Source organism: Chiloscyllium punctatum, chromosome 30 (genome assembly GCF_047496795.1).
Source record: "Chiloscyllium punctatum isolate Juve2018m chromosome 30, sChiPun1.3, whole genome shotgun sequence".
In the NCBI taxonomy this organism is placed as follows: Eukaryota; Metazoa; Chordata; class Chondrichthyes; order Orectolobiformes; family Hemiscylliidae; genus Chiloscyllium; species Chiloscyllium punctatum.
The window spans coordinates 20,541,614-20,613,398 of NC_092768.1; the positions used below are offsets into that span (position 1 = coordinate 20,541,614).

General features: G+C 45.2%; 2 protein-coding genes across 3 annotated transcripts; both read right to left on the reverse strand.

Annotated features, from left to right (window-relative positions):
* Window positions 1-27,514: 27,514 nt before the first annotated feature.
* LOC140455236 (zinc-binding protein A33-like) lies at window positions 27,515-36,232 on the reverse strand. Its single transcript, XM_072549962.1, has 6 exons — window positions 35,648-36,232; window positions 35,462-35,557; window positions 35,138-35,371; window positions 29,916-29,938; window positions 29,712-29,827; window positions 27,515-28,923 (listed from the first exon to the last, which is right to left on the reverse strand). Exons 1-6 carry the CDS (start codon window positions 36,056-36,058, stop codon window positions 28,370-28,372), a joined length of 1,434 nt encoding a protein of 477 aa, XP_072406063.1. The 5' UTR covers window positions 36,059-36,232; the 3' UTR covers window positions 27,515-28,369.
* Window positions 36,233-47,732: 11,500 nt separating this feature from the next.
* On the reverse strand, window positions 47,733-57,425 carry LOC140455235 (zinc-binding protein A33-like). Of its 2 annotated transcripts, none has more exons than XM_072549961.1 (5): window positions 56,823-57,425; window positions 56,496-56,729; window positions 56,242-56,264; window positions 56,028-56,143; window positions 47,733-50,613 (listed from the first exon to the last, which is right to left on the reverse strand). In XM_072549961.1, exons 1-5 carry the CDS (start codon window positions 57,417-57,419, stop codon window positions 50,066-50,068), a joined length of 1,518 nt encoding a protein of 505 aa, XP_072406062.1. In that variant the 5' UTR covers window positions 57,420-57,425; the 3' UTR covers window positions 47,733-50,065. The 2 variants fall into 2 exon arrangements, with proteins under 2 accessions (XP_072406062.1, XP_072406061.1); XM_072549960.1 differs by having other exon boundaries at window positions 56,487-56,729.
* Between the last annotated feature and the right edge of the window lie 14,360 nt (window positions 57,426-71,785).

Here is a 71,785-nt window from a genome sequence, read left to right on the forward strand (position 1 = left end):
GTGGAACTGGTCCTCCTGGGAGCAGATACGGCGGAGGCGGGGAAATTGGGAATACATTCAGTCAGTCAACTGAGGAAAAGTTTGGAACTGATGTTGCTTAGAGGGATGTGAAGGGTACCCTCATCTGGGGACCATCGGGAAGCAGGGGAAGGGGAGCATTGCATTTGCAATACTTCACTAACAACACAGACTAAATAACAACTGAGAGTTGAAGATATGACTCAAATACTGGTGTGGGAGTATTTTACACATGGGGCACAAACACCAGTGCTAGAGAAAAGTGAAACGCTACCATAAAGATAGGCTGCTCTGGAAACATATCAGAATTAGAGTTCTGGTGATTCTCAACTAAAAAATGAGTGCAAGGCTTTATAGATGAGGAAATTTAAAAAGGTAACAAGGAAGAATCGTGCAATCACGTGGAGCAGTGACACAGATAATGATAAAGAAAGGAAAGGAGCTTTGAGAAGGATGCATGACCCATGGTTATGGAAGGAAGTTCAGAATAGCATGAAACAGAAAGAAACATTGTAAAAATCTGTAGGAAATTAATGGTTGCTCAACAGATTGGGCAGAAATCAAGAAATCAGACGCTTTGATAGGCTGGACAGCGAGAGCCTTTTTTCTCAGATGGTGGTGGCTAGCATGAGGGGATAAAGCTTTAAATTGAGGGGTGACAGATATAGGACAGACATCAGAGGGAGTTTCTTTACTCAGAAAGTAGTAGGGGCATGGAAAGCACTGCGCGCACAATAGTGCACTCCCCAACTTTAAGGGCATTTAAATGGTCATTGGATAGGCACATGGATGAAAATGGAATAGTGTCAATGAAATGGGATTCAGATTGGTTTCACAGGTCAGCGCAACATCGAGGGCCGAAGGGCCTGTACTGTGCTGTATTGTTCTGTGTTGTATGTTCTTTTAAACGGCAAAAAATGACTGTAAATCATTATTAAATGTAATTATTTTCATACGTTAACTTTGAAAACTTAAAAAGGAAAATAATCAGTTGTAAGCAGAGGATGAGAGAAGGCTAGTTCATAAAGTTAAAACATAGTCAGAGTATATATAAGTATTGGAATAAGAACACTCTAACTGAAATTGATGGTCCTCTGGAGAGTGAGTCCTGGAAATCGACAATGGAAACAAAGGAATTATGGAAGCATTGTCAATATTTTGTGTGTAATTTCACAGTAGAAGACTTTGAAAACTTCCTTGAGCTAACTGAAAGTCAAAAGATGATGGTGAAGAAAGAACTAAAAATAATCATCAACACGAGAGAAAAGGTGTAAGAGAAACTATTCGGCCTAAAAGGTGACAAATCCCCAGGGTTAGTTGGCTGCAATCTTCGGTTTTAAACTAATAATGACAGCGTTAACAGAAATGTTAGCTAGAGTCATCAGAATCTCCGGAGATTCTGGGAGAGTTGAGTGGATTGAGAAATAGCAACTGTTATGAAAGTTCATAATACATCATTGTTACCTGAGAACCTGGATTCTAAAGTGGAAGAAAGAATGATTTTAATCTTTTAGTCCTGAGACTTATTTTTTTCTTTCAAGGCCAAAAAGTTATTCTAAACTTTTAATTCAAACCAGTATTTGTCAGAAGTCATGACTTTCTTTTGTTAAATGATGTGATGATGACGCTGCTGCTTTAACAAGGTAATGTTGTTCTTGGTTTTTCTTTTAGAAACGTCGCAAAAGACACAAACTCTGGGTTTTCGGAGAGGTTAAGTTATTTGGTATTCCGTTCTCTTTTGATTGTATTTCATTCAGTAATCTTGTAAATAAATTGAGCTTTTTGAAACCCCAGTGGGTTGCCAGCTGCTCACTCCTGTAATATCTGCATTATATTTGCTTAAAACAACTAGCAGTGTTAGTTTTAGGGTTTGGTCCACTTTCTTGAAATGTTTTGAGGTCTGGCTGGGTCCAAAACAATGAACAGTAAGTCACCCATGGACATAACTGTCACTGTGCTTGTTGACTAGATTTTTATGATCATCAGAGGAGAAGAGAGAGAGAGCCTAAAGCAAGTTGATACAGGGGTAAGAGGCCCATGAAAGCAGAAGTGCTGTAATTGGAGACATTATAAGGTCTTAAAATTGACAAATCTCCCGGCCCCGATGGGCTACATCCTAGAGTTCTGAGGGAGGTGGCTGAGGAAATAGCGGTGGCATTGGTTGAGATCTTTCAAAAGTCACTGGAGTCAGGGAAAGTCCTAGATGATTGGAAGATCACCCTTGTTCAAGAAAGGATCAAGACAAAAGATGGAAAATTATAGGCCAATTAGCCTAACCTCGGTTGTTGGTAAAATTCTAGAATCCATCTTAAAGGATGAGGTTTCTAAATTCTTGGAAGAGCAGGGACAGATTAGAACAAGTCAACATGGATTTAGTAAAGGGAGGTCATGCCTGAAAAACCTGTTAGAATTCTTTGAAGAGGTGACAGGTAGGTTAGACTGGGGAATCCCAGTGGATGTGATCTACCTAGACTTCCAAAAGGCCTTTGATAAGGTGCCACATGGGAGGCTGCTGAGTAAGGTGAGGGCCCATGGTGTTCAAGGTGAGCTACTGGGATGGATTGAGGATTGGCTGTCTGACAGAAGGCAGAGAGTTGGAATAAAAGGTTCTTTTTCGGAATGGCAGCCGGTGACAAGCGGTGTCCCGCAGGGTAGGGTGTTGGGGCCACAGCTGTTCACGTTATATATTAATGATCTGGATGAAGGGACTGGGGGCATTCTAGCAAAGTTTGCCAATGATACGAAGTTAGGTGGACAGGCAGGTAGTATTGAGGAAGTGGGGAGGCTGCAGAAGGATCTAGACAGTTTGGGAGAGTGGTCCAGGAAATGGCTGATGGAATTCAACGTGATCAAATGCGAGGTCTTGCACTTTGGAAAAAAGAATATAAGCATGGACTACTTTCTAAACAGTGAGAAAATTCATAAAGCCAAAGTACAAAGGGATCTGGGAGTGCTAGTCGAGGATTCTCTAAAGGTTGAACCCGTGATTAAGAAAGCGAATGCAATGTTGTCATTTATCTCAGCAGGGTTGGAATATAAAAGCAGTGATGTGCTACTGAGACTTTATAACGCTCTGGTTAGGCCTCATTTGGAGTACTGTGTCTAGCTTTGGGCTCTACAGCTCAGGATCTCCAGCGGAGACAAACACGGATGATACCTGGAATACGAGGAACGGCTGAGGATCCTGGGATTGTACTCATTGGAGTTTAGAAGGTTAAGGGCAGATCTAATAGAAACTTACAAGATAATACATGACTTGGAAAGGGTGGACGCAAAGAAATTGTTTCCGTTAGGTGAGGAGACTAGGATCCGTGGGCACAGCCTTAGAATTAGAGGGGGTCAATTCAGAACAGAAATGCGGAAACATTTCTTCAGCCAGACAGTGGTGGGCCTGTGGAATTCATTGCCGCGAAGTGCAGTGGAGGCCGGGATGCTAAATGTCTTCAAGGCAGAGATTGATAAATTCTTGAAGTCACAAGGAATTAAGGGCTATGGGGAGAATGTGGGTAAGTGGAGTTGAAATGCCCATCAGCCATGATTGAATGGCGGAGTGGACCCGATGGGCCGAATGGCCTTACTTCCACTCCTATGTCTTATGGTCTTATGGTCTTATGCAGCAATGTACAAAAACAACTGACGGTTAGATACATGGGGGATAGACACTGGGGAATATTAAAAATAACAAGCTCCGTTCATGTTAAAATATAATTAATGTTGCACACCAAGACTGAAACTGCAGGCTTTTAGCAGGAAAAGGAACCATCGAACCAGGGAAACAAGTGAAGGAGGAATATTAGATCAGACAGAAATTGCTGGAGAAATTCAGTCGGTCTGGCAGCGTCAGTGGAGAGAAAGCAAGGCCTGAATTTCAAATGCAGTGACCCTTCTTCAAAATTGATGGTCTGTGAGGGAAAGGTGAGATTTAGATCGATGATAGGTCGGTGCTGAGTAGGTCGGTCGAGGCAGAGCTGAGAGGGTGAATGTTAAACAGTGGGATGGTTGCTAGCAACCAGGAAAGATGAAAAGCTGACAATAGGGACACGTGTGGGTGAAGTTGAGTTGGTTGTTCTGAAAGCAGCCCATGTCATATCGGTGTAGGGTGAGTCCAACAGGCTGCAGGGTCCCCAGGTGGAAAGTGAGGTGTTGTTACAGGAATGAGCTGGGACTGCGTGGGATGCTTTTCAGAGGATCAGTGCAGACTCGATGGGATAAATGGTCTAAATATGCATTGTAGGGATTCCATGATTAACTCAGACCTTGTGATGTGGAAGACTAGGGTGGGCAAAGTGAACAATCACACAACACCAGGTTATAGTCCAACAGGTTTATTTGGAAGCACTAGCTTTCGAAGCACTGCTCCTTTATCAGGTAGCTAGTGGAGCAGGATCATAGGACACAAAATGTATTGTAAAAGATCAAAGTGTCATATAGCTGGTGAGATATATTGAACAAACCTAGATTGCCTTTACGTCTTCAATCACTTAGAACAGGGATGCAGGTTTCGAATGATTAATATGTAAACCCCAGAATTTCTTTCAAGTCACAACCCCCCAATAACTTAAGGTTCTTTCACTGTAAAAAAAAAAAGTGACACCTTAGCTCAGACAAAGTGTTAAAGGTGTGAGGTTAGAGTCTGTCCGTATTCTAACCTTGAGTCAGACTGGTTCTATTTCTAAAGTAGGAATTTATAAAATGTCGCATGGATTAACTGCCGATAGATTATGCACTTTTTGATCAAAATGGAAATCATTTGCATATACAAATCTGCAAATGCACCCCAGAGGGGTGTGTGTGTGTGTGTGTGTGTGTGTGTGTGTGTGTGTGTGTGTGTGTGAGGGAGCATGTGAGAATGTGTGCATGCTTGATAGGTGTGTGTGCACCTGTTCCACTATAACCTGGTGCTGTGTAATTTTTAACTCAGATCTTGTGGTCAGTTGTGAAGCAACAATAAATACTATTCAATGTGATGAAAAATACAGTGGAGATTCTAATGATCTGTTAGACATGGATTAATTCTTTATGGTTTAAATTGGAACTAGTGATGCAATGTCAGGTGACAGGGCAAGCAACCCAAATTGTCAAATTATCACAAACTGCAAGCAAAAAAGTAACATCTTTTTATTTCTCATTTTCAGATAAAAATTACAGAGTAAACACCAATGATCACCAAATTAATAAAGAATGTGAGATAGACAAATTTGAACAAAAACAAGCATTTAAAAATAAGTGATTTCTTATCATATGGACAAACTACTGTTTCACCAGGTAAATCTTTGTTGGCAGCACCAAAGAACAGAGATTATGAAGTTTGCAAGCTGTTTATTAGATAACTGATATTTCCCACAGACCCAACTACAGTAACAACTATGAGCATAACTAAACTTGATGAAATATTTCCTGGACTCGGATGATATTGGAGGAAGTTATTATTCCATGTTTATCAGTTAGTATAAGGAAAGCCAGGCAGGAAATTGGGGCAAGAATATGAATAGATTAAATTAGACAAGTCCTAGGAAGTGTTGCTGAATAAAGAGACCTTGGAATGCAGTTCATAGCTCCTTGAAAGTGGAGTCGCAAGTGGATAGTGATAGGATAGTGATCCAGATCCGGATTCAGAATCAGAAGGGCTGGAGCAAGGGGAAGGATCAAATAACATCCTTTCAGTTAGATTCTTCCTGTCATTCATGGAACCTCTTATTTCTGAAGTGCCCTCATACAGCTCTGCTCCTTTGAATTCCCATGGTTCCGAGTCCAGGCGCAGACACTCCCAACCATTGGGAAATACAAAGGGAAGCAAGACCAAGAAATTTCAGAACAGCCTGGAGATTCAATCTTCTGAGACTTCAAGACTGATGTCCCATGTCTCCTCTTTGCATTTCCATGGTGGGGAGGGTTGGGAAAAAAATGCTGAAACTTGCTGAAAACAAAATACATTTTCATCAGGGCCCAATACAAAAGAGTTAAAACAATCATAGACTGATCAGCCTATTGTCAGGCAGGAAGCAAGAGGTAAAGTGTCTGTGTACTTGAGTAATAATCAAAGATAAAGTGCAGGGATGGAACATTTATTTTTCTCTCATGACCTGCTGAGTTTCCCCAGCACTTTCTGGTTTCAGATTTCCAGTATCCTTTGTTCTTTATTTTCACTGTACATCTTCAATTTGCTTCCAGAGAACACGTCTCTTCATATAGATGCATGATCATTCCAGCTATATCCATATACAACACATCCACACAACTGCACCCATGAATCTCAACTATCACACAACCTTAGACAGAATAGCACTGATCAATGTAAAAGGACAGTCAGAAATAGAAACTTCTACCCAAAACCCTCCTCACTGCCCTCAGATCACATCCCATTTCTGGGTGAGTGAGTGGGACAAATGTCGATCTCTTTCTCCTCAGCCCAGAGCAGAGGACAGTCTCACTGACCAACAGGAACATTCCCATTTCTCTGCAGAGAAGCATTCCTGGAGAAGGGGGCTGCTCTGTCTGAATACCATTTAAACGACAGGAGAATCCAAAGTGAACCTTCAGTTCTGTTCCTGAATGAGGAGCCCCAACATTCCACACGTGAACATTCTTCATCCTTGCCCCCTGTAACAGCAGCACAGTGACCATAAGTGGAGACAGAAACTGTTCCCTTCACTTGCAACAGGACAAGCTCCCAGGAGTACAGGGCATGAGGACAGGCAGCTGGAACACACTGGGGAGAAATAGTGCTTTCCACATTCACAACTCCACCAGCCACTTTATACAACCCTTGCTGAATACTGCAAAGCACAGCAGGATCATGGAAGCAATAGTCTTGTGCTGTCATGCAGTGAGAGCTAAAACTTCACTTCTGCTCAACAAGTGTATCGATAAGGGTGGGATTCCAGTCTGAAGCATATTAAATCACAGTCCTTAACAATTACATCATGTTAGTGTCATTTCAGAGATTACACTTTGAAATTTGATTCTAAAGGTTTTACCTCGCTTGATGCAACAGAACATCTTGCCTCTGTACAGTAAAGGGCTGTTGTACTTTCCAATGGACAGGAATCCATCTGTCAGTGACAGCAGATTGCCATCACCACTAACCCTGTAAATATTAAACAACTGGTAATAAATTGCTCACAACCACTATCCTGAGTAATTTCACCAACAGGACATTAGTTAGGCCACTTTTGGAATATTACGTGCAATTCTCGTCTCCTTCCTATTGGAAAGATGTTGTGAAACTGAAAGGGCTCAGAAAAGATTTATAAGGATTTGAGGGTTGGAGGGGTTGAGCTATAGGGAGAGGCTGAACAGGCTGGGGCTGTTTTCCCTGGAGCGTCAGAGTCTGAGGGGTGACCTTATAGAGGTTTATAAAATCACGAGAGACGTGGATAGGATAAATAGACAAAGTCTTTACTCTGGGGTAGGGGAATCCAGAACTGGAGGGCATAGGTTTAGGATGAGAGGGGAAAGATATAAAAGAAACTGAAGGGACAACCTTTTCACACAGAGGGTGGTACGTGTATGGAATGAGCTGCCAGAGGGAGTGGTGGACGCTGGTACAATTGCAACATTTAAAAGGCATTTGGATGGGTATATGAATAGGAAGGGTTTGGAGGGATATGGGCCAGGTGCTGGCAGGTGGGACTAGATTGGGTGAGGATATCTGGTCAGCATGGACAGGTTGGAACAAAGGTAAAAACAATAACTGCAGATGCTGGAAACCATTTTTTACAAACCCACCGACTCCCACAGCTACCTGGATTACACCTCTTCCCACCCTATCTCTTCAAAAATGCCATCCCGTATTCCCAATTTCTCTGCCTCCGCCGTATCTGCTCCCAGGAGGATCAGTTCCACCATAGAACACACCAGATGGCCTCCTTCTTTAGAGACCGCAATTTCCCTTCCTACGTGGTTAAAGATGCCCTCCAACGCATCTCGTCCACATCCCGCAACTCTGCCCTCAAACCCCACCCGTCCAACCGTAACAAGGACAGAACGCCCCTGGTGCTCACCTTCCACCCTACAAACCTTCGCATAAACCAAATCATCCGCCGACATTTCCGCCACCTCCAAAAAGACCCCACCACCAGGGATATGTTTTCCTCCCCACCCCTTTCCGCCTTCCGCAAAGACCGTTCCCTCCGCGACTACCTGGTCAGGTCCACACCCCCAAACAACCCACCCTCCCATTCTGGCACTTTCCCCTGCCACCGCAGGAACTGTAAAACCTGTGCCCACACCTCCTCCCTCACCTCTATCCAAGGCCCTAAAGGAGCCTTCCACATCCATCAAAGTTTCACCTGCACATCCACCAATATCATTTATTGTATCCATTGCTCCCGATGTGGTCTCCTCTACATTGGGGAGACTGGGCGCCTCCTAGCAGAGCGCTTTAGGGAACATCTCCGAGACACCCGCACCAATCAACCACACCGCCCCGTGGTCCAACATTTCAACTCCCCCTCCCACTCTGCCGAGGACATGGAGGTCCTGGGCCTCCTTCACCGCTGCTCCCTCACCAACAGATGCCTGGAGGAAGAACGCCTCATCTTCCGCCGCGGAACACTTCAACCCCAGGGCATCAATGTGGACTTCAACAGCTTCCTCATTTCCCCTTCCCCCACCTCATCCTAGTTTCAAACTTCCAGTTCAGCACTGTTCCCTTGACTTGTCTGGACTTGTCCGACGTGCCTATCTTCTTTTCCACCTATCCACTCCACCCTCCCCTCCCTGACCTATCACCTTCATCTCCTCCCCCACTCACCCATTGTACTCTATGCTACTCTCTCCCCACCCCCACCCTCCTCTAGCTTATCTCTCCACCCTTCAGGCTCACTGCCTCTATTCCTGATGAAGGGCTTTTGCCCGAAACGTCGATTTCGCTGCTCGTTGGATGCTGCCTGAACTGCTGTGCCCTTCCAGCACCACTAATCCAGGTTGGAACGAAGCGTCTGTTTCCATGCTGTACATCTTTATGACTCTGTGACTTCCTCTGACAGCTCATTCCATATATGCACTGACCTTTAAAAAGTTAAATCATTGCCCATTCGGTCCCTTTTAAATCTTTCCACTCTCACTTTAAACCTATGCCCTCTGGTTCGGATTCTGCTATCCCAGGGTAAAGACTTTGGCTATTCACTCAATCCACCCCCCTCATGATTTTATAAACTTCCACAAGGGAACACCTCCAGGGAAAACAGCCCCAGCCTATTTGGCCTCTCCCTACACCTCAAACCTTCCAACCCTGGCAACATCCTTGTAAATCTTTTCTGAACAATTTCAGCTTTCACAACATTCTTCTTATAACAGGGAGACCAGAATTGCACGCAATATTTCAAAAATGGACAAACCAACGTCTTGTACAGACACAACATGATTCCCAACATCTATACTCAGGGATGAAGGGCTTTTGCCTGAAATGTTGATTTTCCTGCTCCTCGGTTGCTGCCTGTCCTGCTGTGCTTTCCCAGCACCACTCTAATCTATACTCTGGGTTCCCAGCATCTGCAGTACTCACTTTTGTCCATTACTCAATGCACTATCCTATAAAGGAAAGCATACCAAACACCTTCTTCACTATCCTATCTACCAGCAACTTCACTTTCAAGGAACCTTGCAATCCAAGGTCTCTTTGTTCAGCAACACTCCCCAGGACCTTACCATTAAGTGTATAAGTCCTGCCCTGATTTGCCTTTCTAAAATGAGCACCTCACATTTATTTAAATTAACCTCCATCTTCCACTGCTCTCCTCAATGACCCATCTAATCAAGGTCCCGTTGTATTCTGAGGTAACCTTCTTCACTGTCCATTTGTTAGGGACCAGGCCAGACCCCTCAAAACATCTTAAGCGGATAGCCTAGTCCATAACTTTGCTATTTTTTTCAGGTAAGTGTACAGTGGATATTCCTGGAGTGAATTAGCTGGTACAACTGCCAAGTTTTAAACAAACAGAATTTATTTATGAAAGTACGGAATGAAACACAAAGAACAGAAAATAGAATCCTCAATAACTTATCCTATTCAAACAATAAAGGTTATCCCGACTTCATGATGCTGTTTTAAAAAATACTTGTAACAATCCACCCCTTGGCATAAAAAGGTAAAAATCAAAACAGAGACGTACAGATTTTTAAATTCAGAGGAGAGAGAGCCCAGCCTTTCTTCATACACACTGCTGCTGAACTGAATCGAGAAAACTCAGCTACTTGGACTGGCCACTCCCCTTTCATTATGCAAGTTATTTTAAAACATGAAAGTCTTTGGCCTGAGACATTATCTCTTTAGAGGTAAATGAAAAGGGCCCAAATAAACCGTTCAACCCTTCCCCAACTCAGACATTTCAGAGTCTGGGCTGTTTTATACCCTCTCTGAAAAAAAACCAAGGACAAAATCCAAAAGATGTGCAGGTCAGGTGAATTGGCCATGCTAAATTGCCCATGGTGTTAGGTGCATTCGTCAGGGGTATATATAGGGCCAGGGAATGGGTCTGGGTAGGTTATTCTTCAGAGGGTCGGTGTGGCCTTGTTGGGCTGAAGGGCCTGTTTCCATATAGTAGGGAATCTAACCTAAACTAATCTAACCTTGTCAAAGGAACAGGTTTGTCACACCTCCCCCCATTTAAAATGTGAATCATCAATATCCAAAGACAGCTTCACTTTTCAAAACCACATTAAAACATTGGTTAGTACACCAAACACATTACACTGACTGTGCACATACAAACATGCACAACCACATTTGGATTTAGTCTCTGGTACTCCCACCACCGAATGTCTCTGTACCTCATTTGAGACTCGACAGTGCATCGGCAATCACGTTTTTGCAACCTGCCACAATTGTCAAAGTAAAGGCTGCAACAACAAGCTCCACCTAAACATTCTGGCATTTTTGTCCTTAAATATCTCCACAAATCTTAATGGGTTACGGTCGGTGTGTATGACTGTCTCAGGTGTGTTACTGGTAATATAAACACTGAAATGTTGTAATGCCAACACAAAGCGCAAACCCTCTTTCTCAACTGTCAAATATTTCTGCTGATTAACATTCACCTTCCTGAAAAAATACCTGATGGGTCTTTCTATCCTCTTGTCATCCTCCTGCAGGAGCACCGCACCAACACCCACATCACTGGCATCGATAGCCACCTTGAAAGGCTTCATGTAATCCAGTGTGGTTAATACTGGGGCAGTGGTAAACAGAGTTTTCAGGCTGTCAAATGCCTCCTGACAGTCCACTATCCACTGAAACACCTTGCCTTCCTTTAGCAATTCAGTGAGTGGAGCAGCCATGCTGCTAAAAATTGGCACAATTTTTCAATAAAATTCACTCAGTCCCAGGAACTGTAGTACTGTTTTTCTCATCGACAGTGTGGGAAATTCCCCAATTACTTTTGTTTTTGCAACTCATGAGGCCATTTGTCCGTGTCCAGTAACATGGCCCAGTTAGGTGACTTGGGCTTTGGAAAATTCACTTTGAGCTAGGTTTACCACCAAGCCTGCCTTCCGAAGTCAATCAAACAAATCCAATAAATGCTGTAAGTGTTCCTTCCATGAGTGACTAAAACTCACCAGGTCATTGACATACACCACACAGTTGGGTAATCCGCCAGTGACCTTATTAGTCAGTCTCTGAAATGTGACTGGAGCACTTTTCACACCAAACGGCATGACTTTGAACAGATATAGGCCATTTGGCATAAGGAAAGCCGAAATTGCCTTTGCTCTGACACAGGTATTTGCCAGTAGTCTCTGAGCAAGTCCAACTTAGAAATGCAAGTTGCTTGTCCCACCTTTTCAACATCGCCTTCCAACTGTGGAATTGGATATGTATCAGTTTATGTAACTGCATTGACTTTGAGATAATCCACACATCTGGCTTTGGCACCATTACTGTGGGTGAGCTCTCATCACTGTACTCACTTCGATTATGTCTTGGAGTCTCAGAGATGTACAGCACAAAAACAGACCCAACCCGTCCATGCTGACCAGATATCCCAACCTAATCTAGTCCCACCTGCCAGCACCCGGCCCATATCCCTCCAAACCCTTCCTATTCATATACCCATCCAGCCTTTTAAATGTTGCAATTGTACAGACTCCACCACTTCCTCTGGCAGCTCATTCCATACACGTACCATCCTCTGTGTGAAAATGTTGCCCCTTAGGTCCCTTTAATATCTTTCCCCTCTCATCCTAAAGCTATGCCCTCTAGTTGGACTCCCCCACCCCAGGTCTTGGAGTATGCGTTCAATCTTCTGAACCAGTGCCAACTTTAGAGGGTTATGCCTACAAGGATGTTGCTTAATGTATCTCCTATATCTACATCATGCAAAATTAGGTTAGTACAGTATTTCCCAGTTTATTTCCATATAAAGGGCTTAGATGGAGTGGAATATGTTCAGTGTGCACAAGAATATTTTCTGACCTAGTGTGTGCATGCACCTGTTAGAGAAGGTGCAAACCATGACGTCCTCTTGAGAATTAAGGGAGGGCAAGTGACCGAAGTGTCAGTGGGGGAGTGCTTTGGGAGCAGTGACCATAATTTCCACACTGTAGGCATTTTGGGGCAGCACGGTGGCTCAGTAGTTAGCACTGCTGCCTCACAGCACTAGGGTCCCAGGTTCGATTCTAGCCTCAGGTGACTCTGTGTAGAGTTTGTACATTCTCCCCGTGTCTGTGTGGGTTTTCTCCGGGTGCTCTGGTTTCCTCCCACAGTCCAAAGATGTGCAGGTCAGGTTAATTGGCCATGCTAAATTGCCCACAGTGTTCAGGGAGATGTTAGTTAGGGGTAAATGTGGAGTAATAGGCTCAGGGAATGGGCTTGGATGGGGTTCTCTTGGGTGGATCGGTGTGGACTTGTTGGGCCGAAACGCGTGTTTCGACACTGCAGTGATTCTATGATTCTATATTTCTATTAGTATTAAAGCAGTGATGGAAAAGAATAGACCGGGTCTAAAAATTAAAGTTCTAAATTGGAGGAAGGCCACCGTTGACAGCACTAGGCAAGAACTTTCAAAAGTTGATATTCACAGGTAAAGGGACAGCTGGAAAATGGGAAACCTTCAAAAATGGTTATGGCATTAATCAACTCCAGCCTCCCCACTCCTGACCCACGCCAATTTGCTCCCCCACTGATACTTCAGTCACTTACCCTCCGTTATTTCCCAAGGGTAAGTCATGTTTTGCACCTTCTCTAAAAGTACATGCACATCCAAAGTCAGAAAATGTTCTTGTACACACTTAACAGATTCCTCTCCATTTAAGCCCTTTAACATTATGGCGGCCCCTATGTTTGGAAAGGTAAAATCCCCCAGTATTACCACTGCAGAGCGAAAGCTGAGCTGAACTGCTCCAGAAAGATTTTTTTTGCCGAAACATTGACACCCACAAATTGTTCTGTTACAGGAAACCAATCACATCCTTGTTGCTAGGCAGATGAATTTGTCATCAAAAGCATTTCACCAATCAGCAGCTTGTTCCAACGGAAACTCTCAGCTCCCCCACTCCCGGTCCCATCGCCAGTCCCAGCAGCTCGGTCAGAACCTTCTGCGGTGGCTGCATCACCCAATGACTGAGTAAATGGTACTTTACAGTGATTTCAGAACCACGCAGGGAATCTGGCAGCAGTCAGTGCCTTAAAACAGATCTTTTCTCCTTCCAATCCACAATTACAATGCACCGCCTGTACACTATCACATCGTTCTGCATTTTTGGGAACGACAGATGTCTCCCGTTCCCCCGGGACCGATGCGGATAGGAGCGAGCCCATGGATTTAAATGGGAAATGTATCTTCCCGGCTGCCTCCTGGTCTCCGATTCCGAAAGGTTTTCATGTAAATGTTGGGAACATGGGAAGCCGCGGGGCGATGAATCGTCTGATCTGTGAAGGGAAATAAGTTAGCCAATTATATTGTGCGCCTGTTCACTTTAACTGATCTTAAACTGAAAGATTATTCCTCGCCTTCAGAAATAACACTTTGTCTTTTTGTTCCAAATGGTTTACCACATTTAAGGGTTTCTCCTCAGTAGAAACATCATTAATGTCCCACATTAAAGAGAACAAAACTAACCCAGATCCCAGAGGACCTGCTCAGGGAGATTTTACCTTAATTTTGGAAATTATCTAATTTCTCCAGCGGCAATATTTTCTCTGTTGGAGAATTTAAGGAAGATTTCACCCGATCCTGGGCTTTGGGAGAGAAAATCAGAAAATAAAAGTGTTAGATCATGAAAATGTGATGAAATAATCAGGGGATGGAATCTGTTTCCTTTTACCTTGTAGATTCCAACAGCTTCTTTAATCGGGATGAAGTTGTGAGATTTGTGTTCCCGGGAATCTCTACAAACCAGACAGACCAATTTCTTGTCAGTTTCACAAAACAGCTTCAGTTCTCCCTGATGTTCCTCACGGTGATGGTTACTTTCCTTCTCTTGTGGATTCACATTTAATGTTCGAGCTTTCTCGGCCAGATTCGCTAAGGCCCGGTTTCCTCTGAGGTTTCTGTCCGGAAACTCCTGTCGACATTCCGGGCAGGAGTTCATCTCCTGCTTTTCCCAACTCTGGGTGATACAGGAGCGGCAGAAGTTGTGTCCACACTCCAGTGTAACCGGGTCGGTGAAGAAATCCAGACAAATGGGACAGATTACACCCTCAGATAATATTTCTCCCCGCTGTCTGAAAGCCATGTTCACTCTCAGCATTTCCCGGTTAAATTTCTGAATTTAGCGCCCAGCGATTTTCCCGATTGAATTCACAGCAATGCTCAGCAATGGTCTATACCGGCGACTTCTGCACTGAAAACTGAATCTGGGAGCATTGGAAATGATCAACAGGCTCCAACACAGAATGGGAATATCAGAAACAGAATTACTTCAACAGTGAGGGAGCAGGTAATGAGGGTAAATCCATCCAGTGGGTCGACCTGAGGACTAGTAAATAATCTAATCCTGCAGTAATGAAGTAGAGATCCCCTGGTTATGGCTCTGTCGTGTCACTTTGTACAAATGCAAAGGCTAGGTAAGTGTATACAACCCAGAGTTCTATCAATGGGAGGTTCTAACTTTAATACGGATTGGGAGCGGCAGACAAGAACCGGGTGAACTTCTGGAGTGTGTCCAGGATAGTTTACTGCAGCTACATGTCCTGTGTGCAACAAGGAGACAAGCCACATTGGATTTAGTGATGAGTATTAAGCCTGATTTAATCAGTAACTTAATTTTGTGAGAACTTTTTTGTTTTAGATTCGGGCAAGGCCAACTTTGACGCAACGATACAGGGATCGTCCGGAATAAACTCCGCAAATCTGCTCACGGATAAAACAAGCACAGATCAGTGGGGAATGTTTAAAGATTCATCCAACACAGTACCCACCTACCTATCTAGACCAAGGCGTCTTGGGTTCAAGACCCACCGGTTCCAGAGTTGTGTACTCTCTGAACAGGTTGACCAGAAGATACCTGTAGTTACAAGCTTGTAACACTATACAAAACTTTTAGTTTATACGCCTGAGAGGGAATTAAACACACAGAAATAAAACAGCCTCGGCCAATTCCAGAGATAAGGGACGACATAAAGCTAAAACAAAGGGCATACAAAATGCACAGATCCAGCTGGATCAGATGGATATAAAAACTAGCAAAGGGCCCCAGAAAGAAGGATTTAAGAGCTACCAAAAGGGGTTATATAAGGTGTAGGAAACGATCTGCCACCCTGCTCACCCACAGGGAACACAGTACATCAAACCTGTCCAAACCATACAAGAAACACCCAGAATGCCTCAACATTGACACAGTCACTTGCAGACCAGGGGAGTACACTTCCCAAGACAAACTAATAATAAACTTCCTGGACCCAACCAACATAGCTGTCCCAAATCCCGAAGGCCAGTTTCGTGACCCAGTGATACCAAAGCCACACAAAGGACCGGTCAGAAGGAGAGGCACCAGAATACCTCGCTCACAGGAGTGAAACAATGGAAACACCTCACTGCTTTAAAAGGGACATTCTCACCTACCCTCCAAGATAGCTCATTATGAACTGTTTGATGTTGCCAGGATGTTACACTGTGTCTACAATCAGTTAAAAATCACACAACACCAGGTTATAGTCCAACAGGTTTATTTGGAAGCTTAACTTTTGGAGAGCTGCTCCTTCATCAGGTGAATGTGGAGAATAAAACTGAGTGATTTTTAAAAACTCTGTACACCTCAGTCCAACACCAGCGTCTCCAAATCAGATCTACAATCTGGGAGAGTGGTCCAGGAAATGGCTGATGGAATTTAACGTGAGCAAGTGCGAGGTCTTGCACTTTGGCAAAAAGAATAAAAGCATGGACTACTTTCTAAATGGTGAGAAAATTAATAAAGCCAAAGCACAAAGGGATCTGGGAGTGCTAGTCGAGGATTCTCTAAAGGTAAACATGCAGGTTGAGTCTGTGATTAAGAAAGCGAATGCAATGTTGTCACTTATCTCAAGAGGGTTGGAATATAAAAGCAGAGATGTACTACTAAGACTTTATAAAGCTCTGGTTAGGCCCCATTTGGAGTACTGTGTCCAGTTTTGGTCCCCACACCTCAGGAAGGACATACTGGCACTGGAACATGTCCAGCAGAGATTCACACACGATGATCCCTGGAATGACAGGTCTAACATATGAGGAACGGCTGAGGATACTGGGATTGTATTCGTTGGAGTTTAGAAGATTAAGGGGAGATCTAATAGAGACGTACAAAATAATACATGGCTTGGAAAAGGTGGATGCTAGGAAATTGTTTCTGTTAGGAGAGGAGACTAGGACCCGTGGCCACAGCCTTAGAATTAGAGGGGGTCATTTCAGAACAGAAATGCGGAGACATTTCTTCAGCCAGAGAGTGGTGGGCCTGTGGAATTCATTGCCACGGAGTGCAGTGGAAGCCAGGACGCTAAATGTCTTCAAGGCCGAGATTGATAGGTTCTTGTTGTCTCGAGGAATTAAGGGCTACGGGGAGAATGGGGGTAAGTGGAGCTGAAATGCGCATCAGCCATGATTGAATGGCGGAGTGGACTCGATGGGCCGAATGGCCTTACTTCCACTCCTATGTCTTATGGTCTTATGGTCTTATGGTCTTACAATCAGGTCATCGTTCTGATAACTGCTTTGCGATTATCACCATCATAACCGGATTACTTAATTATCAAATCCATTGTATTTATCCTATTTTTAATTAACATCATTGTACAGGATTCCTATAAAGCGTGGCTTGATTCTCAGCTCGTGGAAGTGAACCATCTATCTACCTGTACAGAGTGTCAGTACCGTGTCAGCTGAGTCAATTTCTCTTCCAGCGATATCGCTTGTAATAAACAGCTGGTCAATTTCACACCGTCTGGCTTGTGCAATCTCTGCTTTAATTGGGCTAATTTCTCCGACAAAAGGAAACTTGCCAAGGGCATCAATGTCTATTTAGAAAACATGTTGCAGTTACATAAAGGGGAAGTGGGTGGTCAGGAGCAACGTTAACAGGCTAAAGACTGAAAATGTGGATATTGTCAACGGCTGTAGGGAAATGGATGTGGTACATGCTAAAAGTCTGAGGCGATCAAGAACAGGGCTTGAATAAAAGTAACATAAAAATAACATTCATAGTGCGGAAATAAATGGAACTACAGAGCGACAAATCCTCAGGGCCTTATGGTTTCACTCAGAGAGTGCTAAAGGAAGCAGGAGAGCACATTACAGATGCTGTGACTATAATCTTTCAGCGATGCCTAGATGTAGGATTTGTCCCTGTGCATTGCCAAGTTGTACATGCCACCCCACGGGTGAAAGTGGAAAGCCAAAACGTACAGAGCAGTCAGTCTAACATCTGTACAGGGGAAATGTTTGGAGTCTATATTCAAGGTTAGAGGAACAGAATTTTTTTAATCTGTTAATCAGGGAGAGCCAGCAGAGATTTATGACTGGTAGGACATGCCTGACAAATTGCATTGAATTTCCTTTCAAAGAGGTGTCTTAGGTAGTGGACAGTGGAATATCTCTGGATGTTGTAGAGTCATAGACATTGAAAACATCATTGGAAGTCCCCCAAAATCGAAACCCATTACTCCATCCTACATTAACATCCGAGTCACACATACAACTCTCCTATTGCACTTACCCTGGGAAAATTTGTACACAATTCCTGCGCACGGAAACAGCCAGTCCGTGCTGACCATGTTCCCAAACTAAATTCCAAACTAGTCCCACATGCCTGCACTTCACTCATATTCCTCCAAACCTTCGTTATTCATGAATGTATCAAATTATTTTTAATTGTTGTAACTCTATCTGTATCCACCACATTTTACAGCTACTTATTTCACACACGAACCATGCTCTGTGTAAAAATGCAGCTCTTTACATACTTTTTAAATCTTTCTCCTTTCATGTTCAAAAAGCCCTCTAATTTTGAACTCACCCACTCGAGGGAAAAGACCCTTGTCATTCACCTGATTATGCCGCTCATGATTTTGTTGATATGGACTTGCTAACGTTATTTGAAAAAGTCCTTTATTTAACAAAGATGTTAAGGGATATGGACTAAAGGTAGGTCACAGATCAGCTGTGAACTCATTCTATGGTGAAACAGGCTCGAAGGGCTGAATGGCCTACTCCTGTTCCTATCATGGGTTTTACACAGGTGGGACAGAGGTGTCTGAGAGACGATTGGACAGAAGTTGGAGGTGGGATTGGTGGACACACTATTCCAATGCACAAAGAATGCTGAAGGATACAGTATAGCAGGAGACCCCTTGCTTCCTCAGTATAATAGATTTACAACCCCTTTGCAGTGTTCTATACCACAGTGATCCGCACTTTGAACTGAAGGCAAAGAGTAACTTCTCTCCAGAAATTCTTTTATGTTTGCTTTGCATCTGTGTCCATCATGAAGTTCTAATCCACAGGAGACTGCATGACAGAATACTTATTCACCCCGGGAAAACTGGGACATGGGAAGACTTGCCGCAGTTAGGACAGAGGTGACATATCAGTCATTAGCAGGAGAAGGAGTGAGCAGAGAAAGGACAGGAGGTACAGAGAGACTGGAGAGGAGATGAGACAGTGGAAGGGGATAATTAAGCTCTTCAGTAATAGCTATTTTGTGAGTTGTTGGAAATAAATCTCCTGTATCTGAAATCCTATCTTCAACATGAAAAGGTTTTAAAAGCAGGATTTTTGGAAATAGACAATGCAAAGAAATAATGCATTTCTTTCAAGTATTTTTTAAACACAGTCCTTGTTGAAGTTGTGTCAAGATTTATGGTTGTATTTCCCCCAAAAAACTTCCTACTTTTCCATTAAGACCCTGTAGGTAGCTGTCATTGGATTATTTGGTGCATGTTCAGCTCTTGACCTCTTACAGGGGCATAATCCTTTTTGAATTAATGTTTCCTTCTGTTTCCAACTTGGTTCCCCCCACATCCACCCTTTCCTCTGTTTACCTTCACTTCTGGTGCCACTCTCACTCTGAGACAGAATGTTCCAGCACTCACTCGAGAATGTCTCAAAAATCAAGCCTCACACGCCATTGCAGTACTGAGGGAGTGCTGCACAATCGAAGGTGGTAACTTTCAGATGAAATATTACACCGTCTCACATGGATGTAAAAGATCCATTGACACTATTTCTCTCTGTGTCCTGGACAATATTTGTCCCTGAATGAACATCATGAAAACAGATAATATGGTGTAGGGAAATAGATGGTGACATCTTGAAAAATGTCCAGGTTACACAGGAGGAGGAAGTGTTGGATATCTTGAAATGCATAAAAGTGGATAAATCCCCAGGACCTGATCAGGTGTAACCTAGGACTCTGTGGGAAGCTGAGGAAGTGATTGCTGGGCCTCTTGCTGGAATATTTGTATCATTGATAGTCACAGGTGATGTGATGGATGACTGGAGGTTGGCTAACGTAGTGCCGCTGTTTAAGAAGGGTGATAAGGACAGGCCAGGAAAGTATAGACCAGTGAGCCTGACGTCAGTGGTGAGCAAGTTGTTGGAGGGAATCCTGAGGGACAAGATGTACATATATTTGGAAAGGCAAGGACTGATTAGGGATAGTCACCATGGCTTGTGCGTGGGAAATCATGTCTCACAAACTTGATTGGGTTTTTTGAAGAAGTAACAAAGAGGATTGATGATGGTAGAGCAGTAGATGTGATCCATATGGACTTCAGTAAGGCGTTCGACAAGGTTCCCCATGGGAGACTAGTTAGCAAGGCTAGATCTCATGGAATACAGGGGGAGCTAGCCATTTAAATAGAGAACTGGCTCAATGGTAGAAGACAGAGGATGGTGGTGGAGGGTTGTTTTTCAGACTGGAGGCCTGTGACCAGTGGGGTGCCACAAGTATTGGTGCTGGATCCAAGACTTTTTGTCATTTATATAACTGATTTGGATGTGAGCATAAGGGATATATAGTTAGTAAGTTTGCAGATGACACCACAATTGGAGGTGTAGTGGGCAGCGAAGAAGGTTACCTCAGATTACAATGAGATCTTGATCACATAGACCAATGGGCTGAGGAGTGGCAGATGGCATTTAATTTAGATATTTTGGGAAAGCAAATCTCAACAGGACTTATACACTTAGTGTAAAGGTCCGAGGGAATGTTGCTGAACAAAGAGACCTTGGAGTGCAGGTTCATAGCTCCTTGAAAATAGAATTGCAGGTAGATAGGATAGTGAAGAAGGCATTTGATATGCTTTCCTTTATTGGTCAGAGTATTGAATACAGGAGTTTGGAGGTCATGTTGTGGCTGTACAGGACATTGGTTAGGCCACTGTTGGAATATTGCGTGCAGGTCTGGTCTACTTCCTATTGGGATGATGTTGCGAAATTTGAAAAGGTTCTGAAAAGATTTACAAGGATGTTGCCAGGGTTGGAGGGTTTGAGCTGTAGGGAGAAGTTGAACAGGCTGGGGCTATTTTCCCTGGAGCATCAGAGGCTGAGGGGTGACCTTATGGAGGTTTACAAAATCATGAGGGGCATGGATAGGACAAATAGACAAAGTATTTTCCCTGGGGTGGGGGAGTCCAGAACTAGAGGGCATAGGTTTAGGGTGAGAGGGGAAAGATATAAAAGAGACCTAAAGGGCAACTTTTTCACGCAGAGGGTAGTACATGTATGGAATGAGCTGCCAGAGGAAGTGGTGGAGGCTGGTACAATTGCATTTGGATATATGAATAAGAAGAGTTTGGAGGAATATGGGCCGGGTGCTGGCAGGTGGGACTAGATTGGGTTGGGATATCTAATCGGCATGGATGGGTTGGGGGACTGAAGGGTCTGTTTCCATGCTGTACATCTCTATGACTCTAGAGCAGGAATCGTGAACAGTGCTTCACTCAGAGGCCCACTGAAGATGTTACCTAGTAGGGTGATGAAATGTCTGGAAATGAACCTTCCAGCTCAGTGAGCAAACCTACATCCAGACTCCTCATATCCCCTCCTGGCTCCTCTTAGTTCTCTGTTCAGGTCTTTACTGGCTAACTTATAACTCTCAAGGGCCCTAACTGAGCCTTCACATCTCATCCTAACATAAGCCTTCTTCCTCCGCTTGACAAGAGATTCAACTTCTTTCGTAAACCACAGTCCTTTGCTCGACCACTTCCTCCCTGCCTGAATGGATGTACTTACCAAGGACACACAGTAGCTGTTCCTTGAAAAAGCTCCATATTTCAACTGTGCCCATTCCCTGCAATTGTCTTCCCCATCCTATGCATCCTAACATTGCCTTTCCCTCAGCTATAACTCATGTTCTGCGGGATATACCTATCCCTTCCCATTGCAAAAGTAAGCATAACCAAATTGTGGTTACTATCACCAAAGTGCTTACCTACCTCCAAATCTAACGCCTGACTGGGTTCATTACCCAGAACCAAATCCACTGTGGCCTTGCCCCTTGTGGGCCTGTCTACATACTGCATCAGGAAACATGCTTGTAAATCTTTTTTGAACCCTTTCAAGATTCACAACATCTTTCTGATACGAGGGAGACCAAAATTGCACACGATGCTCCAAAAGTGGTCTAACCAACAGCTGCAATATGACCTCCCACCTCCTGTACTCAATGCTGATCACTAAAGGAAAGCATAACAAATACCTTCTTCACTTTCCTATCTACCTGTGACTCCACTTTCAAGAAACAATCTCTTTTTAATGAAAGAGCAGCACAATGGATTCTGCGATGTCTGCATTGATTTCATGAACAAAAAGCAAAATAATTGGTGGCAGTTCAGAAAATGCTGGTTTATAGATCCCTCAGATCCTTACCCAATACACTATACCTTGCTATCTTTTAAAACTGTAAATTATTTCGGTGCCGCAAGGTTCCTGTTTTGTTTCCGATATTTTAAACTTACTTTTATAAGGATACACAATTATCACTTCCATTCGGCGCTCAGACATAGAAAAAAATTGAATTTATAATTCCAAGTCTCTTTTTTTTTCTTTCTCCCTTTTACAGCAAGTATGCTGGTGATTGTATTCCTGTCTGGGAACAAGCGTGGTATTTATAAATGTACCACTCGCTATCTGATGGCCATAGCATCGTTAGCCAATAACAGTCCCCATTTCCAGCCATTCACCCTCCCATCCAGATGGTTATCCACTCCTTTGTCTGTATCTCTCTTTGGGCTCTGTCCCCAACTATCATTTACTCCTTACCCCATCCCCCATGCTATCTTCTGCATTAACTGACATTTTCCGAGCTACAGACAGTTCGAAGGAAGGATCACTTGACCCAGAACATTAACTGATTTCTCTCCACAGATGCTGCCAGATCTGCTGAGCTTTTCCAGCATAGAGTCATAGAGATGTCCAGCATGGAAACAGACCCTTCAGTCCAACCCATCTATGCCGACCAGATATCCCAACCCAATCTAGTCCCACCTGCCAGCACCCGGCCCATATCCCTCCAAACCCTTCCTATTCACATACCCATCCAGATGCCTCTTAAATGTTGCAGTTGTACTACATCCTCTGGCAGCTCATTCCACACACGTACCATCCTCTGCGTGAAAAAGTTGCCCCTTAGGTCTCTTTTATATCTTTCCCCTCTCACCCTAAACCTATGCTCTCTAGTTCTGGACTCCCCGACCTCAGGGAAAAGACTTTGTCTATTTATCCTATCCATGTCCCTCATGATTTTGTAAACCTCTATAAGGTCACCCCGCAGCCTCTGATGCTCCAGGGAAAATAGCCCCAGCCTGTTCATCCTCTCCCTGCAGCTCAGATCCTCCAACCCTGGCAACATCCTTGTAAATCTTTTCTGAACCCTTTCAAGTTTCACAACATCCTTCCGATAGGAAGACCAGAATTGCACGCAATATTCCAAAGTAGCCTGACCAATGTCCTGTACAGGGTAAAAACAATAACTGCAGATGCTGGAAACCAGATTCTGAATTAGTGGTGCTGGAAGAGCACAGCAGTTCAGGCAGCATCCGAGGAGCAGTAAGGGTTTAAAAAAGAAGCTCGACAAGTCGCAAGCAGGTTTGACTTGCTTTCTCAAATCCTGTCAGCTGAAACGTGATCCTGAAACTGCTTTTATTAAGCTGTCTGACTGTTTGCACGAATCGAGAAAAGATATTTTCTTTCATAATACAGATCCTTGGACCCTTCCTGTTGATGGTCACTTTGCATTCTTCAATCACGAAGTTTGGTTTGCCTGTTGTCTCACTCCCAACTGTAAGTGATAACATCGTCCCAGTTTGGGAGAGGGGGAATTCAGGAGCTGTTCAGTCTTGTTAATGTTGCACAACATGCAAGTCACTTCTTGCAGCATGTGTTAGACCAGTTCGCACACAACCATCAAAACCGTCAGAATTGATTTAGTTAAAAATCACACAATACCAGGTTATAGTCCAAAGGTTTAATTGGAAACACTCGCTTTTGGAGCGCTGCTCCTTCATCAGGTGGTTGTCCTTCCAATTAAACCTGTTGGACTATAACCTGGTGTTGTGTGATTTATAACTTTGTACACCCCAGTCCAACACCGACATCTCCAAATCAGAATTGATGTTGGAGAAAATAGACCGGGATCTGAAATCGTAGCCGATTTGGACGGGTATGTGTTGAAACGAGCAAATTAAACTCTGCCCTTTTTGCCGATATCATGACAGTGTGTCTCCTGAAGCATCTCCATAGAGTGCTGAGGCGTGACACGGGAGACAGAGGTCGGACCCCCGAGTAGTCACCCGTAACCTCCGTGTCCGCCCCGGATGTCTCCGGCAACACTGTCCCGGATTCTACCAACAACAACACGAGAACCGGCCCCGACTTCCCGCCATCTCCGGGCCCCGCCCACTCTGCAGGTAACACTCGGTCCTGCCTCGACTTCCCTCCAGCCTATCTCTCTGTTGACTATGACCCCACCGTGACCCATCAGGCCAAAATCAAAGACACTGTCAGTGCCCTCATTGCCTCCATTGATCTTCCCCTCCACTGCCTTCAAACTCATAGTTGCCCAGCCCCAAATTACCTGGCTCTCGCTGCTCCCCAAGATCCACAAGCCCAACTACCCTGGCTGACTCATTGTCTCGACCAAGATAGTGGTGGCTGTGTGGAATGCTCTGCCCCAGAGGGCAGTGGAGGCCCAGTCTCTGGATTCATTTAAGAAAGAGTTGGATAGAGCTCTCAAGGATAGTGGAATCAAGGGGTATGGAGATAAGGTAGGAACAGGATACTGATTAAGAATGATCAGCCATGATCATATTGAATAGTGGTGCAGGCTCGGAGGGCAGAATGGCCTACTCCTGCACCTATTGTCTATTGTCTATTGACCTTCTCCTGCCCACCAAACTCATCTTGTCCTACCTCAACTCCATCCTCTCCCCCATAGTTCAGGCACTTCCTGCCTACATCTGCGATATCAATCACACCCTCCATCTCTTCAGCAAATTCCAATTCTCCAGCTCTAAATGCTTTCTCTTCAACATGGATGTGCCGTCCTTATACACGTCCATATCCCACAAGGATGGCCTCCAGGCCCCCCGCTTCTTCCCCTCCAATAGACCGATCCAGTCCCTCTCCAAGAATACTCTCCTCCACATCACCAAACTGGTCTTCATCCTTAATAACTTTTCCTTTACCTCCTCCCATTTCCTCCAAATAAGAGTGTGGCCATGTGTACCCAGGTGGGCCTCAGCTATGTCCTGCCTAATTGTTGGCTATATCGAACCGACCCTCTTAAGTACCTACACAGGCACTGTGCCCCAATCCTTCCACTGTTACATCAGTGACTGCATCTGTGTAACATCCTGCACCCAGGCTGAACAGGATCAGTTCATCGACTTCACCCGTAACTTCCACGCAGCCCTCAAATTCACTTGGTCCATCTCAGACACATCCCTCCCCTTTCTTGACCTCTCCATTTCCGTCTCCAGTGACAGTCTCCAGACAGATGTTTATACAAACCTACAGAATCCCATAACTACATGGACCACACCTCCTCCCACCCAGTGCCCTGAAAGAACTCCATTCCATTCTCGCACTTCCTCTGCCTCTGCCACATCTGCTCATATGAGGGGACATTCCACTCCCAAGCATCCCAGATGTCCACTTATTTTGAATTTTTCCTCCACCTTTTCCCCCCTCCTCATCCATACAGCCCTCTGCCACAGTCCAAAGATGTGCAGGTTAGGTGAATTGGCCATCATAAATTGCCCGTAGTGTAGGTAAGGGGTAGATGTAGGGGTATGGGTGGGTTGCGCTTCGGCTGGGCGGTGTGGACTTGTTGGGCCGAAGGGCCTGTTTCCACACTGTAAGTAATCTAATCTAAAAAAAAACCACCTCCATTCCACTTCACTACTCTAAACCTCCCCCAATGTAATAAAGATAGAGACCCCTTGTCCTCGCCTACCACCCCACCAGTCTCCGTTTCCAATTATTCATCCTCAAACATGTCCACCAACTCCATCTAGACCCCACCACCAAGAATATCTTTCCCTCCCCACCCCTCTCTGCCTTTCACAAGGGCCATTCCCTTCCACAGTCCTTGGTTCGCCACTTTCCCTACCAACACCATCCCCCCCCACCCCCACCCCCCTCTCCCTCGCACACATACACACACACACACACACGCACACACACATAGACAGAACCTCCAGGTACCTTCCCCTGCAACTGGAAAAGATGCAAAACCTGCCAGCACACCACCTCCCTCTCCTCCATCCAGGGCCCCAAACAGTCCTTCCAGGCGAGGCAGAGGTTTACCTGCCTCTCCTCCAACCTAGTTTACTGTATCAGGTGCTCCCTATGTGGTCTTCTCTACACCACGGAGACCGAACTTAAATCTAGGGAACGGGGTTCCCCGAGCATCACAGCTGGGCCCGCATGGGCCAACTGGACCTCCCAATCACCGCATATTTCAATTTATCTTCCCACTCCCTTGCTGACATGACCATCCTTGGCCTCCTCCATTGCCAAACAAACTACAGAGCCAATTGGAGGAACAACACCTCATCTTCCACCTGGGCAGTCTACAGCCTGGAGGACTCATCATTGAGTTCTCTAATTTCAAATAACCTCCTTCCACATCCCCCGGCTCCCTTCCCATCCCCTCCCCCTCCCTTTTCCTCCCTGCCACCAACCAGATACATTCCTCCCACCAACCAGATCGCACCCTCTACCAATCTTCACCTACCGTCACTTCACCACCCTGCCCCCACCACCCCATTTATCTCAGCTCCCCCCCCCACACCCACACCCAGTCCTGAAGAAGGGTTACACCCAAAATGTCGACTTATCGACCTCCTTATGCTGACTACCTTCCAGTCTCCTGCCTGTCTAATAAGGGAGAGACAAGTAAAATCAGCCCAGGAATAATACATTGGGGTTAGAGTAAGCAAAGTGCTGTAACGTCTAACTCTGATGTATAATGCATGATGGGAAACAAGGAAGGCCGAATGAACATCCTTCCTTCTGAGACAGAATGTACTGCTTCACTCCAGGATGTGAAGGTCAAGGAAGATACCTTCAAAAGGTTGTCAAATGCCCTCGATCACCAACTTGTAAATACTTCAAAACTCAACGAAACTGAAGAGAATTAATCTTACATCAAAGGATGGGAGAAAAAAGTGCCTGAGTTCATCAATAACCTGAAAGGGTGACATCATTGTGAACAAAGTCAAAAATCATGCAATACCGAGTCACAGTCCAGCAGGTTTATTTGAAACCACAAGCTTTCTGAGCCCCCCACCCCAGCTCCTTCCTCAGGCAGCCAGCAAGAGAGAATACATCGCCTGTCTCCAATGTATGCCTAATTACTCAGATCTAGTGAAACACCAGTAATTAGTATTGAATCCTATGAAAATTATACTGGAGACACTGAAGATTTTTTTAGTCATGAATTAATCACTTCCTGGCAAGGGTTTAAATCTGAACAAGTCAAATGGATCCTTAGTGTGCAATGTCAGGAAACAGGCAAGCAACCAATTAAATTGAGGCATTCTCACAGACTGCAAAAAGGTAAAACTTATTTATTTCTCATTTCCAGATAAGAATTACAGATTGTAATTATAATCAAATTTGTAGACACACTGAATCAGAGATGAACTAGCTTGAAAAAAAAACAAATATTTAAAAATCAGGATGATTTAATTTCATATGAATAAAGTATAGGACTTGATGATGTTAGAGAAAGTGATTATTCCACATTTACCAGTGACAGCAAGTAAAGCCATGCAGTAAGTATTTACATTGGGACAAGAACATGAATAGATTAATTGAGATGATAACATTGTGGCAGGAGTTAAATGTGTTGATGTATGGGTAGTAAATAAACAAAAAGAAACTAATTCTATGTTTGCTTTATCAGAAAGAGCTCAGATTCAAATGAGTAGAAGTTATATTGCACTTTTACACAGTTGACGATAAAATCCAGATGATGAATCTAGTCTGAGCACCACATCTGTGAATACATGTTGGAGTGGGTGCACTGCAGATTCACCAGAATGCCAACTGCCTTGGTTATAAGATTGATATTATGAAGATAATCTCCCATGGCAAAAGATGATTGATGAACTCAACACAGTTAATAGAGAGAAATGTTCCCCGACCCGAACAAGGTTGTGAGATGCAAATTATTGGGTACAATAATGATTACCGAAAGGACCAGATCAGAAAATTGCAGCTCGGTCTCACCCAGCCACTACCTGAATAAATGGGAAAGCCATCTTAATGGGCTGAATGGCCTCCTGCCTTCTCTGAGTTTGTCATTCTGATCAGATTGAACAAAACAAATCTCATCAACAAGACATATATCCACCATGACCTCAACATGACTCCGCTGGGAAAAAGACCCACAGCAGGTTATAGCTGGTAGAAGGCAGGGAACTGGTCTCACATTACGGGATTGGTGTGACTCCACAGATTTCTAGTGGTGCAGAATTTTTCTTTTCATCGTTTGGTCCTGGATTAAAGAAGGAGAAGATCCTCTCAGTGAAGGTGTGGGTGAAAGTGTGTAAGTGGGACATGGTGTCCGCATTGTAAAATGATACCTGTCCATGCTCATAGTCCAGGAACACCCCGATCTTCTGGGGATTCACAGTCAGGGTGAATGGGGTTCTTGAGGATGAAGTAAGGGCAATGTAGCCACTGCTGGGACTCAGCCACAGGGTCCAATATCCAGCCTCAAGATTTGGGTCGATTTTCCCCGTCCTCCTGGCAGACTCTAGACTCACTCCCAGGCCCCAAAAAGCCTTATTTCCCACCTTCACCTCCCAGTAATGTCTCCCTGATGTGAATCCCTCAGATCCCAGGACAGAGGGCCACAAATCGAACCTTGCTGGGCTCTGGGCGAGAGACTGCCGTTTACTGCCATGTTTCACACTGGTCCGATCCTCAGACAGAATGAGCCAAGGATTCGCTGTGTTTGGATCCAGAGTCAGAGAGGCTGGAGCTGGGGGATAAGTACAAAATAAAATCACTCATTGAGCTACTCGCTGCCATTTATGGAACTTTTTTTTATTTCTGGAGTGCCCTTACACACCTCTAAGGAACTGGCAGCAGCAACATTGTATGATTCCCAGCATTGTCAGCACCCAGATATTGAGTAATACACAAGGTACCAACTCCAAGAAATTTGGGCATAGCTTGGAGGCTCAATCTTTGCCAAGATCCCAATACTCATGTCCCCTGTATCTATCTGCGCAATTGTGGGGGTGGATTGGGAAGAGTAATGGAAACTTGCTGACAAGAAAATAAATTTTCCTGAGGATTTTCACCTTGGTCATCAAGACAAATGCAAGAATGGCAAATTTTCCAACCTTCCCATCAACTTAGAACTCACAGTGGGTGTCGGTTCACTGGCAAAGTGACTTTGGCTGTCCGATATGTGGTGAGACAGGAAGCACAGGGCAATTATGTTCCAGCTCAACACAGTTGCCTGGATGGCCAGTTTGCAGTATAGTGTGGGCTCAGTTCCACTACATGCTGAGGGCTCCCCTTCTCAACTATTCCCCGTGCCTGATGTGTGGTGACCCTAAGGTCAAGCACCACCAGTTGTCTCTGTGTAATGAGAGAGCAGCCCCCATGACCTGATAGGACTACAGTGACTTTACGTTTCGAATAAGAGCAATTCCAATCTGCATAAGACTAAATCACAGTCCTTAGCAAAGCATTATTTGAGAGATTACGTGTAGAAATATGAGATAAGTACCAATAAATGGGAACTTATAAAGGTTTTACCTGGTGTAATGTGAGTTAACATCTCTTTCCACACTCTGTACTGTAAAGGGCCGTTGAATATTCCAAAGGACAGGGCACCATTTGTTGGTGACAGTGCATGGCCTCCATCACTAATTCTAAAAATATTAAAAGGTTTGCTGTAAATTGATCATAATGACTTTGCTGTGTTAATTTAGCAAAGTTTCAGTAAAGTGCATGTCCTACCGTCTTTTCTGAGATATTTCCTCCTGAAACAAACAGAACAATCATTTGAGTTGACAGAGACCGACTGTCTATATCCAGAAAGCAGCAATTACACTCACAATGATACAAACTGCTGGGAATGGTCAAGACATATGCAAACGTCATGCAAAATACACACAACTATCTGTGACAGAAAAGAAAAAGGGATTCTTGTTTGCAACACAAAAAAAACACATGAAGTGATAGAGTAAGAAGAGGCCATTTTGCCTCCATCAGTTTGTTAAATGAGTATAACTTGCCGAGTGCCAATCTCCTGCTTTTCACAATATCCTTGCACATTATTTTAAACAGAATAATTATCCAATACTCATTTAAATGTCTGAGTTGACCCAGCGTTGAGAGTGTGTTGCTGGAAAAGCACAGCAGGTCAGGCAGCATCTGAGGAGCAGGGGAATTGATGTTATGGGCGGGAGCCCTTCATCAGGAATGAGGCTGGGAGCCTTGAGGGTGGAGAGATAAATGGGAGGAGGGCACAGGGCTGGGGAGAAGGTAGCTGAGCATGCAAGAGTTGGATGGAGGTGGGGGCAAAAGGTGACAGATGGAGAGGAGGGTGGAGCGGATAGGTGGGAAGGGAGATGCTGGATCAGTGGTGCTGGAAGAGCACAGCAGTTCAGGCAGCATCCAAGGTGCAGTGAAATCAACGTTTCAGGCAAAGGCCCTTCATCAGGAATAAAGGCAGTGAGCCTGAAGGGTGGAGAGATAAACGAGAGGAAGGTGGGGGTGGGGGTGGGGAGAAAGTAACATAGAGTACAATGGGTGAGTGGGGGAGGGGATGAAGGTGATAGGACAGGGAGGAGGGGTGGAGTGGATAGGTGGAAAAGGAGATAGGCAGATAGGACAAGTCCGGACAAGTTATGGGGACAGTGCTGAGCTGGAAGTTTGGAACAAGAGTGAGGTGGGGGAAGGGGAAATGAGGAAACTGTTGACGTCCACATTGATGCCCTGGGGTTGAAGTGTTCCGAGGCGGAAGATGAGGCGTTCTTCCTCCAGGCGTCTGGTGGTGGGGGAGCAGCGGTGAAGGAGGTCCAGGATCTCCATGTCCTCGGCAGAGTGGGAGGGGGAGTTGAAATGTTGGGCCACGGGGCGGTGTGGTTGATTGGTGCAGGTGTCCCGGATATGTTCCCTAAAGCGCTCTGCTAGGAGGCGCCCAGTCTCCCCAATGTAGAGGAGACCGCATCGGGAGCAACGGATACAATAAATGATATTGGTGGATGTGCAGGTAAAATTTTGATGGATGTGGAAGGCTCCTTTAGGGCCTTGGATAGAGGTGAGGGAGGAGGTGTGGGCACAGGTTTTACAGTTCCTGTGGTGGCAGGGGAAATTGCCAGGATGGGAGGGTGGGTTGTCGGGGGCGGGGGGGGGGGCGTGGACCTGACCAGGTAGTCATGGAGGGAACGGTCTTTGTGGAAGGTGGAAAGGGGTGGGGTGGGAAATATATCCCTGGTGGTGGGGTCTGTTTGGAGGTGGTGGAAATGTCGGTGGATGATTTGGTTTATGCGAAGGTTTGTAGGGTGGAAAGTGAGCACCAGGGGCGTTCTGTCCTTGTTACGGTTGGAGGGGTGGGGTCTGAGGGCAGAGGTGCGGGATGTGGACGAGATGCATTGGAGGGCATCTTTAACCACGTGGGAACGGAAATTGCGGTCTCTAAAGAAAGAGGCCATCTGGTGTGTTCTATGGTGGAACCGATCCTCCTGGGAGCAGATATGGCGGAGGCGGAAGAATTGGGGATAGGGGATGGCATTTTTGCAAGAGATAGGGTGGGAAGAGGTGTAATCCTGGTAACTGTGGGAGTCGGTGGGTTTGTAAAATAATGTCAGTGTCAAGTAAGTCGGTCGTCATTAATGGAGATGGAGAGGTCCAGGAAGGGGAGGGAGGTGTCAGAGATGGTCCAGGTAAATTTAAGGTCAGGGTGGAATGTGTTGGTGAAGTTGATGAATTGCTCAACCTCCTCGCGGTAGCACGAGGTGGCACCAATGCAGTCATCAATGTAGCGGAGGAAGAGGTGGGGAGTGGTGCTGGTGTAATTACGGAAGATCAACTGTTCTACATAGCCAACAAAGAGACAGGCATAACTGGGGCCCATACGTGTGCCCATGGCTACCCCTTTGGTCTGGAGGAAGTGGGAGGATTCGAAGGAGAAATTGTTAAGGGTGAAGACCAGTTCGGCAAAACGAATGAGAGTGTCGGTGGAAGGGTACTGTTGGGGACGTCTGGAGAGGAAAAAGTGGAGGGCTTGGAGGCCCTGGTCATGGCGGATGGAGGTGTAGAGGGAGTGGATATCCATGGTGAAAATGAGGTGTTGGGGGCCGGGGAAACATAAGTCTTTGAGGAGGGGGTGGTGTCTCGAACGTATGTGGGGAGTTCCTGGACTAGGGGGGATAGGACAGTGTCGAGGTAGGTAGAGATGAGTTCAGTGGGGCAGGAGCATGCTGAGACAATGGGTCGGCCAGGGTGGTCAAGATTGTGGATCTTGGGAAGGAGGTAGGACCGGGCAGTGCGGGGTTCCCGGACTATGAGGTTGGAAGCTGTGGGTGGGAGATCTCCTGAGGTGATGAGGTTCTGTATGGTCTGGGAGATGATGGTTTGGTGATGGGGGGGTGGGGTCATGGTTGAGGGGGCAGTAGGAAGAGGTGTCCTCGAGTTGGCGTTTGGCTTCAGCGGTGTAGAGGTCAGTGCGCCAGACTACCACTGCGCCCCCTTTATCCGCTGGCTTGATGGTGAGGTTGGGATTGGAGCAGAGGGATTGGAGGGCTGCGCGTTGTGAGGGTGAGAGGTTGGAGTGGGGGAGGGTGGATGACAGGTTGAGGCGGTTAATGTCCCAGCGGCAGTTGGAAATGAAGAGGTCGAGGGCAGGTAATAGGCCAGCGCGGGGTGCCGGCGGCAGGTGGGATAGGCCATGAGGATGGTGCTGAGCTGGAAGTTTGGAAATGAGTAAGGTGGGGGGAGGGGAAATGAGGAAACTGATGAAGTCCGGTGAAGTTGCCTCATGACCTGTCCCACCTGCCATTTTTCCCTCCCATCTATCCTCTCCGACCTATCATCTTTACCCCACCTCCATCCACCAATTCCACGCTCAGCTATCTTCTCCCAGCCCTATCCCCCTCCTATTTTTCTCTCCACTCCTCATTCCTGATGAAGGGCTCCCGCCCGAAACGTCAACCCCCCCACTCCTCGGATGCTGCCTGACCTGCTGTGCTTTTCCAGCAACACACTCTCAACTCTGATCTCCAGCATCTGCAGTCCTCACTGTCTCCTGAGTTGATTCAGCCTCCAGCACACTTGAAGACAATGCACTCTCCCATCCAACTATTTGCTGAGTGAAATTGTTTTTTTGTCACCTTGTCGTTGTTTCTTTTGCACTTTCAAATCCCTTTCTTGTGATTCTTTTTTATGAACAGGAGCAGCTTCTCCTTTTCTCATTTCCCCAGACTGCTCATCGTTTTCAAAACTTCTATCAGATTTCCTCTCAAGGAGGGCAATCTATCCTCATAATTGAAGTTCCTCATCCCCAGATCAATTCTTGTAAATTGTTTCAGTACTCTCTCTAATGCATCCACATCTTTCTTATAGAATGGCACTGAGAACTGTACACAATCCTCCAGCTGAGGCCTAACAAGTTTGTTGTGCCTCCTTGTTGTACTTATTGGTTTCTACCTGACCTGCCATATTCACTAAACTGTGCACATGTACACCCAGTTTCCTCTGTTCCTGTACTCATTTAGAATTATACTCTCTATTGTCATTCGATATTCCTCCTAGAAAACGGAATAATTTCACACTGAAATGCAGTGAAATTCACCCGATAGGTACTTGTCCACTCTCCTCCTGAAGTCCTACACTGTTCTCCTCAGAGTTTATCATTCTTCCAAGTTTTGAGACATCTACAAACTTTGAAATTATTGCCTGCACACCTCAATCTGTATCTACATGGAGTAAGTGCCTGGAAAGCACTGCCAGAGGTGCTCCCAATGTGGTCTTCTCTACATCGGGGAGACCAAACATAAACCTAGGGAACGGTTCACTGAGCATCACAGCCAGGCCTGCATGGGCCGACTGGACTTCCCAGTCACTGTCCTTTTCCATTCCCCTTCCCACTCCCTTTCCAACATGGTCATCTTTGGCCTCCTCCATTGCCACAATGAACCAAACCACAAATTGAAGGAACAGCACCTACAGCCTGGAAGACTCAACATTGACTTCTCCAATTTCAATTAACCTCCCTCCCCATCCCCTCACTCCCTTCCCAGTCCCTCCCCCTCAATGCCACTCCTCCCTGCTACCAACCAGATTCATTCCTCACATTGACCAACCAGGTCATACCCTCTAGCTGTCTTCACCAATCCCCACTTTACTACCCTGCCCCTGCCTCGTCCTTTGTTTGCATCTCCCCCCACACACCCACCCCCAGTCCTGAAGAAGAGTGACACCCAAAACGTGGACTTCTCCACCTCCTGACGCTGCCTGGCTTGCTGTGTTCTTCCAGCCTCCTGCCTGTGTACAGATGAAGTGGTGGAGGCAGACACAACAGCAGCATTCGAGAAGCACTTGGACGAATACGTGAATAGGAAGGGAATAGAGGGATATGGATCCTGTAAGTGAAGACAGTTTTAGTATGGAAGGGCAAAATGTGTCGGTGCAGGCTGACTGAAACTCCATTTCACAGCCCCATCTCCACTCCCACATTAACCTTCTCCCTGGAGTACTGGAACCAGCAGCTATGTAAAGGTTACATACACTGATGTCTGGGTTATTTATTTTCAAAAATGCACAGTCATCTTCAATTGGGTTTAAAACAATTCTTTTGCTTGTTTCAGCCCACAATTAAAATTTCAGGGAAAAAAAACACTCTTTACACAACTTAGAACATTCTGCAGTTTTGGATATTTTTATTTTAGAAAGATAGCCAATGACTTATTGCAACTATACACTTTCATGCAAGGTTTTGGAATTTGAATTCAATATCGGGAATTAAAAAGGCTAATGATGGCCAAGAATCCAATGTCAATTGGATGGGAAAGCCACCTGGTTCACTAATGTCCTTAAAGGACAGAAACTACCTGACTCTACATGCGACTCCAGCCCCGTTGACTCTTAACTGCCTTTTGGACAATGAGAGATGGGCAATAATTAATGGTCCAGCCAGTTATGCCCTCATGCCTTGAATTTTTTTTGTAAAAACTCACCTTCAGAAATATCATTCCGTCTGTGTGTTGCAGCTGTTTCTCCAACTTTGAGAGTTTCTGCTGAATAGAATTTAAATTCTCTTGAAGTTCTTGAAGATGTTCCTCCATTGGTTTGAGAATGTTTTCCTCTTGTTCCCTGAGATCTTGGAGTAAACTCTGCTCTTTCTCAGTCAGCATCTGGTGCATTTGAGCAAATTCGGATGTGATATGGGTCTGAAGATTTCTGGATTCCTCCTGTGAAATGAAACACCAACACAATATTTTTCTGTGAAGAAACACAAATGGCCGAACCTAATGTTGAAGCCGAACTCAGGGACATTTTACCTGAATTTGGGAAATCTGCTGTTTCTGCTGCTGTTCCATTTCTAGAATCGCCGATTTCTTCCCTGTGAGAGAATCCAAGGAAGATTTCACCCGATCCTGGGATTGGGAGAGAAAATCAGAAAATAAAAGTGTTAGACCATGAAAATGTGATGAAATAATCAGGGGGTGGAATCTGTTTCCTTTTACCTTGTAGATTCCAACAGCTTCTTTAACCGGGATGAAGTTGTGAGATTTGTGTTCCCGGGAATCTCTACAAATCACACAGACCAATTTTTTGTCAGTTTCACAAAACAGCTTCAGTTCTTCCTGATGTTCCTCACAGTGATGTTTACTTTCCTTCTCTTGTGGATTCAGATTTAATTTTCGAGCTTTCTCGGTCAGATTCGCTAAGACCCGGTTGTCTCTGAGGTTTCTGTCCGGAAACTCCTGTCTACATTCCGGGCAGGAGTTTCTCCCTCGCCTTTCCCAACTCTGGGTGATACAGGAGCGGCAGAAGTTGTGTCCACAATCCAGTGAAAGCGGATCGGTGAAGAAATCCAGACAAATGGGACAGATTATATCCTCTGTCCCACTCTCTCCCTGCTGTCTGAAAGCCATCCTCCCTCAACACGCCCTGGTCACTCTTTCAGATTTGATATTGCTGGGCTGGCCAATACTTTCCGTCCTGCGACTTCCCGGGAAATTCACCGCATTGCTTCGGAGACTCGGGATATTTGCCGGTGTGGGTGAATTTTTATTGGTCAATGGACCCAAGACGGAACGGGATGGGGATATTATAGGGCTGTGCACTGCTGAGGGGGGGGGGGGGGGGGGGGGGGGGGGGGCAGAGGAGACTGAGAGAGGATTGGACGGAAGAAGGAAGGAGGAGGGAATTGACAGAGACCGCTCTGACAGGAACTAACAGATGACCGAGGATAGAGCGGAGCAGGGGGGGCTCCTCTGCTATAGAAACCGCTGCTCACTTGCACCGTGTACTGTCACAGTGACCCACATGGGAATTGATGCCAAACAGTAATACCCCCCCAAAACTTAATTTAACTTTGTTCTGTGCCCTGCACAGGTTCCAGTTCGACAGCATACTCAACCCGGTAAAATGGGAGGGTGGAGGTGTTGGGAGGGAGACGGTAAGGAGGGATGAGGTGTTGATTCGGTCCTTGGAGTGGGTAGAGAGAGAGAAAAAAAAACACGGGGCAGAGCGAGACTGGAGAGGTCTGAGGGTTGGAAGGCGTCGATGAAGCCCTTTATTGATGGTAGCGACTTCTGTGTATGGCTGAGATAAAGTTTTCTCGGAGGAGTCCTGAGAAGCTGGGAGCGAAGTTAACAAGAAAGGGTAATGCAGATATCATAAACTCTTCAATACTACAAGAAACAGGTGAGAAATTGCCCAGATCAGAGTTGAATGTGTGGCTCAGAGCTTGGTTCCGAGGTAATGGGATTTGATTGGGAGACTGGGAGCCAGCAGCAATGTCAGTCCAGTGGAACTGGAATACTCTTCACTTGGATCGGGAAGGGTCAAGTGTTCCATTGATTAGAATAGTTAGAGCTGTAGAAAGAGACCAAGGAAGAGCCTCCGAGTACAAATTCAGAAATAAATGGTATTTCTGTCTTTCACAAACCCGTCTGAAGAAGATGGAGACATTCAGAACGCATTTTGAAAAGCATGGGGTATGACAGAGTGACCTTTCCAACAATGTGGGTGTAACGTGGCCGAGCATCCAGATCTTACATTTCCAAGGTAGCTTCACAACTTGGCGACCCAACTGTTCCTGTGTCATGTGCAAACCCCACACCAGTACATTCTCATTCAGCATGCAAGTCATTGCTGAGCATTGTCACTAATTGTGGCACCGGCACTGATCCTTATGATACACCACTAATTACAAATTGCTGCCCTCCTTATCCCAACTTTGTTTTCTCTTCATTACCCTGTAATTGTACTAATATACAGCATCCAACACAGTGACCTGTTATCCTATTAAATAGTCAAAGTTTGGGAGAAGATTTGTAGCTCGGGTGTTCGTTGTTGTGGCTCTGTTCGCCGAGCTGGGAATGTGTCTTGCAAACGTTTCGTCCCCTGTCTAGGCCACTATAAATGCCGGAGGAAACAGCACAGAATCGCTTCACAGGAGGCTCCCAAGCACTGAGGATGTCACCTAGACAGGGGATGAAAAGTTTGCAAGACAAATTCCCAGCTAGTAAATAGTCAGGAATGCTTCCTTATCAAATGTTTTGCAGAAATCAGAATATTACAATCATTGTTCCCCCTTTATCTATCCTGTTTGTTCCCTCCTCAAAGAATTCTGGTAAATTTGTTAGACATGCTTACCCTTCATGAAGCCAATCAGACCCTGCTTGGTCATACTTTATAAGTAGAAATGCTCTTGGGTCACATCCTTTACACTAGACTAAGATTTTCTACAACAACAGATGTTAATTAGCTCAGAGTTACCATCTTTTTATGCCTCTTTCCCCTTTCATTTCAAGGTATTCAAAGGCAGTTTTCCAATTGATTCATACTTTTACAGAATCTCAGGGTTCTTAGAAGCATCCATTCATAGTTATTTCCTTCAATATCCCATGATGCACCCTATCAGGTCCAGAGAACTTCAGACTGGTGCTGTCAGTGCTGCTGACTATGTTAATCATTGGCTGTATTTAGTTTGGAAATATTTGAGTTGGTAGCTGGAGCTGTTGTGAGAGTATGAATCTCTGCACGATATGTGAGGACCCAGTGTATTGTTCCAGAGACTCTGGCAATGTTCTAGGGATGCAATGATTATGAGGGGCTTGAATTAATTTTTTTTAAAAAGGGGAGTGTAAAGTCTAACGATAACCATTGAGAGAGGAACACATCTGGTTCACCCATATCCTTTTTGTATTCACTGGGATGTGGGTGTCACTGGCTGGCCCAGCATTTATTGCCCGTCCTTCGCTGAGAAGGTGGTGATGAGCTGCAGTCCATGTGCTGTAGGTAAACCCACAATGCCATTAGGGAAAGAACCTCATGGAAGATAAGTACCATCCTTACCTGGTGTGACATACATGTGACTCCAGACCCACTGCTATCTGCTTGACTCTTATCTGTTCTCTGGGCAATTCAAGATGGGCAATAAATGCTCATGAATGATTTATTTTAAAATGTAACTGCAAATATTTCACATAACTCTTTCTTATTTAGACTTAGGGATTTAGTTTGATTGCATTTGCCTATGACCACTTTTACAAGACACAGTCATTGTCAAACACAAGGATAAAAGAAAGCTTCAAAAGTTGTTCAGAGTCAGTTTGGTTTTACTTCCCAAATCTTTGTTATCTGATCAACTCAAAAGTAACTGCTGTTATTGAGCTGTCTGACTCCTTGCACGCACCAGGGAATCTTTCTTGATTTTTACAAAAGTAATGAAACCTTTATTTACCCAGATGCATTCCTCAACATAAAGGTAGGTTTGATTTTTTTCCTGCCTTGTCAGTCTCAGTTCGAAGTGATAACATCAGATTTTGGGAATTCAGGTGGTTTTGATCTTGATAATGGAGCATGAGCATGCTGTGCAAGTCAGTTCATGTAGGGAGTGAACAATCTGTTCGGGGAGAAACAGATATCACGCAACACCCGCACTTGTCAAGCTGAGTGAGAAAAACATGCAGAAAATTCAGTTGGAGAAAGTAGTCAGTGAGACCTGGATCTTAAATAAAGTATTTGTAATTTTGTTGGTACCTAAAAGGGACTGTTTTGAAATGTGCAAACTTATATTTCTGGGGAGAGGTCAAGCGAATGTTTTGAGTCTAGGTGACAATTCACCAGAGCTGACCAATCACTTAATCTGAACTAATAACTACCCCGTCTCCCCTTCCCAATCTATAGCATAAATTCTATTCCCTCCACATTTCACTTCAGATCTGATGAAGGGTCATCCAGATTTGAAAAGTGAGCTTGCTCTCTCTCCATTGATGCTGACTGACCTGCTGAGATCTCCAGCATTTGTTGTTTTCAGTACAGATTCCAGCATCTGCAGTAACTTGCTTCGACATGTTATATCTCTGTTGAATCTTGAAGCTACCTTTGCTCATCAATGGGGACACCTCCCACCATGTACATAACAGGTACTCATGTAATTCGGCCAACATTGTCTATCTCATATGCTGCAGGCAAGGATGCCCTGAGGCATGGTACACTGGCAAGACCAAGCAGACGGTACGGCTATGGATGAATGGGCACCATACAATAATCACCAGCCAGGAGTGTTCCCTCCCAGTCAGGGAACACTTAGGCGATCCAGAACATTCAGTCTCGGACCTTTAGGTGACATCCTTCAAGGCAGAGTTTGGGACAGGCAACAACGCAAAGTGGCCAAGCAGAGGCTGATACCCATGGGGATGGCCTCAATCGGGACCTTGGGTTCATGTCACACTACAGGTAACCACACACACACACACACACACACACTTATGTAGACCCCCTCTTATACATTCACACATATACACACAACCTCTCACAGACTTATACTCCTTTACACTCACCCACACACTCTCTCATAGACATTCACAGCCACCCCCACCACACACACACACATTCACACACACACATCCACACACACACCCACACCTACACACACACATATGCATGCACACACATATAATTTTGAGGGGTGAGTTTGTACTTGCAGATTATATTTTATTTTGCTCAAAATCTGCATAAATCCATGTAAGATTCTGTAATTCCATTTTTTAGAAATACCATCAGTCTGAACATTTGGACACAGACAGACAGATTTTGGCCTGATACCTTCAATGCATTATCTGAGCTGACATGGCACCTATTGTTGAAGTTCACTTGAGAATGTAACTTTTGAAAAAAAAGTTCTAGGATTTACATAAGAAAGAATTGAAAGTTATTCTAAAAGATGAGACACTTAACAAACAATCCAGATTTTTTTCAATATATCATTTCAGTTGCATCACACAGTAAACTTTTGCGATATATTGTGTGTCATACGATCTTATACTCCGCAACCATCTGATGAAGGAGCAGCGCTTCTAAATAAACCTGTTGGACTATAACCTGGTTTTGTGTGATTTTTAACACAGCTCACTGTCCCTAATAACTGAAAAGGAAGAAGCACATTAATCTATACCAGGACATAACAATGTAATAGAGTCAGTGGAGTGTGATAAAGCCTACCTGAGACTTACAGTGCATCTGTGTAAGTAAGGAGGCATCTGTGTAAATAAGGAGGTCTGTAGCTCAGTGGGTACCATCACTCCTACTCAGTGACAATCACTGGGTGCGTTCCAGGATGTGAAGGCAAATCAAGGTGTGTTTATAACATTGTCACACAGGTCATGTATAAACTTTTAACCCTTTCCAAATACATCAAACATCAGAGCAGACATTACTTTTTGTCCTTTATTGTTCAGTGGGATAATGGATATCACTGGTAAGGCCAGCAGTCATTGCCTGAACTTAATAACATTGCATTCTGGATTAGTGGTGCTGGAAGAGCACAGCAGTTCAGGCAGCATCCAAGTAGTTTCGAAATCGACATTTCGGGCAAAAGCTTTTGCCTGAAACGTCGATTTCGAAGCTACTTGGATGCTGCCTGAACTGCTGTACTCTTCCAGCACCACTAATCCAGAATCTGGTTTCCAGCGTCTGCAGTCATTGTTTTGACCTCGTTAATTACATTGCAACTGACCAATTAAGACTCCAAGACATTGCTCTAGGTCTGGAACTTCTTGCAGTAAAGGACATTAGATTTCCCTCCCTCAAGGATATTCATGTGTCAGATGCCATTTTTCCCTCCTAGTCACTGCTACTGATACTGTCTTTTAATGTCAGAATTTATTAATTAAATTTTACCTTCACCACCTTCAGTGTTAGTGTTTGAACCTGTGGGACCAGAGGGATTATCTTGGCACATAACCACAAATTTTTCCCATGCTCAGACATGTGATGAAAATGATTTGAATCCTCTGCCATCACGAGCGGCAGTGGAAGGCTGCAAGCTGTCTGTAAAGTGTGTATGCAGCTACAGAAACCTGGATTCCTTGTGGATTTGTGGACAGTGAGCTCAGCTGCAGAGACCTGGATTCCTTGTGGATTTGTGGACAGTGAGCTCAGCTGTAGAAACCTGGATTCCTTGTGGATTTGTGGACATTGAGCTCAGCTGCAGAAACCTGGATTCCTTGTGGATTTGTGGACAGTGAGCTCAGCTGCAGAAACCTGGATTCCTTGTGGATTTGTGGACATTGAGCTCAGCTGCAGAAACCTGGATTCCTTGTGGATTTGTGGACATTGAGCTCAGCTGCAGAAACCTGGATTCCTTGTGGATTTGTGGACATTGAGCTCAGCTGCAGAAACCTGGATTCCTTGTGGATTTGTGGACAGTGAGCTCAGCTGCAGAAACCTGGATTCCTTGTGGATTTGTGGACATTGAGCTCAGCTGCAGAAACCTGGATTCCTTGTGGATTTGTGGACATTGAGCTCAGCTGCAGAAACCTGGATTCCTTGTGGATTTGTGGACAGTGAGCTCAGCTGCAGAAACCTGGATTCCTTGTGGATTTGTGGACATTGAGCTCAGCTGCAGAAACCTGGATTCCTTATGGATTTGTGGACAGTGAGCTCAGCTGCTTAGGTGGCATTATTTTTCCAAATTGATGATAACAGCAGGGGGTTCAATCCCCAATCAGGCTGGTGTGGCTTTGTAATCTGACTCCTTGTCTGAACCACAATGGGTGTTGCAGTGGTTGAGATTACATTCAGTCATGGATTAGTGGTGCTGGAAGAGCACAGCAGTTCAGGCAGCATCCAACGAGCAGCGAAATCAACGTTTCGGGCAAAAGCCCTTCATCAGGAATAAAGGCAGTGAGCCTGAAGCGTGGAGAGATAAGCTAGAGGAGGGTGGGGGTGGGGAGAGAGTAGCATAGAGTACAATGGGTGAGTGGGGGAGGGGATGAAGGTGATAGGTCAAGGAGGAGAGGGTGGAGTGGATAGGTGGAAAAGAAGATAGGCAGGTCGGACAAGTCAAGGAGACAGTAACTGAGCTGGAAGTTTGAAACTAGGATGAGGTGGGGGAGGGGAAATGAGGAAACTATTGAAGTCCACATTGATGCCCTGGGGTTGAAGTGTTCCGAGGCGAAAGATGAGGCGTTCTTCCTCCAGGCGTCTGGTGGTGAGGGAGCGGCGGTGAAGGAGGCCCAGGACCTCCATGTCCTCGACAAAGTGGGAGGGGTAGTTGAAATGTTGGGCCACGGGGCGGTGTGGTTGATTGGTGCGGGTGTCTCGGAGATGTTCCCTAAAGCGCTCTGCTAGGAGGCGCCCAGTCTCCCCAATGTAGAGGAGACCACATCGGGAGCAACGGATACAATAAATAATATTGGTGGATGTGCAGGTGAAACTTTGATGGATGTGGAAGGCTCCTTTAGGGCCTTGGATAGAGGTGAGGGAGGAGGTGTGGGCACAGGTTTTACAGTTCCTGCGGTGGCAGGGGAAAGTGCCAGAATGGGAGGGTGGGTTGTTTGGGGGTGTGGACCTGACCAGGTAGTCACGGAGGGAACGGTCTTTGCAGAAGGCGGAAAGGGGTGGGGAGGGAAATATATCCCTGGTAGTGGGGTCTTTTTGGAGGTGGCGGAATTGTCGGTGGATGATTTGGTTGATGCGAAGGTTTGTAGGGTGAATGGTGAGCACCAGGGGCGTTCTGTCCTTGTTACGGTTGGAGGGGTGGGGTCTGAGGGCGGAGGTGCAGGATGTGGATGAGATGCGTTGGAGGGCATCTTTAACCACGTGGGAAGGGAAATTGCGGTCCCTAAAGAAGGAGGCCATCTGGTGTGTCCTAGGGTGGAACTGGTCCTCCTGGGTGCAGATACGGCGGAGGCGGGGAAATTGGGAATACATTCAGTCAGTCAACTGAGGAAAAGTTTGGAACTGATGTTGCTTAGAGGGATGTGATGCGTACCCTCATCTGGGGACCATCGGGAAGCAGGGGAAGGGGAGCATTGCATTTGCAATACTTCACTAACAACACAGACTAAATAACAACTCAGAGTTGAAGATATGACTCAAATACTGGTGTGGGAGTATTTTACACATGGGGCACAAACACCAGTGCTAGAGAAAAGTGAAACGCTACCATAAAGATAGGCTGCTCTGGAAACATATGAGAATTAGAGTTCTGGTGATTCTCAACTAAAAAATGAGTGCAAGGCTTTATAGGTGAGGAAATTTAAAAAGGTAACAAGGAAGAATCGTGCAATCACGTGGAGCAGTGACACAGATAATGATAAAGAAAGGAAAGGAGCTTTGAGAAGGATGCATGACCCATGGTTATGGAAGGAAGTTCAGAATAGCATGAAACAGAAAGAAACATTGTAAAAATCTGTAGGAAATTAATGGTTGCTCAACAGATTGGGCAGAAATCAAGAAATCAGACGCTTAGATAGGCTGGACAGTGAGAGCCTTTTTTCTCAGATGGTGGTGGCTAGCGTAAGGGGATAAAGCTTTAAATTGAGGGGTGACAGATATAGGACAGACATCAGAGGGAGCTTCTTTACTCAGAAAGTAGTAGGGGCATGGAAAGCACTGCGCGCACAATAGTGCACTCCCCAACTTTAAGGGCATTTAAATGGTCATTGGATAGGCACATGGATGAAAATGGAATCGTGTCAATTAAATGGGATTCAGATTGGTTTCACAGGTCAGCGCAACATCGAGGGCCGAAGGGCCTGTATTGTGCTGTAATGTTCTGTGTTCTATGTTCTTTTAAACGGAAAAAAATGACTGTAAAACATTATTAAATGTAATTATTTTCATACGTTAACTTTGAAAACTTAAAAAGGAAAATAATCAGTTGTAAGCAGAGGATGAGAGAAGGCTAGTTCATAAAGTTAAAACATAGTCAGAGTATATATAAGTATTGGAATAAGAACACTCTAACTGAAATTAGTGATGGTCCTCTGGAGAGTGAGTCTTGGAAATTGACAATGGAAACAAAGGAATTATGGAAGCATTGTCAATATTTTGTGTGTAATTTCACAGTAGAAGACTTTGAAAACTTCCTTGAGCTAACTGAAAGTCAAAAGATGATGGTGAAGAAAGAACTAAAAATAATCATCAACACGAGAGAAAAGGTGTAAGAGAAACTATTCGGCCTAAAAGGTGACAAATCCCCAGGGTTAGTTGGCTGCAATCTTCGGTTTTAAACTAATAATGACAGCGTTAACAGAAATGTTAGCTAGAGTCATCAGAATCTCCGGAGATTCTGGGAGAGTTGAGTGGATTGAGAAATAGCAACTGTTATGAAAGTTCATAATACATCATTGTTACCTGAGAACCTGGATTCTAAAGTGGAAGAAAGAATGATTTTAGTCTTTTAGTCCTGAGACTTATTTTTTCTTTCAAGGCCAAAAAGTTATTCTAAACTTTTAATTCAAAACAGTATTTGTCAGAAGTCATGACTTTCTTTTGTTAAATGATGTGATGGCGCTGCTGCTTTAACAAGGTAATGTTGTTCTTGGTTTTTTTTTAGAAAGGTCGTAAAAGACATAAACTCTGAAAAGTCTGGGTTTGCATGGGATTTAGGGCCAATTTGATTTTCGCAAAGAGATACTGCTTCAGGCATAAAAGGCTTTCAAGTTTAAAAAAAGCACTTGTACAATGAAAGGGGAGTAGCCAGTGCTCCCAGCTCAGCTTTACTCTGGTTTGGTTTGAATTTAGCACAGTAGTGTTTTGAAGCTGCTGGACCCAAAGAAGCAAGTCCATGCTGATCCCCCTCTCTCTGACATGTCTCCTGTAAGACCCTGTGTTTGATTTTACCTTTTGTGTCAAGGGGTGTTTTTAGGGATTGTTGCAAGTATTGGGAACAACTTCATGATCTGTTAGGTTTTCAGAGAGGTTAAATTATTCGGTATTCTGTTCTCTTTTGATTGTATTTCATTCAGTAATCTTGTAAATAAATTGAGCTTTTTGAAACCCCAGTGGGTTGCCAGCTGCTCACTCCTGTAATATCTGCATTATATTTGCTTAAAACAACTAGCAGTGTTAGTTTTAGGGTTTGGTCCACTTTCTTGAAATGTTTTGAGGTCTGGCTGGGTCCAAAACAATGGACCCATGGACATAACTGTCACTGTGCTTGTTGACTGATTTTTATGATCATCAGAGAAGAGAGAGAGAGCCTTAAGCCAGTTGATATAGGGGTAAGAGGCCCATGAAAGCAGAGGTGCTGTAATTGGAGGCATTCAAGCAGTCGGGACTGAAGAGAAGTCATGTTATGTTTTCAAGTTTATAAGAAATAAGGCTCCAGAAGCAAAAACTATTCCAGAAGAATAACAGGAAGGCAGAGTATTTGGTCAATAGAAAGATTCTTGGTAGTGTGGATGTGCAGAGGGATCTTGGAGTCCACGTACACAGATCTCTGAAAGTTGCCACCAGGTTGATAGTGCTATTAAGAAGGCATACAGTATGTTTGGTTTCATTGGTAGAGGGATTGAGTTCCGGAACCGCAATATCATGCTACAACTATACAAAATGCTGGTGCGGCCACACTTGGAACATTGCGTACAGTTCTGGTCGCCATATTTTGGAAAGGATGTGGAAACATTGGAAAAGGTGCAGAGGAGATTTACCAGGATGTTGCCTGGTCTGAACAGAAGGTCTTACGAGGAAAGGCTGAGAGACTTGGGTCTGTTCTCATTGGAAAGAAGAAGGCTAAGGGGGGACTTTGATAGAGACATATAAGCTGATCAGAGGATTAGATAGGGTAGACAGTGAAAGTCTTTTTCCGAGGATGATGGGGGTGCATAACCACAAATTGAGGAATGATATATTTAAGACAGTTGTCAGAGGCAGGTTCTTTACTCAGAGAGTGGTAAGGGTGTGGAATGCCCTACCTGCCAATGTAGTCAACTCAGCCACATTAGGGAGATTTAAACAAATCTTGGATAAGCACATGGATGATGATGGGATAGTATAGGGGGATGAGCTTAGATGAGTTCACAGGTGAAGCAACATCGAGGGCCAAAGGGCCTGTTCTGAGCTGTATTGTTCTATGTCCTATGTTATATGTAGACGTATTTTGTGAATAAAGAATATTTTTGAAATAAGAAGAATTGTTGCCTGCAGGACTTCCTCTGTGGAAGCTATGTGAAGTGACCAACAGGAGCATCTAGTCAACCTCTGTCTGGTCAGCATAGACAGGTTGAACCAAAGAATCTGTTTTTATGCTGTGAAGATCTCCATGGCTCTAGTGATTATGTGTGTATTTCTTTTGTATATTAATGGCAGGTAATGAGACATAGTCTTTTCCCTGGGGTGGGAGAACTGGAAAGCATAGGTTTAAGGTGAGAGGAGAAAGATTTGAAAGGGACCGAAGGAGCGATTTTTTCACACAGTGAATGGTGTGTGGTCGAAGCTGGTACAACTTCTGGATATCAGAGAGGAAGGCATCCCACATGACTGTTGAAGACACAAGATTATGGAAGCAATGTTAAGTAATTGTGATCTGAGTTCGTAATTTATTCCAAGGACCTTACGGAAAGACATTCACTGAAGAAAATAGCACCTAGTGACTGTACAGATATTTACCAACAGGAAACCATTTACAGCCATGACAATGAGCAAGAATCTTTAACATGGGGAGAAGGGTGAATCTTAATTGGAGTTTGAGTGGCTGTGAGAGTTTTTCAGGGATAAATTGGTTGAATCTTTCTGCTTTTTGTAGTGGGATCTTCCAAGAGATTTTAGCACTTGCTTTGAATAATATAGCTCACGTTATTCTTCTGTATTGTTTTGCTATAAGTACATTGGGAGCCTTTTGTGAACATGTTCAGTGACTGGTCTCCATGGTAAACAGAAGACAACTTATGATTCATCTCGGCAGATACATTGCCTCATATCATCAGGTGGCATCATAACAACATAAGGGCTATTTGTGAGATCAAAAATCTTTTAAGTGAAGAGTAATCTATGATGTGGAGAGAATATGTGGAGGGAAAGGAGGTATAGTTAGGAGAGTTTTGTAAAGTGTATTTCATGGATTGGAACTTTGAAAAAAATGCTTTGACAGTTTTTGAAACTTTCTGGCAGTGGAAAAAGCAATTGTAGATTACTTGACATTATTAACTAAGGTTGCACTGAGAGGCTTAGTAAAAATATTAGGAACAGAAGTAAACACAGGATTTCATAAGGATGATATATTTAAAAAACATTTACAGATAAAAAAATGAGCATGTAAAATGAATGATCACTTCTAGAATTAGAAAAGATTCATTCTGACAGGAGAAAAAGAAACATTTAAATTGCAGGTAAAATAGAAGAAAAGACATGGAAAGAGAAATGGAAAGAGAGAAAATGACACAGGAAAAACAATGAAATGTGGAAGACTTGAACTTTAAGCAGAGAGAGAGAGAGAGAGAGAGAGAAAGACAGACAACTTAGAACCTGCCTACAGTGTGGCAATCAGGGTGAATATTCATTGGATTTTGAGTGGCTGTGAGGATTTTTCAGGGATAAAGTGGTTGGACCTTCCTTTCTATTGTTTATAATGAGACTTTTCAAACAATTGTATCTCTTGCCTTGTGTAATATGGTTTGTGTTATTCTGTAAACTAAATGTTAGTGTTCTTTTGCAATCGGTGCACTGGTATATTGTGGGGAATATGAAGTTGTGCGGTTTAGCAGGAAGAATAGAGGAACTAAATAATATTGAAATACCAAAAGACTGCAGAAAGCTACAGCAGAGGAATTTGGATGTCATTGTGCATAAATCATAAAAAATATAGCATAAATATTGAGCAGGTAATAGGAAGTAAAAGGAGTGTTGGTCACTGTTTGAAGAGGAATGGAGTATACAAAATGGAAGGCTTTGCTGAAAACATACAAGGTATATTACATAGCACCCAGAATATTGTAAGCAGTACTGGTTCCCTTACATCAGCTTTGTAATTTATGGGTGACACCAACAACACCAGCTCCAATTGCTGCAATAATTGAGATTACCATGAAGGAGTTCCTTTCTAACCTCTTCCCTTGCCGGTTGCATGGTGGCTCTCATGTTAAACCCCCACCTCAGTGGGAGAGCAGCCCTATGATTTCATAAGGAGACGGTGACTTTCCCTTTACTTGTTTTTAACCTAAGGAAAGATGTAATGGCATTAGACACGGTCCAGAAACATTTCACCTGTTCCCAGGTTTGGAGGGATTTTATAATGAGGAGAGGTGAAATAGGTTGTTGCTGTACTTCTTGGTGTTTCGAAGAGTGAACGGAGACCCTGCTGAAACATATTATATTCATAGAAGGCACGACAATGTAGATACAACATAGAACAGAGAGCGGAGATTGTTTTCCCTGGTGGGAGAGTCTCAACCCAGAGGACACAAACTCGGAATAAGGTGTGGTCCATTAAACAGAGATGAAGAGGAATTTCTTCTCTCAGATGATAGTGAATCAGTGGAGTTGTTTGCCACAGGGAATATTCAAGGATGAGATAGACAGATTTATAATCAACAAGAGCATCAAAGGTTTGGGGGAAAAGTCAAGAAAACAGCATTCATGATTATGACTCAGCCATGATCACACTGAATGGAGAATGGACTGGTCAGGCTGAATGGTCTTTTTTCTGTTGTTCCATGTTATGGTCAAAAAGAGGGTGCTGAAAGATGTTTTACCTCATTCCAAAAGGTGGCTAAAAGATGTTTGGGCTTTCACGTTAGAATGGGTCCAAACAGGCAAACCTATGAATGTGTACAGTGGCCTGTTCAGTACAGCAGTCTGCAGATTATTAAACTGTTTAATGGGCACAAAGCTGATGAACTTGCCTCTGAAGAATATTAATTTAAGAATGAAAGCCAAACAGATATTTATAAAATTGTAAGAGAAAGGAAATGTGATGGAATCAGTGGATTGGATCACTGAAGCTAGAGAAAACATGTGAGAATGTGAGAGAACTCATGATTTGGGATCAAATCTGAAATAGAGTCCTGCTTACTCTTAAGACTTATCCAGATGAACATCAATTATCAAGAATCCAAGAAGCACAGGTTCTAGTAGATAGTTATAATATCTGACAGGCAGTTTCACATCGAGAAATGGTCCTGTGGGAATCCACAAGGAAACTGGAGGAACAGAAAAACTGGTGATGGAAAATCTAGTGATGTTTTGGGGAACAAACAGAAAATGTCAAAAATACTGAAAAGGAAATTCTAGAATCCGAAATTGATACAAAAATGTGTCAATTATAATAAGACTGAACAGGCTTAACCTCAATGCTGGAACTGAAATGGGACAATGATTGCAGCAGCAGGAATATAGAAGGAATCCAGGAAAGATGTTCTCAGGAAAGGAGATGGACATTAAATCTATTCCAGTGATACAGATGGAGTGTATTCACTGAGCGTCTGCTCGAAGGGAGAAGTGGGGTAGGACAGTCAAGAAAACTCTTTCTCGTACATTGTAAAAGGAAAAGACCATTGGGGACCGTGAATATTAATAGCAAAATGAGAGCTATGTCACTGTGCTGTATCCGTACACCTGAACCACCAGCAGCAGCAGCAAGTGTCACAGACTGCAGGTTCCAGCCGGCAGGAGGCAGTGTGAGAGATTATGGGGTGGATGTGTCAGTGACCTTTCAGCCCGCAGATTGTCAGGGGGCTAGAATTCTTTCCGCTGTCGTGTGGTCCCGGGTGGAACAGTGGGAAGATCCTCTCAGTGAAGGTGTGGCTGAAAGTGTGGAGGTGGGACATGGTGTCCGCATTGTAAAATGACACCTGGCCCCCCTCATAGTCCAGGAACACCCCGACCTTCCGGGGATTCCCACTCGGGGACAGCGCAGTCACTGGATCAGTCCCAGCCAGGTACATCTGGTCATGTCTCAGCCACACAGTCCAGTATCCAGACTCGGGACACAGATCGATTCTCCCCTTCCTCACGGCATTCCCTCGGGTCACTCCCACACGCCACCAGGTCTTCCCCCCCACCTCCACCTCCCAGTAATGTCTCCCTGATGTGAAACCCTCTGATGCCAGCACACAGAGCCAGCGGTCAAACCTGTCCGGGGAGTCAGGGAGCTCCTGCAGTGTGTTGCCGACTCTCACACTGGTCCGGTCCTCAGACAGGATCAGCCGGGGGTGCGCTGTGTTCGGATCCAGAGTCAGACAGGCTGGAGCTGGGGGGGGAAATGTATAAATAACACAGTCAGCCATTGAGTTCCTCTCTGTCAGTCTCCCAACCGCCTCCCTCAGGAGATTCCCGGGAATCCCAGGGTTTCTGAAGGGATCCAGGTTCTGTCATTAGCTGTGGGTGTGCGCTCAGTCCCCACACATCACCTTCTCTTCCGGCACTAACTCCGGATTCTGCAAAGTTGTAGCAGATTTCACAACCTACTGGTGACCTGGGGACAAGCTCCAACCCTCCATCATCAGAATGTGATGCTGTCATTTTATATCAGCGTCAACACTAGAAGATGCAGCATTGGACAAGAACACTGACGGTTAGATACACGGGGGATAGACACTGGGGAATATTAAAAATAACAAGCTCCGTTCATATTAAAATATAATTAATGTTGCACACCAAGACTGAAACTGTAGGCTTTTAGCAGGAAAAGGAACCATCGAACCAGGGAAACAAGTGAAGGAGGAATATTGGATCAGACAGAAATTGCTGGAGAAATTCAGTCGGTCTGGCAGCGTCAGAGGAGAGAAAGCAAGGCTTGAGTTTCAAATGCAGCGAGGGAAAGGTGATATTTAGACCGATCATCGGGAGGTGCTGAATGGGTCGGTCCAGACGGAGCTGAGAGTGAAAGTTAGACAGAGGGATGGTTGCTAGTAACCGGGGAAGATGGAAAGCTGACAGGAGGGACGTGTGCGGGTTGTTCTGAAAGGAGCTCGTGTCATATCGGTGTGGGGTGAGTCCAACAGGCTGCAAGCTCCACTGCTAGGCAGTGAGGTGCTGTTCTTCCGGCTGGCGCTGAACTTCACTGGAGTAATGCTGTCAGCCCGAGATAGAGGTATTGGTCAGGGAACAGGCTGCGGTGGTGAACTGGCAGGCCAACTGGGAGCTCAGGAGCTTTTCTGTGGATTGAAGTAGGTGTTCTGAGAATGGGTCACCCAGTTTAAGCTTCCTTTTCCCAATGTAGAGAGAACATCCCTGATGAAGGGCTCATAGCGGAAGCATCGACTCTCCTGCTCCTCGGATGCTGCCTGACCTGGTGTGCTTTTCCAGCGCCACACTTTAACACAATGTAGAGGGGAACCACATTGTGAGCGGCGAGTGCGGGGGACCAGCGGTAAAACGCTGCTTCACCTGGAAGGTGTACAGTATTTGTGTCCTTGGACACTGTGAAGGGGGGAGGTAGATGGAAAATGTGAGGCTCGCTACTGGGCACACTGCTGTTCTTTAATAGTGAGAGACTGGGGCAGTTCAATCCAGAACCATGGTTTAAATTCCCACTTTGGAGCGTCATTCTTGCTCTATTATATTTGGGGGGAAAAGGCGCCATAGGAAACCTCCATCATTTAGTTTATTGTTTAGTTGCTAAGACTTTTCATTCACTGTGTAATTAATCAAGCTTTCTCATCACCTGACTTCACTGTAAAGGAGGTAGAAACAATGACTGCAGATGCTGGAAAGCAAATACAGGATTAGTGGTGCTGGAAGAGCACAGCAGTTCAGGCAGCATCCAACGAGCAGCGAAATCGACGTTTCGGGCAAAAGCCCTTCATCAGGAATAAAGGCAGTGAGCCTGAAGCATGGAGAGATAAGCTAGAGGAGGGTGGGGGTGGGGAGAGAGTAGCATAGAGTACAATGGGTGAGTGGGGGAGGAGATGAAGGTGATAGGTCAAGGAGGAGAGGGTGGAGTGGATAGGTGGAAAAGAAGATAGGCAGGTCGGACAAGTCAAGGAGACAGTAAGTGAGCTGGAAGTTTGAAACTAGGATGAGGTGGGGGAAGGGGAAATGAGGAAGCTGTTGAAGTCCACATTGATGCCCTGGGGTTGAAGTGTTCCGAGGCGGAAGATGAGGCGTTCTTCCTCCAGGCGTCTGGTGGTGAGGGAGCGGCGGTGAAGGAGGCCCAGGACCTCTATGTCCTCGGCAGAGTGGGAGGGGGAGTTGAAATGTTGGGCCACAGGGTGGTTTGGTTAATTGGTGCGGGTGTCCCGGAGATGTTCCCTAAAGCGCTCTGCTAGGAGGTGCCCAGTCTCCCCAATGTAGAGGAGACCACATCGGGAGAAACGGACACAATAAATGATATTAGTGGATGTGCAGGTAAAACTTTGATGGATGTGGAAGGCTCCTTTAGGGCCTTGGATAGAGGTGAGGGAGGAGGTGTGGGCGCAGGTTTTACAGTTCCCGCGGTGGCAGGGGAAAGTGCCAGAATGGGAGGGTGGGTCGTAGGGGGGGTGTGGACCTGACCAGGTAGTCACGGAGGGAACGGTCTTTGCGGAAGGCGGAAAGGGGTGGAGAGGGAAATATATCCCTGGTGGTGGGGTCTTTTTGGAGGTGGCGGAAATGTCGGCAGATGATATGGTTTATTCGAAGGTTTGTAGGATGGAAGGTGAGCACCAGGGGCGTTCTGTCCTTGTTACAGTTGGAGGGGTGGGGTCTGAGGGCAGAGGTGCGGGATGTGGACGAGATGCGTTGGAGGGCATCTTTAACCACGTGGGAAGGGAAATTGCGGTCTCTAAAGGAGGCCATCTGGTGTGTTCTATGGTGGAACTGGTCCTCCTGGGAGCAGATACGGCAGAGGCGGAGAAATTGGGAATACGGGATGGCATTTTTGCAAGAGATAGGGTGGGAAGAGGTGTAATCCAGGTAGCTGTGGGAGTCGGTGGGTTTGTAAAAAATGTCAGTGTCAAGTCGGTCATCACTAATGGAGATGGAGAGGTCCAGGAAGGGGAGCGAGGTGTCAGAGATGGTCCAGGTAAATTTAAGGTCAGGGTGGAATGTGTTGGTGAAGTTGATGAATTGCTCATCCTCCTCACGGGAGCACGAGGTGGTGCCAATGCAGTCATCAATGTAGCAGAGGAAGAGGTGGGGAGTGGTGCCGGTGTAATTACGGAAGATCAACTGTTCTACATAGCCAACAAAGAGACAGGCATAGCTGGGGCCCATACGTGTGCCCATGGCTACCCCTTTGGTCTGGAGAAGTGGGAGGATTCAAAGGAGAAATTGTTAAGGGTGAGGACCAGTTCGGCCAAACGAATGAGAGTGTCAGTGGAAGTGTACTGTTGGGGATGTCTGGAGAGGAAAAAGTGGAGGGCTTGGAGGCCCTGGTCATGGCGGATGGAGGTGTAGAGGGATTGGATATCCATGGTGAAGATGAGGCATTGGGGCCAGGGAAACGGAAGTCTTGGAGGAGGTGGAGGGCGTGGGTGGTGTCTCGAATGTATGTGGGGAGTTCCTGGACTAGGGGGGATAGGACAGTGTTGAGGTAGGTAGAGATGAGTTCAGTGGGGCAGGAGCATGCTGAGACAATGGGCCGACCAGGGTGGTCAGGCTTGTAGATCTTGGGAAGGAGGTAGAACCGGGCAGTGCGGGGTTCCCAGACTATGAGGTTGGAAGCTGTGGGTGGGAGATCTCCTGAGGTGATGAGGTTCTGTATGGTCTGGGAGATGATGGTTCGGTGATAGGGGGTGGGGTCATGATCGAGGGGGCAGTAGGAAGAGGTGTCCTCGAGTTGGCGTTTGGCTTCAGCGGTGTAGAGGTCAGTGCGCCCCCTTTATCCGCTGGCTTGATGGTGAGGTCGGGATTGGAGCAGAGGGATTGGAGGGCTGTGCGTTGTGAGGGTGAGAGGTTGGAGTGGAGGAGGGGGGTAGACAGGTTGAGGCGGTTAATGTCCCGGCGACAGTTGGAAATGAAGAGGTCGAGGGCAGGTAATAGGCCAGCGCGGGGTGTCCAGGTGGATGCAGTATGTTGGAGGTGGGTGAAGGGGTCCTCAGAAGGTGGGCGGGAGTCCTGATTGTGAAAGTAAGCTCGGAGGCGGAGGCGACGGAAGAATTGTTCGACATCACAGCGTGTATTAAATTCATTGATGCGTGGACAGAGGGGGATGAAGGTGAGTCCTTTGCTGAGGACTGATCGTTCGTCCTCAGTGAGTGGGAGGTCTGGAGGGATGGTGAAAACTCAGCAGGGCCGGGAGCTGGGATCTGGTGTGGGTGTGGAGTTGGGAGTGGGGTCGGAGCCAGTACCTGGAGTGGGTGTGATGGTGGGCGGAGTATTTCTGATGAAGGGCTTTTGCCCGAAACGTCGATTTCGCTGCTCGTTGGATGCTGCCTGAACTGCTGTGCTATTCCAGCACCACTAATCCAGTATTCACTGTAAAGGAGGCCATTGTAAAATTGCAAACTGAGAAAACACAATTTTTAAAAAATCAATAGACAAAACCGAGCTGTCAGGTAAAACATTTCTCCCGAACACTGCCCGGAAACTGCCCTTGTGTCTGTCTGTGCAGAAAGTGCTCCCCCCTAGTGTTGGAGATGGGACATGGAGCTCACATTGTAAAATGATACCTGTCTGCCCTCACAATCCGGTAATACCCCGATCTTCCGGGGTCCAGAAATGTCCCCGAAACCTCTCTGAACCCGTGTCCCTGGTATTCCGATCTATCACACGGAATACTGATCTCCCCAGTCTGCTGCAACCCCCAGGCCCCTGTGTTAAAAAACCCGTCCGTCCAGAACATCAGATTCTCAGCTTCCCACTCCCCTGCGTTTCCCACTCCCCCGTGATTCCTACTTCTTTGTGCTCGCCAATTCCCTGCATTTACCGTTTCCTTGCGGTCCCCATTTCCACGAGTTTTCCAGGTCCTTGTGCTTCCCACTCCCCCGTGATTCCTAGTTCCATGAGCTTCCCAATTCCCTGTGTGTACCATTCTCCAGTGGTTCTCAGTTCCCTGTATTTCCCAGTCCCCCGTGATTCCTAGTTCCATGAGCTTCCCAATTCCCTGTGTGTACCATTCTCCAGTGGTTCTCAGTTCCCTGTATTTCCCAGTCCCCCGTGATTCCTAGTTCCATGAGCTTCCCAATTCCCTGTGTGTACCATTCTCCAGTGGTTCTCAGTTCCCTGTATTTCCCAATCCCCCGTGATTCCTCGTCTGTCGTGGTCACCTGCCTCCTGGGGTTCCCAGTTCCTTGTATTTCCCACTCCTCTGTGGTCCCAGCTCTCTGCGTTTCCTACCAGTTCCTTGAGCTTCCCAGTTCCCTGCCCTGTGATTTCCCAGACCCTTGTGGCTCCCATTTCCCTGTGTTTCCCAGATCCTCTGTTTCTCAGTGCCCTGTGATTCTTACTCCCCTGTATTTCCCGGTTCTCATATTTCCTCCTCCCCTGTCATTCCCAGATGCTGTGATTCCCCGTTCCCCGTGTTTCCCAGTTCCCTGTAATTCCCAATCGCCTGTGGAGGAGGGAGGGAAACAACTGGCATGGGGAACCTGGGAAGGGAGAGAAGAAAATACTGTGGACGTCTGGTTCGATTCAGGAGAATGTCGCCATCCTTTCAAAAGATGCTCTTCGATAGAATTGGGCGCTCTGTCTTGTATAGAAATAGGATAACATTTCTGAGAAAGGAATCAACCAGAGATTTACCAGGATTAATGACGGCGACCATTTCTCTCCAGACTGTATACTGTAATGGACCGTGGAATTTCCCGATGGACAGAGCGGGGTCCGCGCTTGGCAGGCCATTATCCCGGTGAGTCATCCTGCACACAACAAAGGCCTTGTTATGGATTGGCCAGGACCATTTCCTTCAATTATTTTTACGAAACCGTGGAAAATTCGACTAGGAAGTATGCCTTACCTCCCCTTTCGACAGGATTCCTCCTGAAATAAATCAAACACAAATCTGAGATTGCAGACACGGACTCTCTGAATCCTGACACCAACCTTCTACATCCAGATTCGGAACCTTTAACAGCCCGGTGATAATATCGCTAAGCCTTCACCGTCCCCAGGAGCTCTGAATAATGGGCAAAATTGATGATTTACATCAGTCCCGTTGACCCCCGCTCCCTTTTTTTTTAAACTTTAATTTCAATGACATACATTTCCCACCTGATGTAGAATCGGTTCCACCTTCTGGTTCACTTGCTTCTGCAAAGTTGAGAGTTTCTCCTCAATGGAATTTAAATTCTCCTGTATTTTCCAAAGATTCTCCAATAATGTTTTGAGAATTCGCTCCTCTTGTTCCCTGAGATCTCGGAGTAAAGTCTGTTCTTTCTCAGTGAGAATCTGGTGCATTTTAGTGAACTCGGATTCGATGTGGGTCTGCAGAGTGTTCGCCTGCTCCTGTGTAACGAGATGTGAAACATCACTAATATCCCACCTTAAAGGGAACAAAACTAACCCAGATCCCAGAGAATCAGCTCAGGGAGATTTTACCCGAATTTGGGAAATCTGCTGTTTCTGCTCCCGCTCCATTTCTAGAGCCGCCGATTTCTTCTCTGTCAGAAAATTTAAGGAAGATTTCAGCCGATCCTGGGATTGGGAGAGAAAATCAGAAAATAAAAGTGTTAGATCATGAAAATGTGATGAAATAATCAGGGGATGGAATCTGTTTCCTTTTACCTTGTAGATTCCAACAGCTTCTTTAACCGGGATGAAGTTGTGAGATTTGTGTTCCCGGGAATCTCTACAAACCAGACAGACCAATTTTTCGTCAGTTTCACAAAACAGCTTCAGTTCTTCCTGATGTTCCTCACAGTGATGTTTCCTTTCCTTCTCTTGCAGATTCGGATTTAATTTTCGAGCTTTCTCGGCCAGATTCGCTAAGACCCGATTTACTCTGAGCTTTCTGTCCGGAAACTCCTGTCTACATTCCGGGCAGGAGTTTTTCTCCTGCTTTTCCCAACTCTGGGTGATACAGGAGCGGCAGAAGTTGTGTTCACAATCCAGTGAAACCGGATCGGTGAAGAAATCCAGACAAATGGGACAGATTACCTCCTGGATCCAACTCTCTCGCTGCTGCCTGGAATCCATGTTCACCCTCAGCACTTCCGGATTTAAAGCACTTTCGTTTCTCTCCTGCACCTGAGGCAAACACCTGCAGCTCACGGGAAACGAGATCTCACCAATTCTGGAAAACGAGGTTATCTTACAGCGCAGGAGGCCATTCAGCCCGGTGTATGTCCGTGCTGAATGCTTGAAATCTCTCTCCTGTTTGCTCCTCACAACTCAGTTTTACCTGAGAAGTGGACGCCTAAAGTCCGTGACCTGCGGAAGTCGCTGAGAATCTTTTGTCACGGGCACTCGATGACTACAGGCATTCTATCCAACAAACAAACCAAAGATACCACTTGCACGTAATAGACCACATTCACATCCTTTTAAGTCACCGGAAGGGTCCAACACCTGAACGGAGTTCCATTTAACTTCAGCAGAAAGAGCTCAGTCTAGCCCCACTGCGCCACTTTTGATTAAAAAAAAAGATTATCCTCATTCTCCCCAGTTCTTCTGTAAATGATCTTCAGTGTCTGACCCCCTCCCCCCCCCCCCCCCCCTCACTTTCCAGAGAAGACAATTTCATCCTGATTATCTCCAACCAAGCGTTTTAATCTGAGATAGATGTTAGGTAAGGGATATAGGCCTAAGGGCAGGTGAACCCTCATTGAATGGCAGAACAGGTTCGAGGGGCTGAATGGCCTACTCTTGTCCCTTAGATCCTCCGTCAGCCCCTCGCCATTGTGAATCCTTGGTTTAGACCCTCCCTTTCCCTTCAAGACATAACCTTCTCTGCTTTCAGGGAAGCAGTTCCAGAATTTTAATACTCTCACATAACCTGAAGGCCTTTGGTCCTTGAGTGAGCCTCTTCGCTGCCCTGTATCCGCCCTTGACACTTTATACTCGAGTGTATAAATTAACCCTTGATTCAGGCCAAATTGAATCAAGGGTTAAATTTATATTGGTTAAGGACCTTAGTCCATGATTGGAACTGGCTGAGTATTTGTAGCCGTCCTCATTAAAACTTCAACTTCCCCAAGTGTTAGCGAGCAGTGTGAGGAATCCCAACTCAATGTCAGTGTTCCCTGGTCAAACCAGCCGTTGCTGTGCCCGGGTTCAGCTCTGGTTTCTATTCACAGATATGGAGCTGGCAAGTTGCTGCCATCTGCAGGCAGTCATGTTGCATTTTCAAGGGGAAAGTATCACCTCTGACCGTGCGTGTGCCACCCAGCATTAGAGTCAGTGAGGTGGTAGGAAAGCTGAAATAAAGAGACGGAAGACGGAAGGAGCAGATGGGAATCCCTGCAGAAGGTTATAAGACATTGGAGCAGAAATTAGGCCTTTGGGTCTTTAAGTTTTTCAACCTCATTTTCCCACTTCCTCCCCATAAACTTTGATCCTCTTGGCAATCAAGAACTTAACTATGTCTGTTTTAAATATACACAATAATATGGCCTCAGCAGCCTTCTGTGGCAATGGATTTGCATCACCATATAAACATTGTGGGCAAGAGATTATGTAAAGTCTTCCATTATGTTCAAACCTTGGCTTGATGTCCCATCGCCAGGCCCCATGATTAAAGCAGGGAGCAGAAAGGTCAATGGGCAGCTGCACTCTTCTCTCCCTGTCAGGCTTTTGTGATCAAATCCTACTCCAGGATGAAAGATCCTCGGAGCATGTATTTGGTAAGACAAGGACTGATTAGGGATAAAATCAACGAGGTTAAAAACAATGACTGCAGATGCTGGAAACCAGATTCTGGGTTAGTGGTGCTGGAAGAGCACAGCAGTTCAGACAGCATCCGAGGAGCTTCGAAATCGACGTTTCAGGCAAAAGCCCTTCATCAGGATTCCGCAAAGACCATTCCCTCCGTGACTACCTGTTCAGGTCCACATCCCCCTACGACCCACCCTCCCATCCTGGCACTTTCCCATGCCACCGCAGGCACTGTAAAACCTGTGCCCACACCTCCTCCCTCACCTCCATCCAAGGCCCGAAAGGAGCCTTCCACATCCATCAAAGTTTATCTGCACATCCACTAATATCATTTATTGTATCCGGTGCTCCCGATGCGGTCTCCTCTACATTGGGGAGACTGGGCGCCTCCTAGCAGAGCACTTTAGGGAAAAGCTCCAGGACACCCGCACCAATCAACCAAACCGCCCCGTGGCCCAACATTTCAACTCCCCCTCCCACTCTGCCGAGGACATGGAGGTCCTGGGCCTCCTTCACCGCCGCTGCCTCACCACCAGACGCCTGGAGGAAGAACGCCTCATCTTCCACCTCGGAACACTTCAACTCCAGGGCATCAATGTGGACTTCAACAGTTCCCTCATTTCCCCTTCCCCCACCTCACCCTAGTTCCAAACTTATAGCTCAGTAACTGTCCCCATGACTTGTCCGGACTTGTCCTACCTGCTTATCTCCTTTTCCACCTATCCACTCCACCCTCTGCTCCCTGACCTATCACTTTCATCCCCTCCCCCACTCACCTATTGTACTCTATGCTACTTCCCCCACCCCCCCACCCCCATCCCCCCCACCCCACCCTCCTCTAGCTTATCTCTCCACGCTTCAGGCTCTCTGCCTTTATTCCTGATGAAGGGCTTTTGCCCGAAATGTCGATTTCACTGCTCCTTGGATGCTGCCTGAACTGCTGTGCTCTTCCAGCACCACTAATCCAGAATTTGATTAGGGATCGTCAACATGGCTTTGTGCTTGGGAAATCATGTCTCACAAATGTGATTGAGTTTTTTGTAGAAGTGTAAAAGAGGATTGATGAGGGCAGAGCAGTGGATGTGCTTGAAGTGGACTTCAGTAAAGTGTTTGACAAGGTTCCCCATGGGAGACTGGTTAGCAAGGTTAGATCTCACGGAATATAGGGAGAACTAGCCATTTGGATACAGAACTGGCTCAAAGGTAGAAGACAGAGGGTGGTGGTGGAGGGTTGTTTCTCAGACTGGAGGCCTGCGACCAGTGGAGTGCCACAAGGATTGGTGCTGTGTCCACTACTTTTCATTATTCATATAAATGATTTGGATGTGAGCATTAGAGGTATAGTTAGTAAGTTTGCTGATGACATCAAAATTGGAGGTATAGTGGACAGCGAAGGGGGTACCTCAGGTTACAATGGGATCTTGATCAGATGGGCTAATGGGCAGAGAAGTGGCAGATGAAATTTAATTCAGATAAATGCGAGGTGCTGCATTTTGGGAAAACAAATCTTAGCAGGACTTATACACTTAATGTAAGGTCTAGGGAGTATTGCTGAACAAAGAGACCTTGGAGTGCAGGTTCATAGCTCCTTGAAAGTGGAGTCGCAGGTAGATAGGATAGTGAAGAAGGCGTTTGGTATGCTTTCCTTTATTGGTCAGTGTATTGAGTATGGGAGTTGGGAGGTCATGTTGCAGCTGTACAGGACATTGGTTAGGCCACTGTTGGAATATTACATGCAATTCTGGTCTCCTTCCTATCGGAAAAATGTTGTGAAATTTGAAAGGGTTCAGAAAAGATTTACAAGGATGTTGCCAGGGTTGGAAGATTTAAGCTATAGGGAGAAGCTGAACAGGCTGGGGCTGTTTTCCCTGGAGCGTCGGAGGCTGAGGGGTGACCTTATACTGGTTTACAAAATCATGAGGGGCATGGATAGGGTAAACAGACAAAGTCTTTTCCCTGGGTTCGGGGAGTCCAGAACTAGAGGGCATAGGTTTAGGGTGAGAGGGGAATACTATAAAAGAAACCTAAGGGGCAACTTTTTCATACAGAGAGTGGTACGTGTAGGGAATGAGCTGCCAGAGGAAGTAGTAGAGGCTAGTATAATTGCAACATTTAAAAGGCATTTGGATGGGTATATGAATAGGAAGGGTTTGGAGGGATACGGGCCAGGTGCTGGCAGATGGGACTAGATTGGGTTGGGATATCTGGTCAGCACGGACAGGTTGGACCGAAGGGTCTGTTTCCATGCTGTATGACTCTATGACTCAATGGCAGGCAAGCTTCTCTCTGAGTCTCCAACAGACTGGTGGGAAACAGACAAAGAGTTCTTTATCCTCAAAGGTATTCAGAAGGTGAGAGAGAGAGAGGTGGGATCAGCTGTTCACACTCCAGAAAGCCAGGCAGACACTGCTCCTGCTGCAGGTGATGGGAGTGGATGTTACGAAGGATCTCCAGGAGGTGAGGAGCCTGCAAGCCTCACTCTCTGCCTCCAAGATAATCTTCCGGTCCAGGGTCTGCTCAGTGGAGCAGGATGAGATGTGCTCACGTTTCTTCTTCCAGAAGGTGCACAAGGAGAGCTCCGTGCTCAGCAGCCTGAAGGAAGAAGATGGCTTGGTAACGTCATCTCAGGCTGACGGCATGAGGATCAGTAAATCCTTCTATTGCCAGTTTGTATGACCCAAAGCCCAGAGGCAGCTTTCCTGTTCTCGATCACGGAGATCTTAGACAACAGCACATGGGAGAGGCTGGACCAGCCGCTATCTCTGGTAGAGCTGACCAAGGCCCTCAAGTCCATAGAAAAGAATAAAACTCCCAGAAGCAACGGCTTACCTGTCGAGCTCTATCCAGCTCTGTGGAACTTGATTGGCCAGGACCTGCTGGAGGTGTATGTCAGTATGCTTTGGGCAGGTACCATGAGTGAATCCATGAGGAAAGGCATCATCACCCTCATCTACAAGCAGAAGGGGGAGAGAGAGGAACTCAGAAATTGGAGACCAATTTCACTGTTAAATGTGGACTACAAAATCCTCTCTAAGGTCATTGCCAAACAGGTCAGGTCTGCTCTGGGGTCGGTGATCCACCCGGACCAAACCTGTGCTGTACCAGGCAGGAAGATTGCTGAGAGTCTCGCACTCCTCAGGGATACGATCGCCTACGTGCAGGACAGGAGGGTGGACACCTGCCTCATCAGCCTGAACCAGGCGAAAGCCTTTGACAGGATATCACATACATATATGAGAGATGTTCTCTCCAAAATGGGCTTTGGGGAGGGATTCTGCAATTCGCTCTGACTGCTCTACACCAACATTGTCAGTGTGGTCTCAATCAATGGGTGGGAATTTGAAAGCTTCCCGATCAGACCCAGAGTCAGGCAGGGCTGCCCTCTCTCTCTTGCCTTGTTTGAGTGTTGTATGGAGTCCTCTGCTGAGTCCATCAGGAAGGATGCGAGCCTGAGAGGGATGACTATTCCTGGCAGCGGGAGCCTACAAGTTAAGGCCTCTCTGTACATGGATGATGTCACTGTTTTCTGCTCGGATCCGCTGTCCGTGCACAGACTCATGTGTATATGTGACCAGATTGACCTGGATTCAGAAGTCAAGGTAAACCGAGGCAAGAGCGAGGCCATGCTCTTCGGGAACTGGGCCAACCAATCCTCGATCCCCTTCACCATCAGGACTGACCACCTGAAGGTGCTGGGTATTTGGTTCGGAGGGGTTAGGGCATGCGCCAAGTCTTGGGAGGAGCGTGTCACTAAAGTGAGGCAGAAACTGGACAAATGAGAACACCAGTCACTCTCCATGGTGGGTAAAAACATGGTTATCAGGTATGAGTTGTATGTGGCTCAGATCTGGCCTATTCCTGAACCTGTGCTGCCGCAGTAATCCACTTCATTTGGAGGTCAAAGATGGACCATATCCGAAGGGACAACATGTATACATATCTGGGCAAAGGGGAAAGAACACAGCCAATGTTACCCTTACCCTAATGGCCACCTATGTGTGTGGCTGCATCAAGCTGCACATACATCCTTGCTACACAAACACCAAGTGTCACTACGTACTGAGGTTCTACCTGTCCCCGGTGTTGCGAAGGATGGGCCTGGCCTCGCTGCCGCAGAACGTTCCAAATAGTTGGACCGCTCCGTACCACCTGTCCTTCGTGGAGAAATTTGTGAAGATAAACACCTTTGACTACAAACCAAAAGAGAAAATGCTGGAAAATCTCAGCAGGTCTGGCAGCATCTGTAGGGAGAGAAAAGAGCTCTACAGTAATTTGATTTTAACCTTTGACCACAAGTCCATCAGGAAGTGGTCAGCACGTAGCGTCCTTGAGACCCTTCGGGAAAAGGAGAGGGCGGATCCTATCGAGCAGTTCCCAGAGCAGACTGTCAAAGCCATTTGGCAGAATGCCTCATCACCAGAACTTTCCAACAAACACCAAGACGTGGCTTGGCTGGTGGTGAGAAGGGCTCTGCCTGTGAGATCCTTTATGCACGCCCGGACTCTCTGCCGCACCACACGCTGCCCTCGAAGCGGCCCCGGGGGGGAACGAGACTGTCACACACCTCCTTCCGGAATGTGCCTATGCAAAGGAAGTCTGGAGAGGAATGCAGTGGGGTTTGTCGAGGTTCGTCCCGAGCAGCTCTGTGACACGGGACTCCATGCTCTACGGTCTGTTCCCCTAGAGGAGCATCACCCATTGAAAGACCCTCTTTGGTCTGCCTGAAACCTGCTTGTCGTCCAGCTGAAGGAATTGACCCTGACTGAGTGTTGCAGACTGGCACATTCCAATGTCCAGGACTACGTGCTGAGAGATGCACTAAAACTTAGGGCAGCTGCTTTAGTGAGAAAGACCACTGTGTAAGGCCCTTCTGCCAAAGAATGACAAAGATTCATTCAGTAACTGGGCCCTGCTGATGCTTCAGCTAAATGCCAAGAAATTGTTTGTAAATATGCAGAATGCTAACATCAAGGCTTGTTCTCTCTAAATAAAGTGAGTATAGATCTGAATGGGGTAAAACAATGACTGCAGATGCTGGAAACCAGATTCTGGATTAGTGGTGCTGGAAGAGCACAGCAGTTCAGGCAGCATCCAAGGAGCAGTGAAATCGACGTTTCGGGCAAAAGCCCTTCATCAGGAATAAAGCTTTATTCCTGATGAAGGGCTTTTGCCCGAAATGTCGATTTCGCTGCTCCTTGGATGCTGCCTGAACTGCTGTGCTCTTCCAGCACCACTAATCCATAGATCTGAATGGTTTCATTAACTGTAATGCACTGTTATGACACCAGGTAAACTCACCTGCTTAATTTGGGATTTCCTTTACTACCTTCACTAATGCCACTGGCTGAGCTTCTTTTACAACTTCTTTTCCCATAGTGCCTTTCTTTAACGACCAGCACTGTGTCTATACATGTCACACTTTACCACAGCGGAAACACCTTTTCCCAGTGCCCTTCTGAAACCACCAGCAGTGTAATTTTCTGTGTCCCACTCCATTACAGTGAAAACACCTGAGGTCTTTCACCTCCTGTCCACCCTCTTGGGCTTCTTTAACCTGTGATAAACTCTTAGCTATGCACTCGACTCTTGGTTTCGTAGTGTAGGATCTCCCCTTCTCCCAACTTCTATCCCTCACAGGACGAAAGCCTGCCTTATGCACCAACATGTACTCACCTGCGAATTCTGCTGCCCTTTTCACTTCCTGAACTTTCTGTCCCCCATGTGAATTCTTACCACCTCTGGAAGTGAGTTTTTAAACTCCTCCAGCAGAATAAACTCACTTTGCGCCTCAAAGGTCCTATCTATTTTCAAAGCACGCACCCACCTATCAAAGTGACTATGTTTAATTCTTTCAAATTCAAAATAAGTCTGACCAAGTTCTTTCTTTGTGTTTCTGAACCACTGTCTATATGCTTCTGGTACCAATTCATAAGCACTTAATATAATCTGTTTAACCTCTTCATAATCTCTTGACACCTCATCAGCAAATATCTCACTTACTCTGCCTACCACTTTAGACTGAATTAGCATTACTCATAAATCCTCGGACCACTCCATCTGCCTAGCCAATTTATCAAATGAAATAAAGAAGCTTCAACACCTTTCTCATCAAAATGTGGCAGAGTTTTGACATATATATGTATCACAACTTTCAACTTTAATCTCCATCCTGTTAACTTGGCTTTGCTGTCTAAGTTGCAACTTCTCAAGTTCAAATTCTCTCTTTCTCTCTCCCTTTCTTCTCTCTGTCTGTGCTCAGCCAAGGACCTTCTCTCTCTCTCTCTCTCTCTTTTCCCTCTGTCTCTCTCTTCTCTCTCTCTTTCCCTTTCTTTCTTCCTTTCCTTATCTTTTAACTCCATTTTCCTCAATTGTAATTTGTTTTTCTCCCTCTACTGCACTTGTCTGTTTCTCTGACACACCGAAGTGTTTGAGTAACCCCTTTACAATGTCAGCTTGACTTTTGTCCTCGGTTAAACCCAAATCTAACTTATTTGCTAATTCTAAAAGTATAGCTTTTTTCTTTCCTTCTAAACTTTCCTGGCAAACTTGAAAACCATCTTCAAATCCCAGAACCTCTTTTGCAATTTTTGGAGCCATTTCTCTCACTTTTAATTTAATCAACCACAAGTCACTGAAATTAAACAATTTGTCTCACCTGTGTTTTATTTAAAGATCTAGGACATTAACCTGCAAGTGTTTAAATCTGCTGGGATTTTTTGTACCCCAAATCTATTCAAATCTGTCTAAACCTGTTCAAATCATGGATCCGAGCCCCCAAACTGTTACAATACAGGGTAAACCCTCCTGCTTAATTTAAAACCAGCAACACAGAAAAGATTTATCCTGTGCATTAATCTGTAAAACTTCAAGTTGACAAGAACTATGTAAAATAAAAATTAACAACTTTATTTCTTAAAGTATAACAAAGAATAATTAACTAAACACTATTTACAATTTCTTTCTCTAACCTATCTTTTACCTTCCCTTCTATATTACCAGTGTGTTAAAACTCCCAATTAAGATTTACTAAACAACACTTCTTATCTCAAAATGAGGCAGCTGTAAATTCTTGTCTTTGGGCCTTCCTGTACCTTCTTTTCTCCTTGTTAGGAATTTCTGTGTCACAGGTTACTGATCAAAAAGGGACTCTTAAGACAGATGTTTTTCAAGCAGTCTGGTACATGCTAGGTTTGGCAGTTCTCCTCTCAAGTGTTTGCTTTTCCCCCGTTCTTATACCTCAGAGCATCGGATTGTGTCATTGGCTTTTAAGATTGTCAATATATTCAATTCAAACTGGATTAGAGTTTAATATTTTTTGGGGTATAATTTAAATTTATTGACCAAATTCAAAATTTTTTTTTGTCTTCAGGCAATCAGCTAATTGAGTTGTGCGACCATGTGTTACATTGTTACCTTATTGAGATCACTTGGTGCTGTGTCCAGCAGTTCTGTTGTTTTTAATTCTCTTATAGGTACACCCACATCTTCATAACATAAAGATTTATTTTTATGAAGAAAGCATATTTTTACAATAAATAAAATCTGGGACTAAAGCTCTAAGGCGGTGCTATTGAAAGGGGAGCTCTAGTCTTTCTCACAAGGGGAAATTTCCTTTCAGAACCTGGAATACTTTGCAAACAACAATACACACTGTCAGCTATAGGTGGCGCTGATGGTTCCAATTATGATTTGGAGATGCCGGTGTTAACGCTGGTGGTTCGAGTATGACTTGAATGGTGAAGCCTAGTGAAAGGTACTGCCTAGTGAACGGTCTAGCCTATTGGCAATATCTTGTTGATGAGATTAGCTTTGATGCAGAGGGACAAACTCAGAGGAACAGGAGGAGTTCATTCACACTTCTCCCCACCCCCAAAGGCGACAATGTTATTACATTAGATCATAGCTGAATTGTATCTTAATTCTATTCACTCACATTATCTCAGAACTGCCTAAGCTAAGCAATCTTTAGAACAATGTTTGAATATTGAGAGTTTTGCAAAGTGAGTTCCTCAATGAAAAAAAAATTCCATCTAAAATCCCCACCTCTTACCATCAATGAACTTTCTGGTTATGGAATGTTCAACTATGGGAATGGAATTTTCCAACCCACTCTATCCAGAACACATCCCTCTGTGCCCTCTATTGAAGTAAAATGGCCCCAGCCTGCCTAATCTCTGCCCAAAACTAAAACTCTCCAGTCCAGGCAACATCATCAAAAGCTTCCCCTGTTTCCTCTGGGACAACAGGATATGGGAAACACAGGGGGGCTGGGACAACAGGGTATGGGATACACAGGGGGCTGGGACAACAGGGTATGGGATACACAGGGGGCTGGGGACAACAGGGTATGGGATACACAGGGGGCTGGGGACAACAGGGTATGGGATACACAGGGGGCTGGGGACAACAGGATATGGGATACACAGGGGGCTGGGGACAACAGGGTATGGGATACACAGGGGGCTGGGGACAACAGGGTATGGGATACACAGGGGGCTGGCGACAACAGGGTATGGGATACACAGGGGGCTGGCGACAACAGGGTATGGGATACACAGGGAGCTGGGGACAACAGGGTATGGGATACACAGGGTGCTGGGGACAACAGGGTATGGGAAACACAGGGGGCTGCGACAACAGGGTATGGGAAACACAAGGGGTTGCGGACAACAGGGTATGGGATACACAGGGGGCTGTGGCTTCTCGGCACTGAGAATCACTGGGGATTGGATTTGCAAAGGTTTGCAAATCAGTGAATGTGAAAAATGAAATTCCATACAAATAAACCATTTGAACAATCATGTCAAATTAATTGGGAAAATAGAGACTGAACTGCATCCCCTCTCTCCTGCACACAGCCCATCCAGCTACCATTGACTTGGGTGAGATGCAGTCTTGGAAACCGTGGAGTTTCACCATTGCTAAAACAAAGAAAGGATGCTTTCATACTGAAGATAAAGCACACATCCAATGTAGTTCCATCCCTGGCTCTGTTATTATTATTCACTTTCTCTAGCAACAAAATTAGAGGACCATGACAACTCACTCCACAAGGTCTCACTCCAAATGGATTATTTCTTTGTTTATTAGTTGAGGTTTCAATGTTAAGCTAGACTGTTCTTAACTTCTTTTCACTTACTTTTTCACGTTTTGAATTCTATCTAATTTTACTCAATCGTGATACATGTAGATTTTAGTCTTCTGTTACATTGCTGTATCTTTAAGTGTTTACACTGATATAAAATGACAGCATCTTATTCTGAAGATATTGGAGGGGTTTGAGCTTGACCCTAGGTAACCAATAGTTTGTGAAATTTGCTACAACTTTGCGGAATCCAGTATTAGTGCTGGAAGAGAGTGTGTTGTATGCGGCCCAATTGCACATTCACAGCTAATGACAGAACGTTGATCACTTCAGAAACCTTGGGATCCCAGGAATCTCCCAAGTAAGTTCTTGAAAATGGAATGCAGTTTAGAGACTGAGTGATGGTGTTATTTGTACATTTCCCCCCAGCTCCAGCCTCTCTGACTCTGGATCCAAACACAGCACACCCCTGGCTGATCCTGTCTGAGGACCTGACCAATGTGAGACTTGGAGAGACAGAGCAGGAGCTCCCAAATATCCCAAAGAGGTTTGATCCCTAGTTCTGTGTCCTGGAATCAGAGGGATTCACATCAGGGAGACATTACTGGGAGATGGAGGTGGGGGACAAGACTTGGTGGGGTGTGGGAGTAGCCAAGGAATCTGTGCAAAGGAAAGGGAGTATCGACCTGAAACGTGTACCTGGCCACTGGAGTGTGTGGCTGAAACCATCCTCTAGCTACGCTGCTGGACCGACTCCATGAACCCCTCTCTCCCTGAGTATGAGACCCCAGAAAATTGGGGTGTTCCTGGACTATGAGGGTGGACAGGTATCATTTTACAATGCGGACACCATATCCCATCTCCACATTTCCAACCACACTTTCAATGAGAGGGTCTTCCCACTGTTCCACCCGGGCTGCAATGACTGGGAGAAATTCTGCACCACTGAAAATCTGCAGGGTTAAAGTCACTAACAGATCCATCTGTAAGTTCACACCACCTCCCTGCCTCTTGCCAGCTATAACCTGCTGGGTGACGGGTGAATGTCTAGTCCAGGTGGTGCTGATCTTTCCTGAGATCAATGCAGGTACAGCTCAGTCTTGTTTATAATATTTGTTTTGATTAATTAGTACAGTAGAACAAACACAGGGAGAGCAGAAGATCATTCAACTGTCATTCAATCAAAGCATGACCTCTTTGTAACTTAATTCCATTAACCAACATCCATTTTATATCTCTGTGTACACTTACAAACCAATCTATTCATCTATGATTTGGTGTTTCTGGGTGGTTGCGTTCCAGACTTGCACCACCCTTTGTGTGATGTAGTGCTTGCTGACATTCACAGAACAGCCTGGCTCTAATTAAATTCAATCCCAGGATATTAGCATCGCTGACTCAGCCAGAATATAATGTCCACCCCACTTAACCCTGCAGAAGTTGCCTTGTTAAATCTCTGTAGTCCATGGGGCATGGGGACACGCACCCCTGTCAGGCAGGGAGTTCCAAGATGTTGATCCAGGAACAATAGAGGAATGGTGATACACTCCAGTTGCAGGATATTGTGGTGTGAAACCTGCTGCTGGTGATATGGTTCCCATGCATCTGATTCCTTGTCCTTTTAAGTTAGAGAGGTCACAGGTTTGCAATGTGCTGTCAAAGAAGCCTCAGTAAATTCACACCATCTAAAACATGGTGCACAGATGAAATGCACTGTTCCAGAATGATCCTTCAACTGCTAATTTCTCTGCAGTTCCACATTCCTCAATATTTGGTCTAATATGTGTTATCTTCCTTCAGACCAAACTGGATGAACCCACACTTCATCACATTTAACTCCATCTGCATTATGTTTATTCAAACAATGTCTTTTCAGTCCTTTTGCCTTCTGTCACATAATTTTGCATTATATTAATTAGTACCATGAGCAAACCTGGATATATTGGACTGTTAGGAGAAAGTGAGGACTGCACATGCTGGAGATCAGAGCGGAAAATGTGTTACTGGAAAAGCGCAGCAGGTCAGGCAGCATCCAAGGAGCAGGAGGATTGATGTTTCGGGCATGAGCCCTTCTTCAGGAGCCCTTCTCCTGAAGAAGAGCTCATGCCCGAAACGTTGATTCCTCCTGCTCCTTGGATGCTGCCTGACCTGCTGTGCTTTTCCAGCAAGACATTTTCAGCTATATTGGACTGTTGCCAAGTTTTCCACATCAGTGATAGCTATAACAGCAATCAGCTATGTGGTGCTATGCCTTTAGAACAAGGTTGGCACTAGAGACCTTATCGTGCTTTATCTATCCTTCTAGCTCCATTTTGAACTAGCCTCCTCCCCCTCTCCCTAACTCTCTCCCATTTTTGATGGTTTGCATTTCTCTTAATGAAGACATTGTATGTAAATTTGTGTGTAAATTATTCAACTGGAAACATGAATGATTTACCATAGTGGTTAATACATGAAAAAAAAGCACAGATGATTTGGTAATGGGGGGAAAAAAATTCAACCTTGTTAAAGTCTGGATATAAAAACATAATGGCAATCAGTTTTGTGGGTCCCTCTGGATGTGGATTCGCCTGCACTAACTAACTTTTCAGAGATTCCTCCTTTTGGAATGTTGTCCTCCTGTGTCCTCAACAACATTCCAACTTCATTATTGCCAGTATCCTCAAACACAAACTTACATAATTTATAATTATGCAATTACATAATCTATAATTAATTACATATAAATTACATATATATATAATTTATAATTATGTAAATACAAAATTACATAATTGATAAATTGTAATGTACTGTCATAAACGAATCACACTGTTTAAAACTGCGACTTACTTATCTTTAATTAAGTGTCTATATGATTGAAATCAGATTAATTTATTCGTCTGTAAATTTAATGGTATAAGAAGGATTTTAACCTAAGAACTTCCTCATGAATCTGCTCTTGGGCCTGGCCAAGTTGACCATAAACAAGTCCAGGCAGCAGGGAATAGAGAGGGTCATAACTGACAACTCTCTGCACCTCTTCTGTGGCTACAATTTGTGCTTGGCTTTTGTACAATTAAGAGATGCCTTTGGGTTGTTTGTTGGATAGAATCAAATTCCAAAATCTGCTTGTTTTCTTCATATGCCATTGTACAGAACCAAATTACTTTTGTGACAATATATATTTGTATGTGTGTGTACATTTCTTAATGGAATAGAATTTTTCCAGAATGGAACACCAAACCAAAGTTGATTGCGAATGCCCAAGTTTTGTGATTAGTGGCAAAATAACAGCTTCTGCTGTGCTGTCCACAGTACGATGCCTTTAGAGAGAAGTGGGCACTGCAGGAGATTGAGTGCTTTATCTCCCTTTCCAACTCCATTTTGATTCAGCCCCCTCCCTCTCTCCTGACCTGTCTCTCATCTTAGATGTTATTGAACTGCCCTCACTGGGCTCTGCATGTAAACTGGACAACTGCAAACAAGAGTGGTTAATAGATGAAAAATACTGTGCCTGACTTTGGTGGTTGGAAACGTGAGTTTTAGTGAGATAGTACTTCCTGATATAGAAAGATGAAGAAAAGGACTTTATCCTTTGTTTTACTGCCTGTTAACGTAGTTC

What these genes read in the sequence shown, in the direction of transcription:
- LOC140455236 (XM_072549962.1), bottom strand. Translation starts at nt 36,058, where the DNA reads ATGGCTTTCAGACAGCAGGGAGAGAGTGGGACAGAGGATATAATCTGT. An exon ending in ACGGAATGATATTTCTGAAG is followed by an intron (nt 29,939 to 35,137) that starts GTGAGTTTTTAC and finishes TGTTTGTTTCAG; the next exon opens with GAGGAAATATCTCAGAAAAG. An exon ending in GTTAACTCACATTACACCAG is followed by an intron (nt 28,924 to 29,711) that starts GTAAAACCTTTA and finishes CTTATCCCCCAG; the next exon opens with CTCCAGCCTCTCTGACTCTG.
- LOC140455235 (XM_072549960.1), bottom strand. Translation starts at nt 57,419, where the DNA reads ATGGATTCCAGGCAGCAGCGAGAGAGTTGGATCCAGGAGGTAATCTGT. An exon ending in AGCAGATTTCCCAAATTCGG is followed by an intron (nt 56,730 to 56,822) that starts GTAAAATCTCCC and finishes CTCGTTACACAG; the next exon opens with GAGCAGGCGAACACTCTGCA. An exon ending in GAATCCTGTCGAAAGGGGAG is followed by an intron (nt 56,144 to 56,241) that starts GTAAGGCATACT and finishes TGTTGTGTGCAG; the next exon opens with GATGACTCACCGGGATAATG.